Below are 72,089 nucleotides of genomic sequence, written 5' to 3'. Positions count from 1 at the left end.
TCCCCAGTTCTCTTTTTTTACTTTCTGAAAAAAAAAGATGTCTTCTGGGTCCTGAGCCAGTGCAAACCTTATATATTAGTGACATCTGACACACACACACACACACACACACACACACACACACACACACACACACACACACACACACACACACACACACACACACACACACACACGTTTGTTTACATGTGACTTCAGTTTAAACCAGTGCTTGTTAGCAATTGAAAAAAAAAACTGGAATATGGTTCAACATATAAGTCAAGTACATAACTGGAGCAGACTGTAACAGACAAGTAACAAAAGTTATAAAAAAGTTTGCTGCAGGTATAGCAACTAGTTTTTGGTTCATTGCACAAATCCCAGTTTGTGTTGTGCTCTCTGCTCCCTCCTCTATCCTTCTATAGAAGTTACAAACCTTTGGGACTCTTTGCTCTCTTGCCAGAATCCAGTCTTTTTCCTCAGCTCATCTAACATGGGGTACAAGCCTGGGTCCCTTCCTCCCTTCACTTCTGCCTTCTCCACCTTTGTAAATTAACCTACAGCTCCTCTCCAAGGTAAACTGTAGATTGTTTGGTGCTCGCAAGCTAACAGCTTGCTGATGACAGGTAATAAAGGCTGTGTCAACACATCTGTTGCTGCTGAGCTTCCACACAGTTAAAAGGCTGCTCTTCTGGCTGTAAAACAGCAGACACACAGTGTTTGCATTCATCATTGGGCTTCCTGCTCCACAGCTCTGACGATCGTCAGCACACTTTTAGATTTTTTGTTTGCTTGTTTTGTCTCTTTGAGGATATGCTACGAAGCGAGATGACCTCTTATCGTGCTAACATCCAGGATTTAATCAGTGTGTGCTGTCCTACGAAGCTTGCTAACGTCTTAAGGAGCTAAATCACCACGGTAACTTAGGCTGAACGACAAACCTGGTCGGGACCAGGTTTAGTTCTGGATAAGATCTGAACGAGTGCTAAAGTCCCGCCTCCTTACCAATCAGTTCTCTTGGAAAGCGAGCTGTCCATTAAAAGGTGTGAACATGTCACTGTGTGGATCTGATCTGACAGCTGACAGGAGAGAGAATATTTAGACATTGATGCAATCCTTTCATTTACTGAGAACATAATTTAGGAAAGATATAGATTTATATCTGATGGACTGATTTATAGTCAGCTGATAAAGCCTGTATTCATATGCGTGGACAGGTGAAGTAATTAATTCATTTTTTCATTCATACGCTATAGTGAGGCTGACAGCATCAGCAGGAACAGACTGTGAAACAATATGCTCTCATCCCCCAGTGTGTAATAAATAGGTCTACTTGAATAGAAAAAAGTGTGTGCTGTAATAAAGTGAAACAGAGTTTCATCCAATGGATTAATATCAAATACTCTCACGCTTTTACAACATTAACAGTGTCAGCAGCTTCCTGCCTGGGTTCTTTCACTCCTGTCTTTTCTGTAACAACAGTGTGGTTTTTGGTCTGAATTATGAATTTTAATTATTCAGAATTTTAAACTTAAGCAACATCTAACCTGGTCGGGAGCAGGTTATGAAGAGGATCAGATCTGAGCAAGTGAAAAAGCTCAGCCTCCTGTTGCTGTTGCTCACTGTTGAGCAACACTGTTGCTCTTCGCTATCATCATGGATTTAAAATCATTATATTTGTTTAAGAACATAAGCTGTTCCTCCATTGTAAAAATGGTCACTCTGCCAGGTTTTATGTGAAGCCGCACGTACTGAGGCTGAAAATACTAGGCTTACATTTGTGCGTTGTTATCGAGATTTGTAGGACAGCTTCTCTCTGACAGGGAATGTTTGGTTCGGTGAAGCCCGCTAACGGAGATGAATACAGGATATAATTATCTCGACTCGTAGCATAGGCCTTTTATGTTTCAGGTCATTTTCATAGATGTCTTAAGACTCCAATCACTTCTGCATCATCTGCTGTAGTACATGAAATAGTAAAGTGGTAAAAGGCAGCACTAGCACTTGAAATAGTCACCATCTGGATGATAACCTATCCATTTTACACACAATAACAGATGGTTGAGGGTATCATGAGTGCTGGTTAGCAAACACCATGAAACCAGCAACGATGATTAAGTCCAATCAATAACACTGATTAAATAAGCCTCCAAACAAAAGACAGGATGCTGGAGGACGCAGGGACTGAAGGGTCAAACATGTCCCAGAGCACCCATTTACAATGTGCTGTGATGAGAGTGATGTAGAAGAAACAATTACATGCAAATTATTCATAGCTTTCATTCAACTCATTGCTTTTGCAAATTAATGCACTTTTTTTTTTTTTGCATCCTGGTCTTGCTTCCTCTGAAGTGAAGATTAAATATTGACCTGTGTTGTGTGTTGTAACTGTGTGTTGAGCGTAGGCACATGATAAAAACATTAAGAGGATGAATCTCAAATGAAATTTGTGTATTCTCAGAGGTGAAGATCTGAAATAAAGGGTGGTAAACCAGTTGCTTCCCTAAATGCTTTGCTGACAGTTTCCTCATCTGCTGCGAGGAATTGACTAAGACTATGATTAGTGCACGTGCAGAAGTGGTGCAGAACGCCCCATTTAAATTAGTGTTTTGCTCGTTTAAAGTGGAGACGTCAGTGTGCACAAGCACAGACATTTAAGGAAGTTAAATTGGAGGCAGATGAACCTCTCTGTCTGTTACACGAACATTTAATAATGTAGAAAACTAAATAAACAAAAAAAAATTTATTATTTATTTATTTATTTTTTAAACAACAACTTCAAAACTAATGATATTTTTCCCCTTCATTTAATCTGGCTGCTCCATCAGGTCCTGTAACTTTGACTCTGATCAGTGCATGAAAAATAGGTAGATTTGGACAGAAACCGTCCTATTGATCTGTTGACGCCATTGATCTGAGTTAATATATTTTACAAATTTTACGATTATTTAAAAGTTGTTAGTGGCTCGTAAAAAATAGAAATGCAGTGATTTAGTAAAAAATGTTTCAGAAGTGGTCATTGAAAATTAAACAATTGCATTAATTAAGATAAACAAAGTGTTTCATGTAGAAACTTAAAGAGTAACTAAACCCTGTTAGTTTATTTGAGATATTCTCATGTTAAGTACCTGAGATTACATACAGAGCAGTAGCGGATGCTTTAAGACTACAAGGGAACCTCAGCTTCCCCTAAAATCAGTGGTCAAATATGTAGTGTTGTGTGTACATTTTATTGACTAAATATATGACAGAACACATGTATGTTTAGTTCAGAATCAGCTTCTTATAACAGGAAACTGACAGTGACAGCGTGACGTTCTTCATTCATTACCGCAGCGTCACAGTGTTAATAAACAGTGGTGAAGTTCAGCTTCAATTGACCTCAATGGGAGAGGATTTAGTGGTTGATCCACTGCAGTCAAACTAGACGCTCATTGGATAAATGCTCGGTTATGACGCACTTAGTCCCGCCCATCGGACGCCGGGCTTCACAGGAGGTCTACGGAGCAGTGGGCTGGATCTGTCTGTTCCGGACGCTGGAATAATGGATGATGATTGGATGATCTTTCTCAGGCTAATTCAATTTTGATTGACAGCGAAATGAGCCAATCAGAGAGTATGACGTTGTAAGCACACAGGCGGGTTTTTCAAATATTTCAGTCCGTTGCTCTGTGTTGACACGGAGACTTTGCTGATCCTCTCATAGCGAATTAACTTCTGACAAACCTAGTGTCTGTTTTTGGTGTTTGTGGAGACTGTTACTGCTTGTGTTGTGAGACTTTTGACCAAACACTCACACTCCAGCGCGTGCGTGCGTGTGCGCGCGCGTGTGTGTGATAATCTACAAATAGTTGTTGTTTTTTACGTAAATGTGCACAAATTTATTTATTTATTATAAATAAAGGTCCCTATTTTTGTTTTTTTTTGTTCCACCATGGAAAATATGAATGTCAATGTTGTCGACCGGATTTTGGCCAAGCCATTTGATAATCTTCCTTATGAAGAGAAACTTTGTCTTAAACAGCAGGGCAGAGCAACTCCTCACATTGATTTGGTGCAAAAGGTGGGGAAAAGTAACAGGTCTTTTCAGTTGTCCTGGTATAATAAAGTGGGCTGGCTGACTGGAAGTGCTGTCACAAATAAAATGTACTGTTGGCCATGCCTCTTGATGAAACCATCTCAGGGATGTGTTGTCTGGTCAAAGGTGGGTTTTGGGGATCTGACGAACTTTGGCAGGGCATACAAAAGGCATGAAAAAAGCAATGAACACTTGAGTGCATGTGCAAGGTTTAGTTGCCTGGGCAGAGTCAGGGTTGAACATGCAATCAATGAAGGCGCTCACATTCAGGTGGCAAAACATAATGAAACTGTCAAACAAAACAGGGCTTTCCTAAACCGCCTTATTGATGTTACTTCCTTGCTTGGTCGTCAGGAGCTGTCATTTAGGGGCCATGATGAGAGTAGTGAATCATCCAACAAGGGGAATTACAGGGAGTTTACAGAAACATTAGCAAAATATGACTCTGTCCTTGCCACACAATTCCAGTCATCAGCGGTGTTTTCTGGTATGTCCAATTCAATCCAAAATGATTTGATCTCTGCTCTTTCAGCCACTGTTTCTAATGAGATCAAATATGAAATTAAGGCTGCTCCATTTTTGGCATGGCAGGTGGATGAAACAACTGACATTGCTTGCCGTGCCCAACTGTCTGTTATTATTCGCTATGTGGATAGTGCAGGTAAAATCCAGGAGCGCTTCATTGGATTTTTTTATGTTTCTGGGGGAAGAGATGCTCAGTCTGTTTTTGGAATCTTGAATGAGAACATGCAGGGCTACAACTTCAGGGAGAAACTTGTGGCACAAACCTATGATGGGGCTGCAGTCATGGCTTCAGCTCTCAATGGTTTGCAGGCCAAAGTTAAAGCAATAGCCCCCAGTGCAATGTTTGTGCATTGCTATGCACACAGACTGAATCTGGTGCTCTCTCAGGGGGCCAAATGCTTTTCTGAATGCAGAATATTTTTTGCATCACTCTCTGGATTTGCAACATTTTTCTCCAAGTCCACAAAGAGGTCCTCTTTTCTGGAGTCTGCAGGCTGCTCAAGGTTGCCCAGAAATGTTCCTACTCGATGGAATTTCACATCAAGGATAGTGAGCACTGTGGCAAACAATTATGATGCCCTCCTGCAGACTTTTGAGAATATCATTGCAGATAAGACAATGGATGATGACACATTAGATTGTGCCAAAGGCTTTCTAATGAAACTGGAGTATTTTGAGTTTGTGTTCATGTTGTACACATTTGAACAAATCTTCTCGGAAACTGATGTGGTGTATGACATTGTCCAGCAGAGGGCTATGGATGTTCTGTACTGCAAGAAAAGAATTGAGTCTCTTCTTGCTTATGTCAAAGAGAAGAGGTCAGAGGGGGCTTTCCAAACTGTTTATGCCAAAGCAGCACATCTCACATCAGACCCACAAACTGAGCGCCTGAGAAAGCGTCGGCTGTCACAACTGCAGGATCCCAAGGAGCGCTACCGAAATCTGTACATGGCCATCCTAGACAATCTGTCAGAGCAGATACCTCGGCGTTTTGTAAATTTGGAAAGCATGCGCTTCTTAGAATTAGTGAATCTAGGGAAATTTGATGAGATGAGACAAATATTTCCGGAAGAGGCATTTCAAAGTGTCCTGAAAACTTATGGCCAATTCTTTGATTCAGGGAGACTGAGGTCTGAACTTCAAGTCCTTTATTCAAACCAGGACTTGCAGGGCAACAGAGGAAAACTGTGTGATTTCTTGCTGTTTATGAAAGACATGAAGTTGGACAGTGCAATGCCTCAGCTGTACAAACTCTTGTCATTAGTGGGAACGATTGGAGCTACATCTGCAGGTGTAGAGAGAAGCTTCTCCTGTCTAAAGCGGCTCAAGTCTTACACCCGCAACACAATGGGCCAAGGCCGTTTAAGCAGCCTGGCTCTGCTGGCCATTGAAAGAACACTGGTCAAGTCCCTGGAAAAGACTCCTGGTTGGTACGACAGGGTCACAGATCATTTTCTTTTAAAGGAATGTAGGGTAGAATTCACATTTAAATAAACAGATACATTTTCTGAAGTAGGCAGAAAATGAGCTTCCCCTGCATGAAAGACCAGCAGCCGCCACTGATACAGAGACATAGTCAGAGGTTTTGCTTTGCTGAATCAATCAATCAATTCATTACAGATGAACAGAAATTAATCAACAACAATATCAAGTCAATAGGATATATTAGGCACTCATCTAATGCACAGCTGTGGGCTTCAGGGTCGGCTCACTCCTTGGGCCCCAAACATAGTTTTCTCAGCATTTTTATTCTATTTTGTTATCTAGTGTTTCTCCCTTGGTTCACACATGGCTGGGACATACAATATCTCTTCTTTTGTTATGATACATAAGACATTTGTGATTGTCAGGGTCAAACATGAGCTCATCAAAGATAAAGACATACACAAATTATATTGGTCAAAGCACAGATTTCAAAAGTTTATATCTAACAGCATTCTTTTAATTAGAAGATGTTTTACATTTACAAACCAAACCATCAGTTAGGTAAAGATGACCTTTACTGCTGATATAAAGCAATACAAATTATTTTCAAGATTATGGATTAATTCATTATCATTATTTACCATTTGTGTCTGTGTATTTGATTTATTAGGCATATGTATATGAATTGTTTAATGTGTATTAAGTTTAATATTTAAATTGGAATTATTCTTATTTGTTAATGATTCAGATTTTAGGCATTTTGGTCATACTGTCTTTTTTAATGTTAATCTGAGTGTCCCAGTTATTTACATCTGATTGGTCTCATTGCTTACGTACTTGCCTGTGTTATTGTTAGATTTAGATTTAATTGAAATCAGATGTTCTAAAACTGTTTGATTCAAAAATAGGCTTTGAGAAAGTTCACCTGAATATATTTTATTATAGGTAAATAAGAGCTATTTAATAATCCATTTCAACAACCCTGAATACATATGTCTTTGGGTATTAAGTAGAGCTGTTGATGGATCCTAGTCCAACTTTCAAAATTTTAGTCAAAGTATTTTAATTTTGCGTATTTAGTTGTTAAAGTGACTGTCCTCTATGGGTTGAACGCCGGCTGTTACAATTTAATTTTGTCACTGTGCGTGTGCGCTATATTGAGAGCGAAGAGTCACGTGGTGAGTTGGGTTGTTTTGGGGGGGTCTGAGCCCGTCAGCCATGATGGTGGTAGACGCCCCCAGAATTTCATGCATTCGCCAGAGCTTTACTTTTTGCATAGAGGAATACGACAAGGAAAAAGAAGAAAAGCAATGCAAAAAGAGAAGGCGAAAGAAAAGGGACCTTACAGGGACAAACTGATACCAAGCGCAAAAAAGAGGTATTTGGAGAAGCTAATGGACATTCGCAACATCGACCCGTACGAGCTATCTGCAGCGGAATGGCACAGAGACCTGGACCTTTTACCTCCGTGCACATACATGGACATCGTAAATTACCTAGTTTTTGGTGTAAGTTACTACACAATGCAGGAGTTCAAAAGCCACAAGTCTCTGGAAAGTTACGAGACTTTCTGCTGCGGCTGGGTCCAGGACTTGGTCATCTACAAGCCTCCAGCTGGTGAAAACAGCGTTGTACTGGCAAAAGTAAGTTTCTTCACATATGTGTTTTAGTGTGTCAGAGACAAAGGCACTACAGCGTCCACAATCACATAAGGTAACCTAGACTTCCTAGCTTTAAGAGACAACTACATAAAGACATTTTAAGAGAACGTTCCAGAGTGAAAATGCAGAGAACACACTCTCATCCACGGGGGTGTGCGATCGAAAGTAAGGTCCTTTCTTCTAATTGCAGCCAACCAAGCAATCCAACGTCTCCTCGTCAGGTCAGACACTTGGTCTCCTAGATGCTGTGTCCATTTCGGTAACCTAAAAAACTGTATCCCGTTGTTCCTCCATCTTCCATGGCTATCGTGGGAGGTATTGGAGCAGTTCTTAATGCAGCAGTGACTTCCAGGCATGGTCAAACAGTGCGGAATAACAAGTACCTCCGCTACTACCGCGTTAAAAACACATGTAAACAATGTGTTTTGGAGGATCGGGGGGAGGGGCTCTAGGCCGTGACGACAACTCCTCATTCTCAATACACTATAGCACTATTGAGTCTAAAATGTGAGCTATAATATAGATGCTAAAGCCTTATCTTTAAGGACAAAGTTTACTGGAGCTGCATTATTTTACACATTCTAAAGAAGTCATTAGGTTTTACACATGTATCACACGCACGCACGCACGCACGCACGCACGCACGCACGCACGCACGCACACACACACACACACACACACACACACACACACACACACCACACACACACACACACACACACGCACACACACCCACACACACAACACACACACCACACACACCACAGGGGGTCCCCGAGCTGCATTGTCTGCGTTTACAGCCCTGACCTGAGTCAACTCTCGGTGTACAAACTGAGTGGATAGAAAGGGAGGGTTGGTAACATTTCAATAAATGTACAGCTCTGTGGACAAAAAAACCCTGCTGCTCCCCCGCTCACCCCCCACTGCTTTCTACACTCACTTTTTGGCACTCAAAGCCCAGCCTATATTAAAAGTCCCCCAGGTGTTCTCTGCGTGGACTCTGGATTAAAAACAATTTGGAATAAAAACATAGGAACATTGCTGCACATGTGGAGTTCATGAATATTTGCACCTGAGGGAAGAGGATAAGTTGATATAGGAAAAGAGTGATGGATGAAGAAAAATAAAGTTATTGTCTTTTTAATTTTCGGGCATCTTTTAAAACAGTGCCTGAGACTTCTTCTATAAATTTGCTGTGGGACAGAAATAGTTTTATTTCTTCTGTTTGTTAATATGTGTACTGTATGTCATCATTAGGTCACTGTTTGGAAACACACAGGACACTTTACAGCAAAAGAAGCAGAGACTGCGAGGAAGCTTAAAGTGATGTCACAACCTGAGGGCCTGTACTACGAAGCTGGATTTCCTCTTTTCACGCTAACCTCCAGGATTTATTCCGCGTGTGCTGTACTACAAAGCTGGTTTAACTTTTTACCAGTGTAAATCACCATGGTAACTTATGCTGAACGACTAACCTAGTCGAAACCAGGTTTAGATGTGGATCAAATCTAAATTAGCATCCTGATCTCTTCGCCCTGTTTACACAACAATGTTTTGCTTCTGTTTCCGTTTTTGTTTCTAAAAAGTTTCGCATTCACACTTTCAATTTTTTGAAAACAATCTCTGTTTACATGGGACCGCTGGAAGCATGAAAAAAACAATGTAGTAAACATGCCAGGCCATAGATGACGGTATGATTTTAAAATGAACTGAAATAACAAACACAAGTAAGTTTATGTTAGTGTCACTCTTTGGATTAAAACTGAATTTCTCCAACAAAGTGTTAATTTACTTCACCATCACTTGGATCAGAGGAGTTCGTTTTCCATGCCTGCACCAGATTCTGATGACAATCACAGTGCGCACTCCTACTGAGACCAAACCCGGAGGTGGGCTTTAATTTCTATCTTTTAACATAGACTCTGGTTGGATTGCTGCGCATTGAAGGTGATGTGTTTCAGTCAGCGTGACATGACAAATGTTTGCTGTGGAAGTGAATGGATGACTATCCTCTGGTACATGAATAATTATGTTATGAAATGCATAACTGACTAGTTTTTGTTCTCTGAGATGTATGTGTTTGCAGCATTAAACCGGTACGTAGCGTCTCTGTAGCATTACAAGAAGCTGCTTTGTCATGTTTACAGTTGTATCCATAACAGTGGCTAAATAAAGCTGATTTATTAAAGAAACTCAACTACATGTGCGCGCCGAGCACAGATGTGAATAGTGTCAGGTCTAAACGGGTTCAGAATTAAAGAGAGATCGGCTTTATTCTGGTTCAGGTCTGATTAAAGCTAGCATCGGAGGCTCTGCAGTCGTAGTGCGCATGCCAGTAACACAGAAGTTTTGTTTCCTGTTTAAATGGACATGGAGGGGGTAGCATTTTCAAAAACTTCCACTCTGGAGTGGAAAGCTCCGCTTTCAACCACCAAAGACGCCATTGTCGTGTAAATGACAAAACTTGCGTTTTCACTACAAAACGTTCTTGTGTAAACAGGCAAGGCAAGGCAAATTAATTTGTATAGAGCATTTCATACACAAGGCAACTCAATGTGCTTTACATGATAAAACATTCAATTGTTTAAAATCAATAAGAACATTTAAAATCATCAGTAAAATCAATTAAAATCTTCAGTAAAATCAATTAAAATCTTCAGTAAAATCAATTAAAATCATCAACAAACACATTACATCAACAGCATGACCAAAAATCTCTCTCTCAATCATACGCAGTAGGGACTTAGGGAGTACTCATACTGCAAGCTTGGACCATTCCAAGCTTGCAGCAGGAATCCCCCTCCCCTGTCCCTCTGCTGGCATGAAGCAAGGACGAGCTCACCAGCTCCACCCAGTCTTGCAGACAAACAGGTCATCACGTTCATTTATGACATACGTATGGCATTACGTCAAACATAAAGCGACTCTGGGTTTGTTGTTGACAGTACATGCTGTTGATTTCAAATCTTCTGTTGCGTAGGGTAACTATACGTCTGGATTTATCGGACACATCCTCTTTTGACGGACTAATTAAATAAAGAGGACGTGACAAAAAATAACTAATTTTGAATTAAAAAACATCATGTAACTGTGGCCAGTGTTTCCAGTGGGAGAATAATTTAGAGTCTCACTCTGGAATAGAGAGAATTAAGACTGTATAGTCAACAGTTTTTGCCTTCAACTGTTGTCCAAGTCTTTAGAACTCCACAGAGAAGTCAGGACGTGATTGTTTTAGTCAGTGGTTTCTATCCAATCAGTCCTTTGTTCCTCCCAGCCCAACATTCCTCCTTGGACAAGGAACATAATCCTCCACTTTCTCCTTTTCTGGTTTTCTTTGGCACAACTTTCTGTTTCAGGAACCAGATTGGAGTCTGGCATTCTAGGCATTTTACCTGCTTTTAGCATGCCCCCTGACGTTTTTCCAGCTGAGGGACCCGGGCATACATGAATGCCTCCTGCTGCGACACAAGATGCCCCTCTCATTGTTCCCAGCTTTGGCTGATCGGCAAGATTCCAGCATGGGTCATTTATTCCTGAAGTAGGTAGGAGAAAGAGGCATGTCCACACAAACAGGAGCAAAACCACTTTGACTGATACACACATGTGGGCACCGTTATGAAAAATCGTTCAAAAATGATAATCAGCTTCCAGAATCCTGCTTTGCAACATTGCAAGACTGATCTTTCTCAAGGAAGCCTGAAACTTGAATTTACCTTGCTATTTTGCTCTTCTGCTGCTACAAAACCAATCACTTTGTCTCTTTGACCATCAAATACGTCATTATATGTTGAACCACGCCACCATGCACAACATTTCTCAGATTGTAGATTGATTATATGCACTTACAGCCCGTGTAAATTACATTAAATTTACTTTATTAGTTACATTCAGCAGCAACCGACAACAACCCTCACCACTTCAACGTATAAAAAAATGGTTTTGCAAACACTCACTTTGGTGGAACAATGTATCTCCTGATATTTTAAGTTGAACTTAAAAGCTATTTCCAGAAAAAAAATACATGTTTTCATAAAAAACTTAATAATGACAGTCTTTCTTCACTTAACATAAATACTTGTTTTTATAAGAAATGAAATAATGAAAGTCTTTCTTGAATTCACTTCTTAACCTAATTATTTGATCTAAAAAACCCCAAACAAAAACAAAAGGCAGTCTTTTTGACCTGACATATTTAACTGTTAATAATGTAATGGCAAAACTTACCATATATAAACTACACTATTTATATTTGTAACTATTACATTATTTCTTTTTTTTTTTTTTCACTTTGTCTGCAAATCTTTTTAAGACAGCAATGTATGTTTTGTTATTGCAATTAAATAAATGAATGTGTTTTTTGAACATTGATTGAAGTATTGCTGTTGTTCAGTGTTAGTGCAGCAAAGAGTGTCTGACACCACATGTAAGCTCTAATGTCTACCTTTGTTACTTTTGTCTAATCTGTAGATTAAGTAAGCACATGTTATGAGTGAAACAGTAGAGCGGAGCGAGTAAACCATTGGTTGTACCTTATTAACACAAGCTTCTCAAACTTCTTGACAGAAAGTTTATTTCTTTTAGGCGTAAGCATCAAATCTCTCAGACTGAAAAGCCGCTCCACAAGGTGCACTTTTAGGAGTTGGACTGTTTATACTTTAATCAAATGTTGTATGCTTTAGCTGAGACTAAGAATCTAAGGCCCAATTTACACAACGTTTTGCTTCGGTTTCCGTTCTTGTTTCCAAAAGTTCTTCATTCACATGGCATTGTTTTTCAAAATAATCTCTGTTTACATGAGACCGCTGGAAGCATAAAAACGATGTAGTAACATGTCAGGCCAATACATGGCGATGATTTTGCACCAAAACAAGCACACACAAGAAGAGTGTTGATGTGCATTCCTCTTTGGATTAAACTGAATTTCTCCAACAAAGTGTTGATTTACTTCACCATCACTTGGATCAGTGAAGACATATTTCCTACTTAGAGCTATTCAACCGAACCAGGGGTCGGGCTTAATTTCTATCTTTTAACATGAACTCTTGTTGGACTCTGCAGGGTGAGGGTGATGTGACTCGTTGCGTTGCTGTGTGTGTCACATATAAGCAGCTCTCTGAGTTGTGTGTGTTGCAGCATACGTAGTGTGTAGCGTGAAATGAAAGCTGCTTGTCATGTTTACAGTTTAATGCAAACGAGTGGCTATAAAATAAAGCTGATTTTATTAAAGAAACGTGCCTACATGTGCGCGCCAAGCACAGGTGTGAATAGTGTCGGCAGCAATGGGTTTCAGAGAAATCTGCTTTATTTCCGGTTCAGGTCGTATTCTGAAGGCTACTGGCTGGATCAGGTGTAACTTTGTAGGTCCGATTAAAGCTAGCCTCTAAGGCTCTGTAGCCTCAGTGCACATGCCCATAACACAGAAAGATTTGTTCTCCAGTTTACAAGGAGACGGAGAAGGAAGCGTTTTCAAAAACTTCCACTCTGATGCCCATTTTTAAAAAGTTACATTTTCAAGCACCAAAACGCTGTTGCCGTGTAAATGCACCGCCAAATGCAACAAAACTTTTGCATTTTCACTACAAAACGTTATTGTGTAAAAGGACCTAAAGGTCAGAGGCTGACCTCAGGATGTCAACTGACAGCTGGAAGAAGGGCAACTTTGTCATCCAGCAAACTGGCAAAACAAGTCTGGATAGCCTTAAAATATGATTGATATGTTTATGCCTACTATTTATTATGTCTTTGAATTATTTGAAAACCATCCCTAATATGCAATCAATGTTATAAATTTAACTTTGTTTTATGTTACTTAAGGACATCTATATTTATTTTAATCTCGTGCAAATTTAATTTTGTGCAAAAAAGAGATCTGCACACTTGAATCAATGTAAGTTAAACTCTTTTAATTTCCCTTCGTCAGGGTAACAAACAGCATGGTCACAATGAACAGGCAATCAGTCACACCTTTGCTACATCACGCTCGATCATGTGGGAGATGTCGTTCAGAAGCAGGAGGAGGAGGAGTTTGTTGTCCTGACGACACAGCAATGAATAAAGTAAAGAGTGGAATCATAATATATATCCATCAGAATATATACATAAAGACAATCAAACTAGAGAGAAGAATTATATACACAAATAAACAGTATGAAAAATACACGACATTAATGGATGAGGACATTGCATACACATCAGGCAGACCATCATAAAATGCAGTGCTTAAAACCTTTTAGGATATAATAAAGCATTAGTGTCATAATCCACATTTAAGCCCTTTGGGTGTAGACAGTAAAAAATATTGTGTCGAAAAGAGCTGTTTTGGATTCACACACTAGACTGTCTACATGACTGTCTGCATTTCACCTATCCACGAGGAGCAGTGGGCTGCCACAGTGTAGCGCCCGAGGAGCAGTTAGGGTTAAAAGACTTCCCACACTGATGACCCTGGTGAGATTTGAACCGGCGATCCTCCGACATAGACGTAGCATTGGGTATGGGCTGTATGAACATGTTCATACCAATCTTAAACAATGGCTGAAATATCACTGTCAGTGCCTAATCCTTTTACGGGCCTGATAGTTTCAGATCCTTTCAACGTATGCACGTAGACTACGTCACTTCATTCCCTCGCAATCCTTATGACAGAGCTGCTGGGACGTGATATTTGAATATAAACCAACCATACGACGTTTGTTATATATTTTAATAGTACACATTTAAATATGTGACTGTTTTGTGGTGTTTGTAATTGTTAATTAAAAAAAAAAAAAAAAAAAGGAATAAAGACAAAAAAGGCAGCTCATGCGGCACACAATGGGCTAAATCCTTTTCCATTTTGGCACTGCCACCCAAGTATGTCTTTGAGACAGATCTGGTTTTTGATTGGTGGAGCTTCTTGTTCTTAGGCAAGACACTTCACCCACATTGCCGAGTATGAATGTAGTGTTTGACTGAGTGTTGGTGGTGGTCGGAGGGGCCGATGGCGCACTATGGCAACCTTGCTTCTGTCAGTTTGCCCCAGGACGGCTGTGGCTACAATAGTAGCTTACCACCACTAAGTGTGGAATGAAAGAATAATGCCATGTAAAGCCCTTTGAGTGACCAAAATAAAGCGCCATATAAATCCAATGTATTATTATTATTATCTATGGTCACAGCAGTACAATATGTGAACTTAAACAGGACATGGTGGTTAATTTAATTTTAAGTGTTAGCTAGTTTTAATATTAAATAAAAGAAGTGACGTGCCATCAGGGTAGGCAAAGTAGGCAGCATAATTATAAATTATTTATTTTTCCATTTCCAATAGCCTACAATACCTATAAGTTTGAACGTGTCCGCATTTTGTGCGTTTCATAGCCCAAATTACTAAACAGCGCTATTTCAAGGAACCTCTGCACAACCTCACTCTGCTGTAAGGCAGAGGGAGGCCACGCCCCTCCCAAAGGCACGTTGCTCCTCTGCCTCCGTTCCCATTGCGTGTTTTTACGTGTTTGCGCATGCGCAGTCAGGTCCCCAAGATGACAACCATTTATGTCCAAAGGCAGCGTATAGACCTGCCTTTGGACGTAACCACGCTATGCTAAATGCTATACTTCAACGCCTCTTCCGGAAGAAGAAGCGTTGTTTTTTTTTTACCACATTGACTGTGTTGGTGGTCCACTTTTAGTCACAACAGGTGCTCTACCTCCACTATACAGGACGTTGAGTGAAAAATTAACTTTATAATGATCCGCGGGTCATTAGTAAAGCTCTGGTGCTTCATGCCCCGCAGCACCAGTGAAACCTGTTCCGTTTGGCGAGGTCCATGTGTGTAATAAGTTTGTGTGAATGTCTGCATGTTCATTCTTTCGGCCATCCATCTTTTCATTATATCCATGTCATCTTTTAAGGCTTTTATTAAATAAATAGTCTCGGCTCTGGTCCAGGCGGCCATCCTGGGCTATGTTATCACCATCCTGTCATTGCGGCAAGTCGTTCATGCGCAGAACGACTGGAATTAACTTAAAGTGTGTTTACAAGAAAAAGGAATCATTTAATTCAGAATTAAAATCGAAATATATTAGCCACCTAATTCATATTTAAATTTAATTAGGAATTGCATTTGTATTAGGAATTAAGTGTTAACAAGGTCAGTTTAAAGAGGAATTAACTTTTATTCTCAATTAAAGAGGAATTAATGCTCCCATGTAAATGTGACCATTGATTAAGCTGGATCATTGCTGTGGGATATCTGTTCCACTACCAGTGTGGCAGCCATACACTTCACAAAAAGACTGAGTGTTTAGCAGAGCAGAGTCCTGAGGATGTGACCCTGGGGGGAGCACGTGTTGAGTGATAGGGTTAATTCCAGAATTTCTCTTACCATACTTTACTAACCACCTCTCTGTCAGAGTGCCCTAAGCAGGCTGGCTCCAAGTAATCTGCTGTGCACTTGATAACACATACTCAAGGTCTCCAACATGTTTTGCTACTGCTATCAGCAGCAGTGCACTCTTAAGTCTGTGAGAGACCAGGCAGTGTCAGATTTGCAGTGAACGCTGGTCACGGGCTAAACCTACAGATCCCCAGGGCTGTTTCTCTCAACCTGTAACTCCACATTAAACCCTGTGGTCATCTAACGAGCAACCCCTAATGCTCGACTCTGTCTCCGTTCTTAATCTAAAATCCTCACAACATTGAGGATGATGGTGGAGGAGGAGATCCCGTGGATCCTCACTGTCTGTGGTCTGTGTGATAGGAAGTCCAGTACCATTGTAGATGTAAGCTGATAGTCCAAGCAGCAGAAGTTTTTCGATTTAAGTCAGTGGTTTCATTTTGTTCAAGGCAGACCTAATGTCAAGGAAAAGCCACCTGGCACAGGCTCTCTTCTTCAGGTGGATAAGAACAGAGTGGACAGCAGATGACATGGAGTTTTCAGTTTGCTTTTCCAGTATTTGTACTGGTTTGGATCCACATTTATATCCACTCTTTATGACTAGGCATTCAAATCATTTCATGACTATCAGAGTAAGACCCACGGTCAATCGTCATTGATGCTCCTCGCTGCTGCACACTTGGGCACTAGGACAATGGAGGATGTCTTCAGACACACTGAGATCACAAACTGGTGTGAAAGGGGCAGTATTTTGAAAAAAAAAATCATTTTATAATGGTTTTGCTACAGTGATATACATCCCTTTAGTCTCATTCAAAGGACCAAAGTTGAAAAAATTCTGTTTCCTCCCTCCCTTGTTATTCCACATTTTGTAAAAAGTCAGCTCCAAACAGGCAAGTTGGATTTTTCTCGGTACTTGACGTCACCTATTGGAAACTCCTCCTCCTGACAATCCTGGCTCCTCCTACCCTATAAGAAGGTGAACTCCTCCCTCTCAAACTACCTTTCAGCTAAAACTGTGGTTTGAGTGGTTCAATATAGAATATATATATATTATACTTTATTGTCATATATGTAAAGCTTCATACACGAAATGTGTTATCTGCATTTAACTCCTCTCTGAGTGGGCAGCAACTGTGTAGCACCCGGAGCAGATACATTTTTAGTACCCGTTATATCACCTCGTTAACACCTTTGACTTGATCTAACGTGTTTGTGATCAAATGCAATGCAGCGGGTGAACAAAACAAATCATTATCACCTTACTATTCCTGTAGTTATTAGAGATGAGGAGGACACTGGTGAGCTTTTGAAGGAGCTGAATGAATCTGCTGCTGCTGCTGTTTTAAACACAGCCTGAAGCGCTGAGACGGACTCACAATCACAGTAGCCGCTTAAATATCTGTGCGTTTTACTGTAATGTGCAGTTTTTTGGCTGGACAGTGTGTGGACAGCAAAAGTAAAATGCTTTGGTGATCACTGATCTCCCCTCGCAAGATCGAGGCATGAAGTCAGCATCTACAGACACGCCTACTCATGAATATGCATAAGTAGGCCCCAAAACAGCCTGTTTTAGAACTACTCAAAGTCATTTTTCAGAGAGCTAAAACTCTGGAAAACAGGCGAGTTTGGGAAAAGAAAACCTCAAATAAGCATAATACTGGACCTTTAAAGATGTCTTTCCACACTTCAGTGAGCTCATGTACACAGCCGTTCTAGACTCTCCCTAGGATCTTATCAGGTCCTGCTGCCTTATGAGGATTGATGTGCTGAAAAGTATTTTGTACATAATCTGCAGACACACTAAATGATGGTGGTTCACCCGCAGGAATAGTGAGCCTGGTGTGGGTAGGTGTTTTGGTGCGTTCGAAGCAGGCACAGAAAACGTTGATCCACGGTTCGTGGCTCACCTAGTCTGGAACACTCGGATGGACTGATCAATGGTTCACAGCTCAACTAGTTTGGAACACTCGAATGGTCTATCCTTCTATCCCATTCTGTTTGCTCCTCTGTTCACTTACCCAAACCAGTCGAAGTGGATGGCTGCCACCACTGAACCTGGTTACGCTGGAGATTTCTTCCTATAAAAAAGAGGCAGTTTTTTTTCCCCACTGTCGCAAAATGCTTGCGCATGTGGATCTTGTTTGGTTCTTTCTTTTTACTATAGACTTTATGTTTTGAGATGATTGTGTTGTATTTTGCGCTATATAAATGAAGTTGAATTGAATTTAATAGAATCTTGCAGTGTTGGTCCCGAGGTCGTGAGTGCTTGTCCATATGCCCTGCCACATGCATCAGTCGTCATTGGATGCTGATTGAGGCTTGGTTATTTTCAGCATGTGTCTTTTGGCCGATTCACACCTGCTTGGAGGACCCTCCTTGCTGATGTCAGTGCCAGTGCACCTCAAGTGCTGAAAAGAGTGTTTTGTGCTATCTTTGTCTTCAAGTTTCAATTACAAATGCAGAGGCATTTCTCTCTGTTTATCTTGTACAGTAGGGATATTCAATTGAGTCCTCACCTACCTGCGTGTTCATCAGTTTTTGTAAACTGATGAACACATAGGACATACAAAGTATTTTTAGAAAGCCCAGAAACACACAAGATGACAACAGAAAGGTTTTTATTTATTTTCTAGAAAGAAGGGATGAGGAGAGTGAGGTCATGATGATCTCAATCCAATAGATGAACATCTATCTCTTTAGCACATGTGGGAAATGTCCTGGTCTTTATATAGTCTACATTGTCACAGCCCTTGGTTTGAAAATATAGCACAATAATGAATGTTTTGCCTTCCCAGCTCAGCATTTACAATGGCTCTGTATCAAGACTTGCTCTTATACAGAATCTGTCCCTGTCCTGAATGTGCTTTGCCTTGGTGGATGAGCCATGTGACGGGTCATGACAGGAAAATTGGTTGTAGAGCTTGAGAGTGATTAGTGTGCTCTGCATGGAGATAATGGCATGATGACATACACAGCTGCCTTGCACTCTGAAAAACATGTGCAGCTTTTTTTTTCTGGCTCTGGTTTGGCTCAGTGACCAAGTTTTGTGGAGTTGGAAAAAACAATGGAAAAATCATTTTGGAGGAGAAGAGTCAAATTTCTCCTCAGGCTTTGTCTTGAGCAACCACAAAAATGCAAGTATTTGCAGGGAGCTGTGGTGTAAGCACAGTGCACGGCATGCAACGTTTAAAACCACACAGGCCATTTTACAAGTTATGCACTAAAAGATTCACAAAGAAATTAACGTTCCTATTAAACATACATCAGTAGTTTTTAATAAACTAAAACTCTAGATTGACTCCTCTCAGGCACTAAAGGAATTCTATTTTTTATTTTTTAATGTTATATTGTGTGCAATCACATTGCACTTTTGGTAAATTTGCTTTCCTATCCCCATTCTATTTTCTATTTAATTACTGCATGAATCATCTGGAGAATAGCAGCCTGCATGGAAACTTACCCACTTCAGGTACTACCCTTGCTCTCTTAATATATAAGGTACCTGTGTCTACTGTTGAAAGCTCATAGAGGAAGATAAACACCAACTGGAGAAGGCAGGAAATCCCACAAGGCTTCTTCTACATTGAACTGTACAGCATAGGCAGCGAACAGCAACTGCCCACACCATCAGGGATTAAAGAGTACAGGGCAATGATGCTTCGAAGCAGCAGAGACAGGAGGGAATGTCAGGTAGACATTGGCCGTGTCTGAACTGAAGCAGTACGCACTACAAACCCTTCGCACTACCCACTCCAAACTAGGGTCTACTTCCCACCGAAGTGCACTACCAAGTATCCCATGATGCATTGCGAAAGTACAACGACAAAATCGGAAGCACACTGAGTTTAAAATATCTTCGTCAATTTGCCACCTTTGAAAGTTTTGAAAACATTTTAAGCAAGAAAGTGACCAAGTAGAATATCAACATGTGCTCATTTGATGCATAAAACTCACGGAAACACATTTCATACCAACGTTCTGGAGACCCTCCATTGTCCTAGTGACTAAACTTCCGGTTAACTTCAAAACAAGAGCCCTATTTACTAACGCGTTAAAAATAATGGAAGACAGGATCGGATGCTTTTATTTTGAAAAGGGGATGTTTTATTATTAGCTTGAAGCCAGTTCCAGGACGATTTTACATTCCCAGGTAACTTCTCGACAATCTATAAAACTGTAATGGTGCCTTTTTGTTTGAACGTATATATAATTATAATAAATAGAACAAAAAATTAAAGTGTCACACCTGTTGTTATTGTGAGTGACCCCTGCTTTATCACCTGCTCACCATCCCACATCTGTTTCACATCTCATCAGCATCCCACACCTGTTTCACATCACATCACCTCATCCACATCTGCCTTCTTAAGTGCTCCTTACCTGCTCCTCTATGCCAGGTTGTCTGCATTTCTTCATGACCAGCATTCCAGCGATTTTTCTCCGTGCTCCTCTTTTGACCTCCCGGCTTTGGACCCTGCTTCGTCTCCCGGCTCCCGCTATTCAGATCAACCCTTGGATTCCCGGCTCAATTGGATCGACTACCCGTTATCGACCTCTGCCTCGTCTTACAACCTCTGTCTCTTGGTTTTCCCCACAGCACCACTGCTCGATTCGACCTGGTAGGTATCCAACTCTGCTTTGTTCAGTTACTTTCCCGCTCCTGCCTTACTGTAAACCCATATAAAGTACCAGAACTCAAAAAAATTGAGGCAATCGATTGCCTCAATTATTTAAAGTTGATTAACTTAAAAGTCAAATTTTCCAGAAGTTAAAATATCGAATGACTGGCTTCTTGTACTTTTTGATAACAGTTAAATTAAAGTGCTATATGAATTAAGTTTATTTTTAAATAATCTAATTGAAACAACAGAAATAACAGAACTTTATCATTCTTAGCATGTAATTACTTAATTCTATTAAGATGTATTGTTTTAAAGTTATACTTATAATCAAATATAGTTCCATTTAGTTCCAAATGATCAGTTAAAGTTTCTCAAAAAGGAAGAACACGTTACCCTAACTTAGCATAATTAAGTTAGTAGAGCTTATATCTATTTAATGACTTTGAACATTTGAGTTTACAGTGCTCCTCTCTGTGTTTGTCTCTGCGCCACCACATCTTTGGTTAAGTATCTAAATACATCTGTGGCCTCTGTCCCTGCTTCTGAGTCCAGATCTGCACACGTCACAAAGAAGTTCCCACATGACTGCCCGCAGACGCCGAGGACGAGCCAGTTGTCGCCTCCGTTTTGGTTACCCTGTAGAAGTAAGTCAATTTTTGTATTGTACCAGTAACAGTCACATCACCTCATTTTAATCTCATAGAAAAGTTTTGTTATGTAACTCTGTTTTCATATAGGTGTAAGACTTAAAATATAACATTTCTAATGCAATACAAAAATACACAAATAACAATTTTTTATTTTTTGTTTTTTATTTGTTACAGGTTGGTGTGCGAGGACCATACACCAGGATTAATCATCATGTACCCCTGCTGTGCCTGTATTTTGAGGGAGGTGACCTCAGAAACCTAGGATTGTGCGCATTGTGCCACCTGGAAGGTTCCCTGGTGTTTACTACAACAGGAAACTTTTCCATTCAGTACAGTTCCAGGCCATTTGTGATCACAGGGGTTACCTTTTGGATTACGTTGTGGGATTTCCAGGGAGTCCATGATGCCAGGGCGCTTAAAGGGGACATATCATGCTAAATCCACTTTTTTAGCCCTTAAATGCATTTTGTTGTATATTTAGAGTGTTTAGAAGTACAGAAAAGTTCAAATAGTTTCTTCAGGTGCGTCCGTTGATATCTTTATATTCTGTTTGGTCTATTTTTCAGTGTGTTTCGATTTTTCCCCCCCACCCCATTCCGTGAGCTGTCCAGCATGCTGTGGAGGCGAGGTACAACGCCCAGGTTACTTCAGGACCCAGATGTGTGGTGGAGAGGGCATTTGGTCTTTATAAAAGCCCTGGAGGGGAAGTAAAGTTTGTACCTGAAGTAATTGTTGCCTCCTTTTCTTCCCCTCCAAACCTCTGCATCAGGAATGGTGAAATGTCAGAGCCAGAGGTGTGGAGGAGGACGATGGAGAAGACTTTGAGGTTCCTGTCCCAGTCCAGCAGTCTGGAGACAGACTCAGGGACCGTCTTGCTGCTGCAGTGTCTGACCCCAAGTGACACTGCCGCTGTTCTTGAGAGGAACATGATTTTGTTTATAGTTTATAATGTAAATGTTGATTAAAGTTGTTCCCATTAATATTTCTCACATTCTCTGTAAATGTTTGCTAAATTTGTTGTACCATCACACTGTATTGATAAAGCTATAATTCAAATTGTTTCTTAATGTGTTTGAGATATTGTATATATTATTATACAACAGTAAGTTCCGACAAAGTACTAATTTCAAAAACAAATTTCATGAGTGCTGATATAGAGTAACATCGGCACTGGACATTTTACACACAGTATCACTCTGTTCAGGCGTTCTAATAAGTCAACTTTCAGTAATGAAATGTTTGTGTTGCCTGGCAACAGTGTCATCTTTTTCCAGTTGCGGAAATTTGTTTTGGAGGAGCAAAATACATGATTAAACAAGTCAACTGTTAATACTGTTAATTAAAATGTTTCTTGTGGAACTTTTATATAAATGATGATTATTACACTCGCGGTTGTGCTGAATAACAGCAAGACCTTTTGTATGATTTGCTTAGTTAAAGTGATGATCACAACAGCAGATTACTTTAACATTATTTTATTAAACAGAACTAAAATTAATATCTTGCATAAATATTCAAACAGTATTGTCTTTCTCTCCTCCCTTTTTCTGCTTTCTGCATCTCCGTCTTGTCTCTCCACCCTGGCTCTGCTCTCCATCCACTCTCTCCACTCTTGTTCTCTCCTCTCCATGTTTTGTTTTTCCTCTTCCCATCTTTCTCACTCTCTTCTCTCTTTTCTCTCTTCTCTCTCTTCTCCATCTCCCTCAAAAAAGCCAGTTGACTTCACTCTTTCTCTTCCTTCTGTTCTCTTCTTCTGGAGGAGAGGCCACTGTCGCCACAGTTGTATCACAACTAAAGTGATGAGGTTTGGCAAGGCTATTTGGGCTGTTGGCCCATCACCTTATCCATGGCATCAAATCACTTCCAGGTGGCAGCAGTGGTCTCTCTTCCCTCTGTGCTAAGCCCTGTCCTTGGTGCCTTCAGGTCCTAGCAAACGGCACAATGGTTATTAGTTAATGATTCAATTCAATTCAATTTTATTTGTATCACACAATTCACAACAAAGTCGTCTCAATGTGCATATTAAACAGGGATGTAACGATTCACTCAACTCCCGATACGATTCGATTCACGATACTGGGTTCACGTTACGATTCTCTCACGATTTATTTTACAAAATGAGACTGTAGACAAATGATGATTGAAAAGTATTCCTTTATTTTTTTGGGGGGAAAAAAAACTAGAAAATACTGTACTATTTTCCTTTTAATTTTTCATTGTCAAAAGAATACCTTGATAAACTATTCAAAATAATGCAATTTAACTAAAAATAAATCTTGAATTAAATAAATAAAGGAATAATACAAATGAAGAAGAAGCTTATTAATTTAAATTCTGGTTCTATAATAAACAATGCAAAACTGCATAATAGTTCTTTTTCTTTTTAAAAGTGCAACTGAAAATGTATTTTGTGCCTTAAAAAAAAAGTCATTGCCCTGTATTTACGTCAGATATTTGTTTGGACCAGCAGAGGGCGCTGGTAACCCAGTGGTCGGTTGGCATGCAGCTAATCTAGCAGTGAAGAAGAGATGCTATGCTAGCAGACAGAGCTAATAGAATAACGTGACTTTTACAGATATTCAAGTAATATTACAGATATTCTTTCGGTGCTAAAGGGGTAAGGAATCATTTATTAACATATTTAAGAGTAGAAGGCAGCCAGAAAGAAAGTATTAGCAGACTCCGCCCGCCCCCTACACTGCTGGTTAAAAAAAGTACTGCAATTCAATTTTCAGAAGATCGATATCAATCGTGATACTTATGAATCGATTTTTAACTGCCTTACGATTAATCGTTACATCCCTATTATTAAATAATGAAATTCATAATAGAAAGAAAAACCCAACAAAATCCACATGAACAAGCATTTAGCGACAGTGGGAAGAAACAACTACTTTTTTACCGAAAGAAATCTTCAGCAGAAGCAGGTTCAGAGGTGGCAGCCATCTGCTTCGACTGGTTGGGGTTAGTGGACAGAAGGACCAACAGAACAGGATAGAGAGATATAACATAAGAGTGTCCCAGACTAGTTAAGCCGTGAACCACAGATCAGGAACTACCATAATCAGCTTCACAACACCTGAAACAGAGCAGAGAGAGAAGGACGAGGAGAAGGCACTGACTGCAGAATAACATGATACAGTATTATCAAGTCAGCCTGCCTTGGCCTTGGGCCTCACTCTCAGTGGCCTAGTCAATACTTATTATAAAGGTGACAAATCTCTTTCCGTTTATTGGTAAACCAACAGCAACTCCAAGGTCTGTAAATGTGACCGTTCACAGACGAGCCCATTTCCACTCTCGCGGTTAGGTTATGATTATATAATGACCACAGAGCTAATAAATAAATAAAATAAATAAAATTCCATGGTACAGAGAAAGGTCTGGCCGGGAAACTCCCGTATTATAACCCTCTTTCCCGCCATCTTCCCGTATTAGTATTTTTATGTAATAATTCAAAGATGCCTCACTAAACTGAACGCCGTCACTAGCCTCGCGAGAACTGCATCTGAAATGGCCTGGCTTGGTGGCAGTTCTCGCAAGATTAGTGCTGACAGCGGCAACAAACCCGGAAATAACTCAGAGAGGATGAATGAAGTCGTTTAAATATGTTGTGAAATGTAACAGAGAGTTTATCTTCCTAAAGAGCAGCAGGATGGGACACAGTTACACGATCTGTAAGATTAATAACTGAGATTTTAACGTCTACCACAGCGGAAGTCACCAGGAAAAATCATCCAATCACAAGCTCCACAAATATACACTGCTTTATAAAGTGTTAAAGAATGTAAAGTCTGTAATAAATGTGTTTAATAAGTCATTAGTGAATACCAGAGAACCACATGAGAGAGCATGAGAAATTATAAAAACATTTATAATAAAAATAAAATGCTAATATCAATCAATCAATCAATCTTTATTTGTATAGCGCCAAATCATAACCAATGGTATCTCAAGACACTTTACAGTAGAGCAGTCTTAAGGACGGACTCTTCATTTTATGGATACACACATATGCATATATACGTATATACACATACATATGTATCCCACACCCAACATGAATTCATCATGGCGGCAAGGAAAACCTTCTGTTAAGCAGCAGGAACCTTGTGTGGATCCCATTCCTATGATGAACAGCCATCCACGTTATGCTGTGTTGGGTGTGTGCAGAGGAAAGGGTGGAGACAGAGCCGCTGAGTCTCTGTAACTCCACACTGAGGATCCCACGGACCTCAATATCTAACTTAAAGACTAACGATGTGAAATTAATTATAAATATGCAATGTGTTGACTTGTATATAAACTGTAAGTATATTAAATAAACACGTGTTCATATACACATTTATGTTTTTATTTAGGCTGTTTTATAATTTAGGAATTAGGGCTGGGCGATATATCGAGATTTAAGATGTATCGAGTTTACTATTTTGGTGATATAGAAAACTATATTATTTCATATATATATATATATACATATATATATATATTATAGCTTATGTATCAAATACTAGTTTTAGGAGTCACTGCTTTTACTTCTCAGAACAACATGTAAAGCTCAGTTAGATGATTAATGAGTGCACATATTGATCAGCTGTTTGCTATTAGATGTCCCTGTGTAGCATTTTGCATCAACAAATTTAACCCAGAATTGTCTTTCTGGTCAGACTTTATTTGATTAAATTATTTAGATTTATATCACATATCACCATTTTGAGAAAATATATTGAGATATGAGTTTTGGTCCATATTGCCCAGCCCTAGTAGGAATGTTCACAGCATTTTAATGTTAATAAAGGTCGACCTACCAGACTCTAATCACATAATTGTATTTAGTAAGTGGTTGACAAGTGGGTATTTTAGATTTATTGTACACTTGTCTTAAAATGTAAGGGATACTGGAGCTTGGTTGAGCGGGTGGGACGGCTCGTAGTGGGCGCCAGAAAATTTCCCTTATTTTCAAATTCAAAACTTGACAGGTATGATCAACACCGTAGCTACGCGTAGTCCTCTGCATCAATGCTGACTCCTATGCTGTATATTGATGGGCACCTCTAAAAAACTACAACTATATGTCGAGGCAAGACTTGAATTTACACACAAGGTCAGATAAGAAAGTATTATTTCCAATGCAATTCCAATGCTTAAGACATAAAACATGGTTTAATGGGAGCAGAAGATAAACAAGGACTTTTTAATTATCCTCTGAAACCACACACACACAGCCATACCCCTCTAGAGGCATGATGGTAAATTGCAGAGCGATGCCATCCCTCGACGCAGGACTTTGAGGGGTGAATTATGGCGTCAGGTCAGCGGCGTAGCTCGTGACGCAGAAGCATGACTCAGGCTTACCGTGAACAAGCAGGATAGGTGGACAGATGAGAGAGCATAAGAGAGAGGCCCTTGATCTGTCGGGACATCTGGAGCCTGGAGGGCCAACAGATGAAGTTCCTGTTGGGTTTTGTGTCATACTGACTTTTTCAAAACACCAGGGTAGGGTTTAGCTAATGGTAACCTGGGAAGAGAGGCCCACAATCAAGGCCTCACCCTCAAGAGCTAGCACAATAGATGGAAGTTTTAAAATCTTCTAGTCAAGGTTTGCTGAAGAGGATTTGCTAAGTGGTTGCTTTGGAGAGCCATGGGCTTGCCAGGAAACAGCTGCTAACCAGCTCCATCAGGCTAACAGCACTATTTGGATTGCATGTTTGTCTGTAACAAGGAAGCTGAATATATGTTAGCAATGATGCCTCTTGTATTGAAGAATTTGTCTTTTTAAGTTTAGTGTGTCTCCACAATTTTTGGTTACAGAACAAACACATATGTCTTGAGCTCTTTGGTGTCCCTTGTGTCACTTTGGTGGTCTAAATCTGTGTTTGGTGTGCATCTTTCCTTATGTCCCGTGTAGCTTCTGCACAATAATACTAAATGTAACAAAAGACCAGCCGCCACTGGTCCTGGAGGTCTACTGCCCTGCATGTTGAAGCACTACAGCAAGGAAAAGAAAAGAATATTATTATTATTATTAGAATAATATTGTCTTGTAAATGATTTTCCATGTCTTTTCTTAGATTTACGATTCCGATTTATGTTGAAAATGTAGTCCTGATCTCTGCAGAAGCAGTTTCATGAGAAATTAGCAGCATCAAGGTGTGTTGGAGGAGAAGATTCATGAGACCAATGAATCAAGACTTAAATAGCTAAAATTTATTTTTACCTTTGAGACACCTTCCCTACTAGCGAACATCAACTGTGTGCTAACCACGTGGCTTCACTCCAGCGTTGATTATCACCTTCATAAAATCCAACCAAGGCTATTTACCAGAGGAGGGAATCTATGACCTGCGCTGTTTCACAGAAAGTGCACACTTGCAAAAGCTAAAGCAGTGAAATGTATTCAAAAAATGTACAAGAAATTTCCAAGCTCACAGACATGTACACATTCTCAAAAACGCACATATTTACACGTATCAGGGAGGGGCGACACGTGGGGGGACCACCCAAGAAGGAGCACTCTCTTTGAAAATGATGAAAATCCTGCTGCGGCCTGAGCTGCAATGCAGCGATGCATATATATGTTTTGCCTGTATACCATGGCATGGTGGTTGAAAATGTACAATACGTATCTACACCTCTCATGATAATTAACACCATCCCATTAGAAATTTTTAATAAAAAGCTGAGTGCTTCACACACACAGCATGTTTCCCTGACTCACAGAGATAAACACTAAACCACAGACAGTCACACAAACACCAAAAGAAAGCTGGAGATGAGGTGAAAACTCTAGAAAAGCCTGGGTTTCCAGCATGGTGAGACAACATGTTGGCTAAAGAATACACCAAACCCATTTTACTTCCAAGTTAAAAGGTAATAAAAATTACATGGTGTTATTGGGACTTTTCAGACCCTGACGATATCATGTAAGTGAAACCCTGCCTCGTTTCTGGTGTGAAACAAGAGGACCATTCACAAATTCTTAAAGTCATCCAGTAAATCCTGAAGTGATAAAGCAATCACTTTACATCCCAGCAGCGAATACAAGTGAGTACATTAAGCATGCCTGTCCTGCCTCACAGTCCCCCCAGTCGGCCCCCTAGAGTGGCAGCTTTGGACGGTGTGCCACAAATCTTCTGGAAATCCCTACGAGCCTTAAATAAGTAGTAATTAGTTTAAATGGATGCCCAGAATTAAATCATTCAGAATTAAAGTGTTCTGCTTCGTGTTTACATGGAAATAGTAACTCGGAATTGACCTTTTCACGGAAAACCGGCTTTATTCAATACCGCTTTAGTTCTGGGGGTTAGCAAGGCTCTGATTGGACAGGGGGAGAACGTGATGTATCACATATATCGAGAAAAAAACACAACAAATCTTTTATTGTCGGCTCCAACATAGACGGCCACACATGGGAACTGTTTTCACTTTTATTTTGATTGTAGTTTTGAAGCAGCAGCTCGACAATAACACACTTTGGTCCGAGGAGCGGAAGAGAGATAGGAACTAATCACAGGTAAATAAAGCCCAGTGAAACTCCAGAAAACAATCACCATGAATAAATATTTGCTCCCTGGTAAAGATAGTAGCTCTAACAACCAGTACAATGATAAACTTGGTGATATTACAGCCTGTGCATGCAGTACAGGGACACAGTTACTCCGTCTCAGTGTCTTAGTATCCGATGAAGCTTGTTTCGTTTGCCGATGTCTGTGTGTGTAATAAGTTTGTGTCCCTGTGAATGTCCGTGTGTTTATGCTTCATTCCATCCGTCCATCCATCCACTCCATGTCTTCTAAGGCTCTTATTAAATAAATAGTCTCAGCTCTAGTCTGGGCCGTCATCTTGGATTATGTCGTCACCAGCGACTAATTGCGGTAAATCACACAGAACGACCGGAATAAACTTAAAGAGGAATTAAGTGTTTACAAGATAGATTAGATTAAAATTTTAAATAGGAGTAAACCAGCCACCTAATTCGGATTTAGGTTTATTTCGGAATTAAATTAGAACTAGGAATTAAGTGTTTACAAAGTCAGTTAAAAGAGGAATTACATTTTATTCTGCTTTAAAGAGAAGCTCCCATGTAAACGTGGCCACTGTTGCTACATAAATACAAAAGATCAACTTAGCGTTATTTATGGATGGACTGCTCTCATGTCTCTGTGCAGCCTGTGTGATATGACATGTCAAATGGCCCAGGCTACTCAATTGTCCATTAATTAAAGATTTGTCCAAACCTCACTTCGTTTTCTTGTAGACAGTCCCCTTTCACAGTGTAGTTGATGAATAACTCGCTACTCTCCTCTTGTTTGGTGTGCACCGTACTGGGTATGTAGCCCCGCCCCCCTCCACTGCTTTATGCAGAGAGAGATGAAGCAATACTTATTGACCTATTTAGTGTGGTTGCAGCACAAATGTGTATTAAATATTAATTATATCAATAATTTTATTAATAATAATAATAATAATAATAATAATAATAATAATAATAATAATAATAATAATAATAATAATAATAATAATAACAATAATAATAACAAGAAGACTTAGTCATCAACATCCCCCGTCAAAAAAAAGCGGAAAAAGGGCAATAACTCCAGTAAAAATAATTGCGCGTTTCTCATTTTCAAACTCCATCAATTTATTGATACCCTGAAGCCACACACCAAATTTGGTTATCCTGTCCCCATGGTGGTCATGCTATGAGGGATAGTGAGGCTGATGGAGGATGATCATCTGAGAGTTTGGCTGGGTCTGCTTATGTGAAGGAGTGGCTTAACGGTTAAAGGGTACCTGTAGTGAAAATGTATATAACAAAACGTGTTTAATGTTCACAGTTAGCCATTTGCTGGCTCTATAATATTTGTACGGGATACACACCAAATTCGGTGGTATGCGAGGACCGCTTCAAGCTGAGCCGCTCTTAGAGGGATCTGTGGGCTAAACTAATGGCACGAAGCCAAAGATACGTTTGAAATCAGACGGCGGTCCGACAGAGTCCCTTCACAGAAAGTCTCAATGCAGCTTGTAAGCGTACTTTTTCAGAGCACTATTATGTTTCTGCCTCTGAGGGATACTATGGGCGGCTGTCATGCCAATAACTGCATCCCCACCAGACTGTCGCCTTTTATTTCCTTGTGGCTAAATGATGAGTTGTCAGGAGAACCTCCCTGTTCATTAGGGCGCTATTAGGTGTTGATCCTTGGCGCAACATCCCGTCCATGAACAGAGCTTTCGCACAGCTTTCATTTCAGTTGCTAGACATATTTGTGCACTTCCAACACCTAACTACACATCGGTGTCTCCTTTCTGGTGGTAACAACAGCTCTGTTTGTTTGGCTAATTCCTCATGCTGAGTGGGAGCATGAAGGCATACAAGAAGCAAGTAGTTTCTGAGAAAGGTGAGATTTAATCCTATCGTAACCTGGATGCTGCAATTTATCACTGAGGGAGAGGTTACACACTGCTTCGCGCCAAGGGCCAAAAAGAAAAACTACACTTCCCACAATGTAAACAGACCTGTGATGCCTCTACCTCCCACAACGCACCATGCCAATCAATGAACGTGAGTCATATCCACAGTCTAATTTTTATCCTAAAAACAGAATTTTTGACAGCTGTTTGAAATCAGCGTTTACCATTCCTGTGCAGCAGCTAGAATTTACTCCAACATTGTAGATATTTATTCTCTAAAGTGTGACTCTAAAATGTGTTCACTTCCTCTACAAAACAGTCTCTTGGAATTTCATGCATACACAAACTACAAAATGATCAACATTCCAATAAACATGGGAAGAAAGGGCAGTACCTTGACAAAAGCCTAATATTATTCCTAGCTTCAGTCTGAGCCAGTGCTGTTTGTTTGAAACAGGAAAGGATCCTGACTCCATTGTTTGGGCTGAAAAATGGGAGAGGGACAATGAGTGTGATGATACAATACGCCAAGCTTCCTCCATCGACTGCATTATTGACAAATAGGTCATAAGTCAGAGGCATAAAGTGCTGTTAATGTTTCTTCAAGGTACTAACTGTACAGACAACATGTACTGGGACATTCACGGCCACAGGAAAGGCGCAGGTTTGTGTCACAACTGTCAAGAGCGAATGTAGGTATGTATTTGTTAAAGCTGTGTCAGGTTCTTAACCAAAAGCATTTTTAAATCTATTGTTAAGCAGGAGAAGTATCTAAACCAGTGGCCAGTGTGACCAAAATCAAGGAACATTGTCAGCTTTTAAATCACATTTAATCAAAAGATACTAAAGGCTGACATGAGTCATTACACGTGACAATTTATATAAGATTGAAAAAAAAAACAATATTGAGAAGAGGGAAATAGTGTCTTACCAATAAATTGGTATTAGGTAAATCATTTTTCAATCCACGTTTGGGTCCTGACCTGCAGCATGTGAATCTATGATGTAGATGTCCAATATAATGGAAAGTTGGTAATGTGTTTGTAAAAACAAATAGGGCCACTCAGAAAAAGCTGAAATGTACATTACAGTGTGTGTGTGTGTGTGTGTGTGTGTGTGTGTGTGTGTGTGCACTCCCTCGGGGTCAAGCTCAGCCTTGGGAGTTTTTGCACGACTTTCTGAAAGTTCAAGGCAGCAAAGCAGTGAGGAAGAGGTTACTTAAGTCCAGAGTTTTGGCCTGGTGCCAGCTCTCCTGTCCCAGAACATTTTGTACAGCAGAGTGAGGGCAGGCAGGCAACAGGCTATCTCCTCATGTGTTCTCACTCACACATGTGTACACACACATACACAGTTTCTTCTTCAGGACACAGGATTTATATAAACACTGGAATGTAACTGATAGGAGGCTTTTTTTTTTTTTTTTTGCAATAGGTCAGTGTTTTCGTTCACATATTTTAGACAATACGAACATGTAACAAGACAAAAATCAGAATCAGAATCAGAATCAGAAATGTTTTATTTGCCATGAACAGTTTTGAGGACAGTACAAGGAATTTGACTGTCCTCAAAACTGTTCATGGCAAATAAAACATTTCTGATTCTGATTCTGATTCTGATTTTTGTCTTGTTACATGTTCGTATTGTCTAAAATATGTGAACGAAAACACTGACCTATTGCAAAAAAAAAAAAAAAAAAAAAAAGGGACAACATTGATCAGTTCTTAGTGACACATGCCCCCGTCACTGATTATGTGACCTAAAAAGATAAGAATATGCTGTGGATAGAAGATTTAAAAAACAACAACAAACATACAACTAAGGCTAAGTAAACCAAGGTGATCAAAGATCAAACCTAGATAATCAGGAGAGACAAAATACAAAAAAAAAAAAAAATACAGTATAAACAATTAAAATGTTCAATGAAAATACCAGAAAAACTACAAAAAGGACTAAAAATAGAATCCATAGAAACTAAAACAAAAATAAAATAAATTTGCATAGACTTAGGCACTCCCTTTACATTTATCAAACCCCTACCCTGACCTAAAACTTCAACTTTTCTGCAATTAAAAGTCACACTCATAGAAAAACTGTTAAAACCAATTATGCGGTAAAGAAGCGTTAAAGCGTTAAAGAAGCACAGACAATCACCTGTTACAGAGCATCAGTCTCACATTCAATTTAGCCACAAAGGTCACTAAACTTTCACAACACAAAAACCCACAAATACAAAATATTTACAAACTTTCACACCCATAACATGTAAAGAATCAGCAGCAGAGCAGAAAATGAAAATAAAATGTGTGCTAACCATTTATTTGTCAAAATAGCCAAAAAAAAAACAGCCATGGAGAACTTTGTATCCTCGCAACTTTTTAACATATTTAACAGCCAAGGCCAGCCTTGTTTTTCATAAGCCAATAGTCCTCCTCATGTCCACTGGATAGATGCAGGACAGGTGCTGCTAGTCGCTAAGCTAACTGCTGCTGCTGCTCTCCTCCGCGATTTCTACAAAAACGACCTTTACCTCAGGCTAAGCTTAACTTTTTGGCTCAAAAAACTCTTTTTAGCCATTTTCGAAACAATTTTTGTGCAAAATCACCCTCGTAGCGTGGTCGCATGGCTTGACTCACTCTATTCCTCACATTCGTGCTGTGTGTCTACATTCAATGTTGTGTTTACAATTAAATTTCCAGTGATTTCAACTTAAAAAAAGGACAACTGTCCAAATATAATACTTCAAAATGTAATTAAACACTGTTACGTGTTTCTCTATCGCCGGCCTCCGTCCTTACCCTTTCTGAGTGGCTGCAGCACACCTGATTGCTGTTGGCAATCAGGGTGAGGGAGATTATTTAGGATGACAGGAGAGAGGAGCAGAGCTGAGCCACACACACACTGCAGGACAGAGGCATAGTGAGGTTTGTTTGTTTGTTGTTTGCTTAGTTGTTGTCTTGTTTTGTTGAGTGGTTTGAAACCTCTTTCTATTTAAGTAGCAATCATTTATCTCATGCATGTTTAGATTGCTGGGCTTTGTTATTTTAGTTTGGCTATAGTCGCTGGTAGTCCTGTTTTACGGGTTTTCTTTCTTGGTTTAATAGTTAGTTTCGGCTGAGGTAGCTTAGCCAGGGTGGCCCATGGAGTGGTTAGCCAGGTTCTTCACCCCTCTTTTCCTTATTTTGGCCGGCGCCTGTAGCCTTTTTGGTTTGTTGATTTATGTTTTGATTCATTAATGTTTTCTTTACAATAAAACTTGCAAACTCGAACCCTTTTGTATATGTTAGTGGTCTCCCTTCATCAAGCCACATTTTCTTGAGGAGACCACGGATTATCATGTGCCAAAGTTAAAACCTCCTTCCGGTACGCTTTAGGAATCACGATCTGTGTCAGAGCACTCCAATCATCATCTATGGATGCATGCGGCGGTGTCCACTTACGCACCAGCATCCACCATTGCACTATTACTATCAATGGTACTTGAACGTGCTGGACTTCAGTCGAGCAGCCAATAGAAACACCCAAAACAGCTCATGGCGCTCACGTGTTTGTAGAAAGATCTTTGATTGGCTGAAATCCCAGATTTCAAATTGTCTCATAAAGAGCCAAGAGAAGAAGCAAATATTCACTGTTCACTCAGAACATTTTGGATTACAATATGCTCAAAGATGGTTATGGATTTTTGACCAAATGACACCAAAAGAAAAAAAAAAAACTTACATACTGCAGCTTTATGTTGGTCACTGCGCACCCTTCAACCCAGTTATGCACTTTGAGTGGAGCGGCCCTGAAATGTGGGATAAATTAAACAGATATAGGCCGACCATATAGGCCTGGATTTAAAGAAAGCTTTCTTTAGCCGTACGTGGTTACAATTAACCATTGGTCACAGCCCCCCATACAGGGAGAACTAATAGGTAGTGATGGACACAGTCATCCCCTTGTCTACATCTGGCCGACCTCACACCAAACACACACACTCTCAGGGTGTGCTAAGCTAAGTATAGCTGTAAAGGCTAACCACACATTCACTTGAGGTTTGGCTTGGAGACAACTTTGAGCTGTCAGGCTAGTTTCCCCCTCACATTTAGAAGTGTCTGTCACACATAAACACACAATCAATGGGGCAAGGAATATTTTGAGAAACCAAGTAAAATAAAAATGTGTAGGCTGCCCATGGAGCTGCCTGCACGTACGCAGCTTGTGATTTGAATACAGTAAGCTCTGTGTACACACTGATTTATCGTGTACACATGGTATTTATTTGCACTTGATAAACACCTGGTGGCTAAAAAGGCTTGACAGACCTTAAAATATCCTAGCAGTGCTAAAGTCTTTCCTGAGTCAGAGAACTGCTCTATTTTGATAGGCTGACTGTGCTGGCGTGAGCCAAAGAGCCGCCAATGAGATGAACAACCAAAGAGAATGTTAATCACTGCTTGACTTTACAAACGTCCGCATTGCTATGGAATTTTCTTTTAATGATTGATAACCAATTTTAGAAGAAGAGTTTTATCCACAAATGTTGACTTGACATGTCCAGGAAATTACATTCATTTCACTTTAATTTTCTCATCACAAATGAGAAAATAATTGTATCATTATAAATACTTCCAATCATGCTTTAAAACAACAACAACAACAACAAAAGTATAATAATAATTAAATTTGGGAAAAAATTGAAAAAAAAATTCTAGGTATTTTGTCTTTTTACATTTCAACAATTATTTAGTTCCCATTACACATTATAAGATGTTCCCTGATTTAAAATTACGTTTATTTAAGATAAAAACCTCTTCCTGTTAAAGTCAAAAGAGTAAGGGTGCAATCAGGAGCGTTTGAAACTCTTTAGGTTTGGTTTTCCATTGACATCCTGCTTCATGTGGGCCTACTGTATGTGAACACACAAGCAGAGGCGTTGCAACAGGGCAGGCAACACAGGAAATTGCCTAGGGCCCCGAGCTGAAGGGCTCCACCGAGGAATGGCTCACAGTCAATTTCAATGACAAAATAATGTAACTGCTTTGAGACGCTGCAGCGACAGCGCACCTTTGTGAGTGGTCATTGGCTAGTTGCTAGTAGGGGGCCCCGACAGCTGAGCTGGCCTGGTGTCGCCTCGGGGTCCCCCCAGAACGGCTGGAGGAGGTGTGCGTCTGGGCATCTCTGCTGAGACTGCTGCCTCCACGACCCGGCCCCGGATAAAAGCGGAAGAAAATGGATGGATGGACAACTTGAAACCCCCCGGACACATTACAGTGATACGTCGAGAACCTCCCTAATGGGGCCCCACTACTGCTGGTCCCTGCATCAACGTGCTGATGTTATCAAACACACACCGATAAATGAAGCGGACATATCCCTCAGGGCTCATGAAAAGAAGAAAAAAACAAGAAGAGGATGAAAAGAAAAAACGTGATAGTGGTAAGTGAGAATGTGTAAACTGTGTGTGTTACATTAGTCCCAGGCACTTTGTCCTAAACTCCCAGTCATCCACCAGCACCAGAAAAGTTCACTGCACATTTAAGTCTGTGTAAAGTGAATTCAGCCATTTTCTTCTAAACACATTTATAAAGTGTGTTTATATGTATTTATTAATCATTCAAATTTGACAGTGTAGTTAACAACAAAGTTCTGTGGTATGACAAACTTAGAACACATTTATTCTTACTTTGCACCAATTTTAACAGTTTTATGTTGAGAAGTAGTCCAGCTTTGTTTACACATAAGTCTTGTTGTCAATGGCTGTGTACATACTGTACATTTATAGCTACACAATAAGTTAGTCCTTTGCTGCCAATGATATTTTCTCCCAGAATAAAGCATTAAAGCTGTTACTGCAAATTAATGTTCATTAATTATTCCACACATATCTCAAATGTTTAGTGTATGTGTAGCATGCACATTTCTTTACGTAAGCCAAACAAATACATGGTGCTGTTTTCTTTTTTCATCATCAGCAGCAGCAGAAACAGCAGACCTCTCTACATGAACTTATTTAGTTTAACTTTTTAAAATACATTTTAAAGTTTAAAATATATCATGGGAGCTATCTGATTTAATATAATAACACAAATATTTGTCTTAAACAATTGCTTCTTATACTATTTTCTTTCTAGCAATATCAACCTCAGATCATGAGGGGGGTTTTGAAGAAGAAGAGTAGGACATGATGGCACCTTCATGCAGCAGCAGCATTCCATCACCACCTCCTCACCACCCCCATGACACCACATCACCAGAACAGAAGATACTCAAATAATAGCAAATCAAATAATATCACATGATCCTGCGCTGTGGCCAAAAGCAATCGATGACAATGCTCGGTGTGAAATTGTGAGAAAAGAACCACTCCAAATAACAGACATGGACTTCCTCAAAGTTCAGAAAACCCACCTCGGAGATTCACCAAAGAAAATTACAAAATGACAATGAGAAATCCAATATTCATTGTTAATGTACTCTTACGTTCCACTTCTATTACTTGTTTTTTTGTCGTTTTTTTGCGCATTTCAGTTGTGTTGATTTTTCTGGCATTTACTGTAAATATTGTGTGTAAAGTTTGCATTTAGTTTGGATAACTATGTTATTTATTTTATATGTTTATTATTTAATAAAGTATTTCTTTACTGATCCGTCACCCTGGACTTCATTCATCATCCTTTTGGGGCCGTGAGGCCCCATAGTCCTTCTTGCCTAGGGCCCCCAGGGGGTCTAGAAATGCCCCTGCACACAAGTCGTGAGTGCATCAGAGAAGTGAATCCTACTTTGATGGTTTCAGAGAGTTTCTAATATTATTATAACATTCATACCTCTGACAGAGAGCTGACTGACAGACAGCAGTATGCAACACAAGTAAAGAATGAAAAAAAAAGCTAAAACATTGAAACAGCCTATGAAAAGAAGAGAAGTAAAGAGCAGGGGTAGGAAGTTGTTGATGTTTGTAGAACTCACCAGAAAACCAAAGTTTTTTTTACATGTCTACCAAGCAGAATAGATTTTACTAGCTCCGGTAGAACAGAAACGCTTTCTTCACCATGCTTGTTCTCTTTTCTGCTTTTGATAAGTGTGCTAACAGCAGAGAGCTAGAGAAAGATGTGCAAGCAGTATAGTGATGATGATGATGATGATGACATACTGTAGCATAACAGAATGTTCACTGTTTTAAAATAGTAACTGCTGTGCTTAAAATAGCTGTCATTTGTTTTGGTTTTCAGATATTTGTACATTTAGGGTCAGATTCACAAAGATCTGAAGTAAAGGGTGGTATTCCAGTTGCTTCCCTAAATCCTTTAGTGACACAGTTTCCTCACCTGCAGCGCGGAATTCAATAAAATTGCATCAATGATTAGTGCAAGAACAGAACTGGTGCAGACCGCCCCTATTTAAATGAGAGTTTTGTACGTGGATGAATTACAGCAGATAGATAGATAGATAGATAGATAGATAGATATTCTTTATTCATTCATTTGATGGATGGATGCATGGGCGCGGGTGATCGCGTGCGGGTGTAAGATAGGGACCCGAGGAAGTGAGATAGATGCACGTCCAGCTTTTTTTCTCTCTCTCTCTCTCTCTCACACACACACACACACACACAACTGGAGCCTTTCTCTTTTAATCTTCACTGTGTTTTCTGTCCACATCTACTGCAACGATGATCTCTGCGTGTGTGTTTGCACCTCCTTCTCAGATGTACTATTTTTCCGTACTAAAACTATCACCGCCAACAGTTACAGATTTCATGAATCGCATTGCTCCCCCTGCATAACTTTATTTGCATTTCCACCTCCCATATTTTGGCTCCCCCTGGGAAATCCACTTACTATGCATATTCATTAAAGGGAAATGGATTGAGGACGCATTGGGAAGCGCAGCTGATGCCCACTCCTCATTCCCTGCCCTTTGTACTCCTTATTAGCACGTGGAGTGATGTTTGCACACGTTTTAATACCACTAAACCTTTTGTGAATCTGCACCTTAGTTTTTAGTCATTTCAATAGAAAGCTTCATATTCTGTGAGACTTTAAAGGACAGGTATATTGTACTGTTTCTATTCATGTTATCCATACATCCCTATGTTCTGGTCCTCCTCTTATGTGGTTACAAAAAACATGTATTAAAAATATATGAAAATGTTTTGGTCTGCTCCCCTGAGAAGTAGACCAAAAAAGTTATTTGCATCCCCCATATGTCCTACTTTATCTCCACGTTAACTGTATCATGTTTACATTGCCAGGTTAATCTTACTATGAACCACATCATGAAAAACCGAATCCAGTCTCACACATAAATGTAGACACTGCGACCACAAACTTAAATCATCTACTGTGCAGCATAAACTCCTTTTCATTTCACTGCCATTAGCATGCCTTAGCACAGAGGAACCTTTTTCTTTTCAACACTGCAAATCTATAACACGCCTCAGGTCACTTAGAGCCTGCAAGCATCATTAATAATGTCATGACCCCAGACGACAGAGAAAACAAATGAAACACTGTGTTTCAGAGCAGCTGTGGATAAGAGGTGTTCAACCACACTAAGTCCTCTAACTCAGATAAACGAGTGGATAATCAAATGATTACAATTATAACCCACTTTGACCCTTTTTAAAAAGTCTAAAACCTACTGTTTAAATGGCGCTCAGCTTAACAAGGACCTCAATTATCTGGCAACGCGCCCCCAGTTCCAGAGTGACCCCACTTCAACAGTAATAACCCTCCCTTTGCAAAAAGCAGACTCCTAAATAGCCGTACTGAGACGATCACTGGTGGACAGACATGTACCTGTATGTCTGCCACTGTTCTATAGACTGCATACACATGAAACCACCAGTGTAGACATAGCCTTATTAGTGTATCACAGTATATTCAGGTGTCTAGACTGCAAACATTCAACACAGACGCTTCACAGCTTATCCCAGGGAAAATGTTAGGAGGAGGAAGGGGGCTTTAGCCTATGCAGATCAACAACAGCCATATTGGTCTGACCATAAATCCTGTGTAAAGGTCAGTGTTCTGGTGAGAGGGCGAGACAAAGAGTGTGTGTGTGTTAGTGTGAGTGCAGATTACGAGCTGAGTTTGGAGGCATTCACTGACTGGTACGAAGTGAGAAACCACAAGTCAGCACCAAGTCAGAGGCAGCTGCACAGTTTCTTATCTTCACACCTGATCTACATTATTTTACAAGCTGATACAAAACTATAAATTAAATCGTAGGAGAATAAGTTTGACCTGTCAGGTTCTGTTTGTTATTTAGCCTTTGGGGTCCTTTTTAAGTTATTCTGTGTTTAACTCCAGTCTGTGTTTCAGGTATTCCTGCTTGTGGCTCCACCCCCCCCAGTGATGTCTGTGTGCTTGGTTGGTGACTAATTAGCGCCCTCATGTTTCCACCCAGGTGTGGGCCATTCCCAATCAAGCTTCCCTTACTATTTCGCTGAGTACTTGGACACAGTATGACTGCTGGATCATTGTATGTTGTCTTCCCTCCTCGTGGCCTGCTGGGTCTGGTCCTTACTCCCTGTTCCTCATGTCTTTTTTATTTAAGTTTTGTTTTAGTAATAAAGATGGACTGCTTTCAAGAATGCTATGCATCAGTCTTTCCTCCTTCTCTTTCTGCATTTGGGTCCACCCCCACACCTGACCATGACATGACCTTTTATTTTCATTTTTTTATGTTAGATGTGTCACATCAAGAAGAGTTTCCAGAATTATTTTAGGAAACACTTTAAGTTTCAAAGCTCTCAGTAGCACTTCAGCATAATCCCAGGGATGGCGTATACAAGTTTTTACACTACTAATGTTTTAGTCAACACCTACCCCCAATTTCCACTGGATGTGTAACTGCTGTGTAACAGCAACTGAGCTGATAAATTCCATTAAGGTCAATGTGTCAATTTCCTTCGCATATGTATGCGGTCCGTCACAGCTGCGTAACTACTGCGTCATGCTGGAGCCCTCCGCAACAGATACACAGACCTTATATTTTTGTCAGATGCCGGAGCTGTGTTGCATGAATTCAACAAAGATGAGCCAGTTCAGAACAGCAGTAATGCACAGGCACAGAATATAATGTCTGTTTTTTTTTTTCAAAATAAAATACTAGGTGGATCGGATTTCCATCCATTTACCTCTATATATTTAACAACTTCGGGATATCTACAGGTATCTACTTTATGCGCCTGTTTAAGATGAAAAATAAATTCTGTTAATACCAGTCAAACCTTTTTTTCTTACTTCTGTTCATTCTTGTACTCAGTCTTTAACCACAGTTGGCTGCTCCGAGAAAGGATTGCACATGTACGGGTTTCCAGCTGACAGAGACAGGCAAAACAAATGGTTGGCCTGGGTAAGTATGGAGCATCTAACAGTTGTTAGAGAGGTAATCAGCACAAACAACGTTGTTTTTGTACTTATCACTCTAATTGATGTCTTTTATGATTCAACATCTTTCTTACAGCATTTATAGAGTTGTGACATTGTTAATGACACTTTCTAGGCCAACACTAACATCAGTTAAGATGATTACAAGAAAGATGAGTTGAAGTCATTGATCAGATTAAATGTTCTTTTGGCTTGCACAATATCGATCAAATTTGCAGGAACACTTTGAGGCAGACCAGTTCATTTATGATTAAAGTGGAAGGGTAAGGTTGAGATCCGATACGTTCCCAACAGTATTTTTCCATCGTCCTGAGGGCAAGAAAAGGAAGGCACCAGCAGACAGATACAATCCTCCTCCTGTAAATGTTGTGTGCCACAGGAGAAACAGGTTTGACTAATGTAAACACATTTCTGAAGCAATCATTTTATAGTGAACTTAGTATTCATGGATTTTAACACTGTGCCATATCTTCTATCATCAGCAGTTATTGAGGAAGGCAGTGATGCAGAGAGAGAGAGAGAGAGAGAGAAGAAAGAAAGAAAGAAAGGAGATGGAAGTGAATTCACAGTCAGTTAAATGATCTGAAGAGGGAACTAATACAGCAAAAAATGAAGTTAGAAGAGTGAAGGCAGCACTGAAGATAATGAGAAAAGACAAGGTAGCTCCTCAGAAGGAAATCAACATATATTGACAGAAAATTAAATAAGATATTTTCAGGAGACCAAATTAGGGCACTGGACAGGAAAAGCTCTAAAGAAATGAAATGGGGAAAATAAAATATTTGGAGATCACTGAAAATGAATTTTGCAACTGACCAGAAGAGGTATAAACCTTGGAAAAAAGGCACATTCCCCTGCCAGCAACAAGAACACTTCAGAGGAGAATGCAACACGTTAAATTTGAACCAGGTGTGTTGGGGAGAGGTCTTTCAGTTCTTGAAAGTGAATAGGGAGGGATTCAAGGAGCTGGAGAGGGATTGTGTGTTAACATCGAATGAGATGGCAATTACACCTAGTGTGGAGCTGTGAATGAGGACAGGAAGACTATTTGGTGACGTCACACTTCCAAATCATGAAGGAGCAGGAACAAGTTTGTGTATTTATGCTGGCAGGAAATACGAGCAGGTGGAAGCAAGTTGTGGCATTTCATTACAGTAGAAACTTCACCAGTGTTGCAGTATTCAAACCTGTAATTTTGGAAATCATCAAGAGGGCAGCATCGGTAGGGACACATGGACGATATCTGGACCTCTGTAGAGCATCCTGTAATGACACACAGGCAACTGTATTTCATGCCTGATCTTCCACATCTGGTCAAAAATCTGAAGAGGGCCCTTGTTCGTGGGCAAGTATTTTTACTCCACGCTGATGTTGTTCAAAACAATAAACTTGCTCTAATGAGGTTTCAGTGGTCCCCATCAAAGACATGGTACACTGATGTCTTCTCGGCAACCGGTTATAGCACTGAGCCAGCTCAAGATGGAGGAGCACAACAATGCCATCACTTTTCTCCAGGACATGATCAATTTGTTACATGGCATGAGGATTGGTCCAAAAGGTGGTGGAAGTTGGTGCAAAGTGGAATAATAATGGTCACAACATCTATTCTGTCAATAGAAAATGAAATGTTGACAAGGGGACACGTTTGTGTTGACTGCAAGGTTCACACAAGATTGAAAAATCTGTTCAGCTGTGTGAGGGTCAAAAATCCTGTTCCAACTCCTCTGGAATTCGACCATGTACTCAGGATTATATCAGTTGGATATAAGAATTTCTTACCACCATCAAATCCGGCAGTTACCAGAAAGATGACTATACCCATCTGGCAGATTTCCTAGAGACGGTGGTTCCCATGAACTGTCCTTCCTGGGATTCGTGTAGAGTAGCTGCTGGTGAGCAGAATATCAGTTGACCTTACACATTCAGAAAAGAGCATTCTATTTCACCTTGCAGGCGACATTGTGCACCGAGTTCTCAAAAATTGCTGATTACACAACACAATATGCACATCTATAACATCACATTTCACTCTCACCTTAAAACAGTTGACTCTTCCCTACCGCTTCCATTTTCCTACCTTGACTCCCTCTTCCCTTCCCCCTCACCTAGGTGTAATGGCACGTTCACACCAAACATGTCGAAAGCATCAAAAGTGTCAAGTGTACATACACAATATATTGTGGACACGCTTCTAGGAGCATCAAGAGGTCCCGCTGTGCATCCTGCACTTGTGTACGCATTTTTACGCATGACGAACAGTGCATGTTTTGAGATTTCAAGCTTTTGACGTGCGTTTGGCACCTCCAACGCGACCGATGCTGGAGTTGGAATTGTTGAACTTTTGGGGCATATCGCAGCACGTCGACCAATCAGTAGCTTTCCCCAAATGTAACAAATTCAGAATGATAAAAAAAAACACTAACCAGAGGCGGAGACAGATGGACAGGTGCTCTTCTGCTGAAATGAGAGCGTTTGTAGTTGGTGTCCTGGTAGGAGATGCGACGGCCGATGAGGGTCAGCAGGTCGTCAAACTGGGCCCAGGAGAGACGGAAGTAGTGCTGAAAGCGACTCTCGTCCCAGCTCTGGTGTATCCAGAAACTGTGTCGAGGCTCCCTTTGACGACATTGTCTGGCTTTATTTATCAAATAAAGCCAAGCCACTCTCTCCATAATGTAGAGCCAATGAGGTGGCATGTTCAGCAAGGAACTCCAAACTTTAATCTCCATTAAATCACACTTCTCTATAGTCCTCTAACATCACAGTGCACACACTGAGTCACACCAATATACATCTGACCGGAAACCCCGCCTTCTCAACACAATATTCCCCACCACTTCACAGTCACTGGGTGAATTATGGACGTAACTGATCGTCACAATATCATCCATTGTATGAACACCACCGGCAACAGAGAAACCCCTCCCCAAAACGCGCTCAACGCGCTCTCTTACCAACTTGTCTGGGCGCGCGTCCAGAGTGTCTTTGAAGCTGGTGACAAGCGTCTGATTCAATGAGCATCAAGCGTCCAACTAGGGACGTGAGGCACAATTTTGATGCCCGAAATGTGTTTGGTGGGAACTGCCCATTTTCCTACCCTGACTCCCTTTTCCCTATTCCCTTACCAATCACCTTGGTGTAACACTGCCCTCTCTTTTTATATACTCCGTTTACTAAAGTTTTTCTTACCCTTCCTTAGGGAGGGCTGGTGATTGTCACAATTAAATAAAATAAATGCATTTATTTAATTGCAATAACAAAGCATGCATTGCTGTTGTAAAAACATTGCACTTCATGTAGTGTTGACCTTTGACAACATATGCAAAGTGAAAAAATACTTTTCTCCATTTCCAAACTTTAGTCTAACGCTTGAATCTGTTCAGAATGGGAATGTATGAAACTCACCCCATTCTCCTGAAATTCTAATTGGACATGGCTTCCTGAATTTCACTATATTTCTGAATCAGTAATTTTACTTGTACTTAAGTATGTTTTAAAATAAATAAAGGAATTTATTACATTTCTACACCCAACCATTATTGAGTAAATTATAATTTTTTGTGATTCTTTTTTTTTTTTTTTTTTTTCATAATCCCTTATTTTCTTAGTCGTGCCATTTCTGATCAAAGCCCAGCCACTTTCTTTGCTTCAGGTTGAGATTTCTACATTATGTTGTTACCCACATGGCACATTTGACAGGGCACTGTTTTAGAATTCCTAAATGTAGCTATACTTAGAGGCTGGTATTTTTTTAAATTTATTTTGAAGTTAATTTATTGAACTCAGGTTTACACCAGCCACCTTGTTGCTCTGCACCTGCCACTTTGTAATTTCAATCATACTTCTGCACAACTGTGATATACACTAGTTATATTTATTTTCATATTTAAATTTGCACACTGTACATAATGTTAACCTGTTGTTGTCCTGTCTTTGTAGTTTTTATATTCTCTATTTTTCATGTTGTGGGCCTAGAGAAAAGTAATTTAAATTCTCTACATGTCTTGTACATATAGCAGAATTGACAATAAAGCCGACTTTGACTTGACTACGAAAATCCATTTACTATTGGATTCAGACATGTTGTGGTTTAGTCGTTAACGACCATCTCTCTCTCTCTCTCTCTCTCTCTCTCTCTCTCTCATGCACACATAAACACACACACTAAAAGGCACTGAGCCAACCAAACCCTCAGTGGAAGCACTTACTTTTGCACCCCTTTGACTGAAGTCCAAAAAACATCAATCACTGCACAAAACAGGGAGAAGTGTTGGGTAGGGACAAAAAGGTTTACTTACAACCAATAGAGAGAAGTTGTCAGAGTACATAAGAACGTTACAGTTTATTTCAATTGCTAACAAACATTGGTCTAAACTGCAGTCGCATGTTCAAAATTCTTAACAAAACAGAAGTCCATTTGAACTAAACTGTGAATCACTTTTCATTGCTTTCACACCTAATGCATTCAGTGACCACAGTCACCAAAATTAGTTCAGCACATGCAAAAACACATTTTTCAAATGCTAACACACTTTGTTCAAAACAGTTCAAAACACAATCAAAACAGAATGATTGGGAGAACAAAACATAGTGAAATTCTGCTGCAGCCACATTGAAATCTATTGGAAATTATATCGAAATATTCACAAATTAAGAATAAATAAAACTATAACACAATTTTAAACACAGCTGAGTGTAGTTCAGTCAGGATCACTTTAGTCAAATAGCTTTATTTAGCATGCATTTAGATTTGGCGATAAGGCTCTGTTCTGGGATCTCTCTGCCCTTTCAAGCAGTTGCGTAGAAAGCCCGAAGTGAAGCGAGCTTCGATTCGCTTTTTTTGCAAGTATGGATCAAAGAGCAGTGGGTGATGTTGGTAAAGACAGAAGAGTGGCCAGGAGAGGAAGAGGAGGAAGGAGAGGAAGACCAAGAGCTGTGTTCTCTGATTAAATCAGGGCCACAGTGATTGACTATTTACTAAATCATGGACTCTCTCTTATAGAGGCTGGTTTAAGTGGTTTAAGGTGTTGACAAACTTTCAGCATTCAACAGTTGCATCAATTATGAAAATTTTCCACCACAACAACAGTTACGTAAGATATGCACCCAACAATTACTGTGTTGTGCCAAAGTTCACAAAATAATTTTGTTTACAGTAATCTTTATGTTTTTTGTAAGGTCCTGAATTACTGAAGTACAAAAGTACAAATGTTCTTGATTACTGTAAATTGATGCACACCTGATTCAGTCTTGTTGCAATATATTACAGCATATACAATAATTTAGAACCATTAAAGGGCAAATATTGTATTTTTGTTTTATTGAAATACTGATTTACCTGACAAAAATAATTCAAACTTGAAAGATAAGATTCATTTTATGTAATGGTCTTTGTTGTTATTATTGTGTAGTTCAATGTGCTCAGAGTGACTCTGTGTTTCCAAAGTGAGACTATTTGCTAGTGTTGTGGTTGAATGAGCTTCATTTGAGACTTGTGTGAAGTGTTGATCTATGTCGATTTCAATGGCAGCCTCACATCGACACAATGCTTTATGCGCTCTGAAAGCTAGATACACACAAACACATGTGTACCATCATTAGTGTCAAAAGAAACACTAGTTCTGTAGTGATATGGACGACCACAAGAGCTTCTTGTAAGCTTCTCTCAAAGACAATGATAACCAGATGTGATCTGGATTTATGAAATGACAGCATGTGGGAGAACCTTTAGTAATTGCTTCACCAACAACAGCAAAAATGGTTTGTCATGTTCTTGTCAGACACACGATCTAGCCATAATATTCTGACCACAGTGAGCAAAATAAGTCAAGCAGCAGGTAAAAGTTGTGTCAGAATCAGGAAAAAGCGGTGGACAAATAAACCATTGTGATGGTCAGAACCTATGAAAAACTCTTTAGATCATATTGGCTTTCCAGTTAATTGTATTTCCTGATTGCAGTCATCTTCATTTTAGCACCAAGATGTTACCATGAACTGTTTAGAGACCGTTTGTAAAAATGATTATAGTCTATGAACTTGCAAACAAGTCTGGATTCATGGAGACCTCAACTAACATCTTCCAATAGTTAAAGGTTTGGCTGCTCACCAAAGGCCCTATTCTCAGGTCTGGACTTAAGCGCTTTTTCAAGAGCCGGCAGTTAAACGCCTCTTTCCTCCGGTCCAGGTTCCTGACACGCCCACCGCGCGTAAATTGACCAAAAGTCTAAAAACTAAAGTAAAGTCTGTGAATGAAGGCGTTCTGAAGCCAGGGAGGCGGACTTGGTAATTTTTTTGGGGCTGTTTAGAAATCACGAAACATGGAGTTTTCCTAATGCCTGTAAATGTCATTGAAATCCGTGAAGATGATAAAGCACCCGTTTAATTTGAAACACCTTCGTTGATAAACAATGTAACAAGTTGGTTTGATCTGCTGCTGCGCGGCTTTTTTGACTTATGCACATGGGAGAATAGAGCCTTAAGTGCACACCTTCAGAGTATGGTGGAGACCATATCTTGATAGGAATACTGTATGTATCCTCCCATCTCAGTGTCTGCTGGATAAAAGTCAGCTGATGTTGAATTACTCCATTTTGAGCACATTGCTCAAAACCAAACACAAGCTTCATTGTGCAAACACATTTTTACATCATGGTTCCTACAGAACAAATTTATTGAAAATAAAGGAAATTGTGACAGTGTGTGATGAATGCTGCTACAGTTTGTAATTAAGCTCTTTGTTTACTCAGCACACCTCTCCTCCCACTGTCTGATCAGACTGCAGCCACACTTCCGTCCTCCCATCATTCTGACCTGCCAAAAAGCTGCTAATTATAGACTGACCTCAGAAGGGCTGCTTCATGGTCAGCTCTCCGTGTGCACAGCCTAGTCATTACACAGTATTTTTTGCTCCAGGTCACAGACACCCACGCCATGCGTTGTAACACTCAGTCCTGACTGCCTCAGTGAAGCGGAAGTTTGGGGGACAAATTTGCCTCATTTTTCAAAGCCTAGGTATAAATTTCCACCTCTTTGTAATTATACTATTTAACTCAAACTTACACATTCATTTGGCTTTAAGCACTAGACAATACAAAATCATGGCTTTTACATTTATAACAAAAGGCCATTTATTCCTCAAACAGTTGTTTTAATGGTGCCACTTTTCAAATTTACACATCTTTCACAACATTGTTCTTTTGATATTGTTTTACCCCAAAATTGAGTCTTTGTGTAGGTTTTTAAGCTACTTAACCCCAACCTTTGCAGTGTAGTTGTGGTTGGTTGTTTCAATGCCGCTTCTATTCTACTCACAGTAAATGAGAGATTTCTTGATATTAGTATAACATTAGATTTTTGATATTAACCAATACAATATACAGTATACTGTACATAGACACCCTCCCCCCAACCAAATATTTGGTGTCATTATCTATATATGCATATCTGTATACAACAAACATTTTTTATAGTTTGTTCATGTGTTGCAAGTCAGTTCACATACTTGTAGCTAGCGATTTGGCGTTAGCCTAGCGGTTAGTTGTGAGCTAGTTAGATATTTCCAAAACAGGAGACAACGATGTGTATTACATAAAGAGACCGAAACACATCATAAACACTGTCGACCAAGTGAAAACAATTATAGATATTGCTTTAACACACGGAATGGAGGTTAACAAGTCATTTCTGGGTATACCTTTTGTGTTTTCCTGGTTTTGACAAGAAAAGACTTGTAGCAGTGGCGCCGCCAGCCGGAATCCTGTACGCACTGTACAGGTGTGGAAAAAAAGGTGTGGAAAAAAAGATTAAAAGTGTTGAAAAAGACTTTTATCACAACGTGGATATTGTTGGGCATTGTTAGGAGAACCTTCACATGTTCACTGCCAGTGCTGAGTGTTCATTCAGCTGTTAAAGGCGAGCATACACTTAGCAATTTTTGGCCCATTTTGAGCCGATTTTTTGACTCGTGCATCTATTTTTGGGATCGGGCCAAGTCTCTGCTAAATCAAGTGTCATGCATTGTGTAGTATACATGTGGTCACAAGAAGCGATTAACACCTCACGACGAGCTACCAATCAGCAATCGTATGGTCGTAAGGATAGCAAACGTTTGAAATCCAGGTCGCTCCTTGTAAGGGTATCGTACAGTTAAAGCAGTGCCACAGATTGGCTTACCTCAAACTCTCACACCGTACAACCCGGGGCCAGCTCTACGCAGGGGCAAGAGGGAGCAGTGCCCCCTCAAATAAATGTCTTGCCCGCTCAAATTAAAGAATATGATTCCTCACTTTATGCTCAGATTTCACGAGAGACACATCAATTACACTCTGTTCCAGCACATTTTTACACACCTGAAGAAGGTCCTTTTAAAGACCAAAACGTCGCTTTACCGGCTTACTTTTTCTTCCTTTTGGCTGTTTTATTCCTGTTATAGATAGATGGGGATATGAGGGTGGGTGGACGGTGGTCTCCTACTGTCGGGACAATGACAAACACCACCGCGGCTCAGTCGGGCCGCCGCCGCGTTCCTCAAACCGCTTCTATGACAGCCACGAGCGGTGCACCTATGCACTGTTGCTGTTGTTGACTAAACTGAGAACATAATTAAGTTTTATAAGTGTGCAATACACAAAGATTAAAGGTAAGACAATGAATACACTGCAGTTTTATTTTTATTCAGTATGAATTGTTGGAATGTAATGGCAAATTAAGAAAACAATGAGGGTGCAGCGCAAATGTGCTTTTTCCCTGAGATGCTATGAATATAACGTTCTTCCATGGTCAAATATGTCTCTGTGTGTGTAATAATGTTAATATGAGTTATAAAACACAACCAGGAGTCAATGTGCAAGCTGCCAATTGAATGGTGACTTTAAGCTACTCTTTAAATAGGTTCAAATATTTGTAAATCTGACTCTGAAAACGTCAGTGGCTCACCAGCCACAAACCTCACCACATGTCACTGCACTACACAGTGGCCACGGAGTTTGAAGCCTTTCTGGGCATGCCCACAGCAGACTGGCGAGACCCCTTTCAGACAGCCTCATCCTGGGCTAGACGCAACTTAACTGGAGCAGGTGGAAGCTCTCATCATATCTTGTGTAGAGGGGGAGACAGGGTCTCATCACCAGCAGAGAGCCCCCCCCCCACAGCAGACTCTAGGGTAGTAGCAGAAGGGTTTCCAGGGCCCATCTCCAAGCCAAACACTGTTACTATAAGCACAGGGGAAACAAAGTGCTGGAGCATGATGTGTACAAATGATGCCCCATTCACATTTCTGACTGCCCCCTCATATATGCCTTCCTACAATCGGCCCTAGTAGGACCGCTGTAAAATTGACGGACTGTACTGCCCACGTCTGTCCAGCCAGTTCCTAGTCCATCACATTGCCGCCTTTTGTTTTTTAAAGCTCTTTTTGCTGAGATTTGCGAGCGTCTCGCGACTTCTGGGTTCTTCTTTCTCTTCTTGTTAAATGGCATCGCTTTAGAGTTCTTCTTCTTCTTCTTCTTCTTCTAATTTGTACTTTGCATTTCCGGAAACAAGACCTGACGTGTTGTGTATGGACATACAATTTGAGTAGTCAGATCATGTCAGAGTGTCGGTCCATATAGTGTGATTCGTGATATGATTCGTGAGCTGCGCACATTCGGGCTCTGCAATTGAGTCGCACAGTTTGAGCATTTTTGCGCACACATACAAACGCACACATATACATACAAACACACACTAACAGCAGACGAGGCCCCCACTTTCAGAGCCAGTAGGCTGGGAAAGAAATCCAGTGCACAGCCGCTTCGCTCCAACCGACTGACATTTTTGCCGTTTGCACATAGGTTTTCACCTTTGTGCACAAATGTTAGTAAAATCAAGCCATGTCACAAAAAGCAAACAACTCTAAAGACGATAAAACAATGCAATAGGAGCATCTACTGAAAATTCCATCACAACAATGACGTCAATGAACAGATTGGCAAATTAAGACATTACAGCAGATCACATTAATTGCATAAAGTGCAAAAGATCGGCCGATCCAATATAGCCGGTCAGATTGGTATAAAGCCTACTGACAACACCACCCCAATAGTGGGGAATAGGGACTGAAGGTCACACAATTTCTTGTTACACAAAGAGGCAAGAGGAAGACACTGTTCCAAATTCACATATTTATTAGAGAAGTAATTACAAATTGTACAACTTCTATTTTATTGATAGACAATGGTATCACTCAGTGGTAAGCCTTTTACAATCAACACAAGGCTACAACTTCACCTATACTCACTGCACTGCAAACAAACAAAATGTTACCACCTCCAGAGGAAGGGGCCACCGCCAGATCGGACTGTCAGCTACTGAAACTGCATTAAAACATAGGATTAAAATGGGGCTGACACAATAATGTCGAGTCCGCCGTATCGCGGCTTTTGCACCAGTCATATAAAGAAAGCAAGAGTGCGAGCAGAGCACACTAGCAACACCAACTCAGGGACGTGCAGCCAGCAGGTCTCCGATGCACAGTAATGCACAGGTGAGTTGGCCAGCAGGCAACCTTAAACAGTCTATTCACAGGGCAGGCAAAGCCGAGCGTTCACGCCACAAACAGCAGGGATGTTGATTTCCGGCAGGACAAAATGGTAGCATCACACTTAAAACACTCAACAAAGATCCACAAAAAGAAAAAGAAGTCAAAAAGACTTAATATGTTATTTTAAAAGGAAATTGAACAGTAAATGATTAAATATGATTTTAAACTGATACAAATGATGATGTCCCATACTTTTTAATGAAATGATCACTGTCTCCATGTGTTGAAACCATTAGTAATAATATGTCTATATAAGTATATGTCTGTGTTAATCACCCCTGTTTACCACCACGGTATAAATGTTCATTCATTGATCAGAGATTAATAATGAGAATGCTCTGAATATACAAAGAGGGAGGGGCTGTTCAGGGACAATCACAAGACAGAGTGAAGGCTACCCAATGACAAAAATACACTATCGCTTTTCCGTGCGCGCTATTCACCTGCACCTGGAGCGTCTGCAGTGTTGGACGTGACATCCAACAGCACCACTGCTCCCTCCGTAAAATTTTAATTTAATGTTTAGTGCTGAGTTCATCAAACAAATCATCAAACACTCACACGTCTCATAACGTACATATTAGTTAATTGTGCGTTACAGCAGTCTTTTATTAAACACTGACAGTTGTTCATTTGTTTTTTATGATAAATTAACTAAATAACACCATCTTCAACGTTTTACTACTTTTAAAATGTTATTCTCACTGCTCAGTAACAGATGAAGTCACGTCTTGTTGGTGTCAGCATTGGTTTCTATTGGCTGCTTATTCATCCTAAAAGCTGCAGCACATGCGCCCTCACGTCTTTTGTCATTAAATCTGTGATCAATCTCGTGGGTTTTATGAAGACGTGTATTTAAGCTAAACACTGTCAGCTGGCTTGGCTCAGCTGGAAAGCTTCAAGCTGAGAAGAGATGAAAAGCCAATATGGTCACGGATGGTTTGGCTAAACCAGGTTAAAATATAGGCCAGGCCCCATTAAGAACACTTTGATGAAAAACACCCCTGGAAGCACAGAGAGACAAGAGTTAACAAAAGATGAAGCTAGACCTAGAAAATGAAACTACACAGAACTGAATAAAACAAGTCTCACAGAACAACTAAGGGTGCTTTAACAAATGTATTCCAGTGGACTCGGTGCGGTTCAGGCGGTGAATCATTTTAATTTGCTCTGGTCCGCTTTCACCTATATGCTCTCTGCCAAGCACACCAAACTGTCCAAACAGCGTCACGCGAAAACTGCTGGTCGCCTTTTAGACAGAATACTTCCGCCTTCTTCTTCTTCTTCGTTGGAGTGAAATACTGTCAACACTCAGGTGAAGAAGACGAAGAAGAAAACAACAGTGAGGAAAACATGGAGGAGCACCAAATCATTGCAGTCCTGGTATTTATGGTCTGTCTTTGGTATTCATACCAAGAAACTACTTTTGAAGATTGGTGGCAATATATGCAGCAAACGAGGCAGCGTATTGCTGCGCTTTGCATGCAAATGAGACATGTGGGACAGTACCAGAGGAGAAAACGGGCCCAGATGAGAGAGACCAACCACACTATGTTGTCGATCGAGGCATGATCATGCACTGGAAAGTTATCATCTATTAAATGATATGACGCCAAGTCCACAAATTCATTTATTATAAGGACATTACATGGGATTCGATTGTAATTTTATAATTTTGTAAGTAAAAAAAATGTGCATCATTCCGCTGCAAGCATATTGCATTCACAAGGGACACACAATGTGATTTTTTGAGATAACGTAAATAATTTAAAAAAAAAAAAAAGCCTGGTTTAATGTTAGTTAATTAAAGCAGTTCTGCTTTTCTGAAATGATTTGAGGAAAACAGCAAAATGTATTTTCTCAAGTGAATGCATTACACTTCCTTAGCTGTCAGAATGAAGTCATTTCTATATAGTAGGAGAGATGTCAAAACATAGTTCTCATTATCTGTATAATTGCTATTAGCTACTAAACAAAAGTTGATAATTGCTATATTATATGACAGCTATGCTGAAAGAAATTGAACTACACAAACATTCTTATAAACTCTCTATTGCAGAATATTTGTGAAGTATGTCAACTATAAACATTTATAAATACATATAACACATACATTGATCAATCCATTCACAAATCGATAATTAACTGAAGAACTTTGTCTTTCCAGAAGTCTATGGATCATTCCACGTCCCCATAATTTGTGGCAACACATTGGTAACAACTGGGACGACAGAGACTGGCACCATAACTTCAGGATGAAAAGTGTGATATCCTGCGGCCCTGGTTGACACACGGCAGAACACCACATATCGTTGCCCTGTCCCTGTTGAGGTACAAGTAGCTATATGTCTGTGGAGGAAGGCTACCAATATTGAATACAGGTCTATCTCACACCTGTTTGGTGTTGGTATGTCCACTGCCTGTCTTATTACGCAACAAGTTGTGACAGCCATAAACCGAGTCATGCGACACCAGAACATCAAGACACCTTCTGATACAGAGCTAAGGATGATCGTCCAGGGCCACAGAGATAAGTGGAGGGTCCCCTGGGTTGCGGGAGCAATAGATGGGACCCATAATGGCATCCTAGATCCGGGTGATGACCCAGCAGATTATTTCAATAGAAAAGACTTCTACTCTGTAATTTTGCAGGGCATTGTGGACCAGAGAATGAAATTCTGGGACATTAATGTTGACTGGACAGGTAAAGGCCACAATGCCAGAGTTTTGGCTAACTCCTCTCTGTTTAGTCGAGGCCAAAATGGCACATTGTTTCCATGCTGGACTGAGACATTTAAAGGTGTAGATGTGCCCCTCGTCATACTTGGTGATGCTGCATACCCTCTCCTCCCTTGGCTAATAAAACCATATCCTGAGGGCAGAGGCTTAACACCAGCTCATTTATCGACTCAGCCAGGCTAGGATGACTGTTGAGAGGGTCATCGGATGGAGATATCTCCTCAAAAGATGTGATGCACACATGTCTTTGGTCAGCCACATTATCTCGGCATGTTGTGTTCTACACAACTTTTGTGAAATTCACTATGTGGAATGGGTAGATACTACTGAAGATGATGAGTCTCAGGCTGAGCCAGATAATTATCATGAACATCACAGTCACCACATCAGAGATGACAATGGCTTTATATTTGATATTAAAAGTAGCAAAAGTGAATCTGCACACCAGATACAGCCTCAATAATAAGGTTTAATGAAAAGTAACGTTTCAGACTCACGCCCTTCATCAGAGAGCAGGAACAATGGGTACACTTCCTTATAAAGGTATTGTGATCTCCTGTGTGGTCATATAACAAAGATATATAAACATGTGACCTTTATAAGGAAGTGTGTTCATTGTTTGTGCTCTGTCTGATGAGAACATGAGCTCATGGGCAGACTCACTTTTACTATTTTTTCAGTCCAGCACCCAGTCATCCTCTGGAATGTGCGTGCCTAAGAACTTTTCAATCTATTTGATATTCCTAGTTAATTTTTAGCTACAAGTAGTAATGTAAAAATGTAAGTTTCTTTATTTTATGTAAAGAACATTTTTGTCATTGTGCATTCCATTTGTTTGTACTGTTTGCTACAAGATTCTGAAAAGATGTGATACATTTCTGTTACCTTTGCATTCATATCAATGTTTTGTAATTAAGATTCATTGGACAAGGAATAAAAATTACTTCATTATTGCTGTCAAAAAAACAGTATAACAATTAGTCTGTATAAAATCAAAATTAGCCGGAGATTGGCACCGGCAGACCCCCGCGACCCTGATAAATGGGAATAAGCGGGTATGAAGATGGATGGATGGATGGAAAATCAAAATTAGAGATTCATTTTTCCACTCTGCTTGAAAAAAGTAAAACACCGTATGGGCCATAACCAGTGCAGTAACCACATAATAGGAAAATGTTTTGAGAGAGTTATAAGCAGACAAATCACAGCTTCATACAGCTTAGATCGTCTCCAGTTGGCTTACAAAAGTCAGAGGGGAACCGATGACGCAACTGTCATTATGTTCCACACTCTGTCAAAGCACCTTCAAGCCCCCTCCCACTTTGCTAGGGCCTTGTTTATCGATTTTACTTCTGCCTTTAACAGCATGCAGATTCACACCCTGCTGCAGAGACTTATCGATATAGGAGTAAACGGTGGTATTATCCACCTTGTTAGGGACTTCCTCTCTGACCGTCCTCAACAGGTTCTGGTTAATAATACTCGGTCCGACATCATTGTACTTAATACTGGCGCCCCGCAAGGGACTATTTTATTCCCATTACTTTTTTCCATATATACAAACGAATTCCAATTAGATCTGGGAAAGTTTCGTTTGTTTAAGTATGCAGATGATATGGCCCTGGTTGCCTTATTAAAGAAGGGGGACATAGTCGGAGAGGGCGCTTATAGAGCATATGTGTCATCTCTCCAGAAGTGGTGCGATGAAAGTTCCTTAGAGATCAATGTAACAAAAACACAAGAACTTGTTTTTCATGAAAAGGACCCTGTGCAGCCCCTTATAATTAGGGGACAAATTGTAGAGGTAGTAGACAAGTTCACATATTTAGGTACATATATTGATTGTAATCTAAATTTCAGTGAAAACACAGACTATATTTTTAAAACTTGTAACCAACGTCTCCATCTATTGCGCAAGCTCAACTCCTTTAGAGTGAGCAAGCACATTATGGAAACAGTTTATAAGAACCTGATAGAGGGCATTTTAACTTTTAATATGGCAATGTGGTATGGTAACCTAAACATAAAAGGAAGAAGCAAGCTGCAGAGAATAGTAAACCTTGCCTCAAAAATCATAGGGACAAAACAGAAACAAGTAAGTTGTATGTATGAGGAAGTGCTGAGGAAAAAAGCTGTCAAAATAGCAAACGACCCGTCCCATCCACTCAATAGGGAGTTTGAACTTCTCCCCTCGGGTAGACGTTACAAAGTGCCAAGGGCAAATCGTAATATTTTTTAAAATTCCTTTATCCCTAAAGCAATTGGGGTACTGAACACCATGTCCCGTTGATGTGTTGTATACTGCCACTGCTGTCCTGCTTCTTGCCCTGAAGATGTCTGTGTAAGTGTTGTTGTTGCTGTTGTTGTTGTTGTTGTTGTTGTTATGCTGTTCTGCTTGTTGTTTTTATATGAGACCAAAGATAAATCTCCACACTGTGGACAATAAATGAATTAACTAACTAACTAACTAAGAACAAAAACAATAATTTTCACACATGTTTATTAATCTATTTGAGATTAAAGAAATGGCTATTCACCTCACTTATAACAGAGGATGTGTTTTGCACAGCCTCGGTTTCTGGTGGGTCATAGGGGTTAGCCATGGGTGCTGGTGGGTGGTAGGGGTGAGCCATGGGTGCTGGTGGGTCATGAAGCATGGACCAGACACTTGGGGGCATCACTGGGGCTGTTGATGTCCACTGTGGCAATGGTGAGGTATGTGACCGAGCTAACATTTCTCTCACAAATGTTCCCATCATCTGCATGAACAGATTCAGAGCTGTTGGCCTGCTGCTGTTTTTGCATAACAATAAAGCGGCACTCATCAGCTTCTTGCTGCATTTTGAGAAAGACGGTGAAAGCAGCACTTTCCTGATTTTGCCTTTTTTGCTCCATGAAGTTTGCCAGAAGACTTTCAATGTTGCCAGTCTTTGGCCTTCCATTTCCTGCAGTGGGCCCCAGTCCACCGTGTTGAGCTCTTTCCGGTGTTGCTGCTGCTCCCAGGTGTGCTTTCTTCATCATCGACTGAGAAAAATGTAAATAAATAGTGTTAATATGCTAATCTTCACATATTATCAACACCGAAAAACATGGCAAAACATGTTTATTGTTTTATTCAGTGCTAGTAATTTATCCAATCATATTGATGTACCTTATACTGACACATTAAAAAATAACCGTATTGTTATTAAATTAGTTTTTTTAGCAAATTTGTTTAAAAAAATAAAATAAAATAAAATAAAACTTTGCAAGCTGCCAACAGCAGTGGTGGTTTGTTTTCAACAATGCATAGCAATGGTTTAATGTTTTTGTTCGTGATTTTTTATCGTCACATGAAAAACAATATGTGTGCCTCGGGCCAGCAGCATACAAAGATAATGATGGAAATGTAATAGATATAAATAATAGGCGAAAATTGATTTAAATGTAATGTCATATAAATGTACTATATAAATATTAGAGAGAAAAAAAATAAACATCATTGAGAGTATTATAAAGTACATAGAATTAAAATGATTTTTAAAGAAAATGCACACATCACTAGGTGTGCAGGAGGATGAACAGTCCGTGTGCTGGGTGGGTGGAAAATTAACGCTCAGAGAAAAACATTTTTACAGTGTAAAATTACAATACTCACCTCTTCTGTATGACTCCATATTAAAAGAGCCTTCAGTTGGAGCTGGTGATGCTGTGGTAAGGGTATCTTTTTTGAAAGAATCAATCACATGTCATGGGCTGAATGTTGGTCTTGAGCCGAGTATGATGTCCAGGTCATCACACCATAGGCATTTGTCCTTTTCATCCACGGACCACTTCTCCGAGGCCAGTCCCGGACCTTTATATACTATTGGCAGAGTTTTCTTTACTTTTATCCGGCACTGTTCAGGCGTACGATTAAATCCGAGTTCCAGCATTTTTTTGCTAAATAATTAAAAATTTAGTTTTTTTGTGTGTGCCCACAAGCAGCTGAGAAACATGCACATCTGACCAGATCTCAATCAAGGCTTTTATTTTGTCGTCCATATCTGTCCCCGTGTCATCTTTACGAGCGACTTTCTTTTTAACTTTGTTTTGTTTATTAGCGCGCTACTTTGTTTGTGTTCATTGTCCCCATAATGCACTGCGTTCAACGTCACGCCCTGTATATGGTCCCTTGTCTCCTCCGGTTGCTTTCTCACATTGGAAAAACTGGGCCATGCTTCGCTCAGAGGTGAACCGAGACCCACCTTTTTTAGCGAACTGGAGTTTGCTTGTTTGCTCCACATTACAGTTCAGGGAGCTTTCACATATTGTAAAAAGACCAGAGGAAACGAAGCATGGTGAAGAGCAACGGGGCATGTGTGAAAGCACCCTAAAAGAATACTACAAGGGCTAAGCACAGCAAAAACCTCACAGACCCTGACAGACAAGCCTCCGGCTGCTTCTTTTCATCCGTTCAAACATTACAGTCTTTACAGGGAATCGAGCTAAAGTTAGTTAATAAGGCTTGTATAAATGTGCTTGAAGTATGACAGCACCTTTGTCTCTAAGTGCTGATCTTTCACTTTTTATTGTTAATGAAAATTTTACGGGCCTGTTATATTTGTTTCATTAAACCTTCACAGATTCTGCTGGCAACGACATGGAAAAGTACAGTAAGAAGTGCCTCAACTTTAGTTACATTTTTAATATTCGGACCAACACTTGCACCTGCTGAACATCCATCAGTACTATCAGATTTATGGATTGACACTTCAAACAGAGGAAAAGCCCTACTAGTTGATATAAAGACAGCTGTATCACTTGAGGCTCTACAAGAACAAACACAGCCTCACTTTATATGTTGACTGCAGGGGTTGACTCTCATCCAAATGGATCTAAAAGGAGGAAAATAAAAAAAGGAGATATGAGCATGCATGGTTTAGCTAGTTCAAGATTAAATACCTATGTTTTTTTTTTTGTTTTTTTTTTACGAGTCGCCTCCCGTGGCTCTTGAAGCCCTTCACATCCAGATATATATTTTTCATCATTACTGTTTCCATAACCTGGTTTGTTTTAGAGAACTAGGTGGTTTCCAAACCCCAACCAGGACGACCAGAAAGCACTCTGAGTCTGCCCTCTACCCTTTGGCCTGTCTGACATGAGTAACGCTATGAGGAGTCGAAGCTCCCACCACCATAGCTCTCCGGGTCACAGAGGCATGAATGCCTCATAACCAACAATGAGGTAGTGTTCTACCAAGTGGGAGTTACTTTACACAGCCGATAAGAACAAGTTAAAACGATAGCTGTCAGGTTGGAACCAGACCTGTGCAGCTCTTTAACCTCTCAATGCCTCACAGCTGACAGTCACAGAGCATTTTTTTTTTTTGTGTGTGTAAAACTACACACCTGGGGTATAATGCCTACCTTCTACAATAAAAACCTTACTGTTGGGTTTTTGAGGCTCTGCTGAGGCCTGTTGGAGGGAGGATGGCATCATCACAGGTGGACATGGTGTTATACTGTAGGCATATCGTGTAGATCTGGCACATTTATTTACTTTACGCTTGCTGTGAGAAGATTACTGCCAAACACCACAACTAGAGAGAAATGCCTCAGGCTTGTGTTCAAAATAGGTTTTGGCAGCCATCTTAGTCTGTGGGGTTTCAACATCATCTCCTACCAGAATGAACATGTCTGTTTCCTGGAGGCCATTAAGTTTTTAATCACTATGCAGTTCAGAAACTTGTAGGATTATTGTTTTGCCTTGAGCACAACACAAGACTTTAAGAAATTACTACCAGAACAGATTTCTGAGTTCTTCAGGAGGCCAGGACAATACAATACTGATAAGAACTTGGTATAGATCTCTGAAACAGAAACAGAACAGAATTTGGTTCAATTATTGCCCATTGTTATTTTCCTTTAAAAGATTAATACCAGGTGTAACAGGTGATGTGTTACCATAGAAGTAAAGTTTGAATGCTCTCTGGATCTTTTAATCTGAACCTTTGTTTGACAAGACTGTCAAATAAAATTAGTTTATAAGGTAGCTGAACATTCCTTTACATTTTTATAAATGTGTCCTTGCCAATGACAGCAAAATGAGTGCTACTAAACAAACTACTGGTAAATGTACACCATTTGAAGCACAACATTTATATGCACATCCACACAAAATAAAGAATAACATTCTTTTCCTAACATGCTACTCTGCTACTTTGTTGTCCTAACATGCTACTCTGCTGTTAAACGTTCAATAACGACTGCAATGATTATTCTGCTATTGGGTGTCACACCCCCTCTGACCGATGATGTCATTTGTATCTGAATACGACACTTGTTTTTGTACTCACTTTCTGTTCTTCCTCTGCAACCATTACATAATGCCCTAGACTTAAGGTTGGCAGATACAAAGTTTCTTACTTTATTCTCTGTACACAGTGGGCCTATATCCCTTACCTGTGGTGAATGGTTCTTACTGCAGCAGGTTCTTTTGTAGCTGTGTGTATAGAAAGGGAGGCCCAATCCTCCCTCACTGATCTGGTATCCTACTGTCTCCGGTTTCCTTCAGGGAAGCCCTGGTGCTCCTTCCGTTTGGCCAACATTATGTGGGACATCCCGTCCAAGGCAAAGATATAACTGCAGGAACTCTCTGGAGATTAAATGCCTTTATGGTCTTTTGTTCTTCCCTTTTTTTCTGTTGTCATTGCACTTGTTTGTGGCATTTGTTTGTTATCAAGCAGCTTTTGGAGAGGAAAAACTTCAAAGCATGTAATTGAACTGGAATAGATAATCATAATAGTACATTTATTCAGGAAAATGGGACCTGGGCAGCATAGTGGTAGGTTAGACTCAAACCATGGTCATGGGTCTCTTTCTGTGTGTAGTTTGCACGTGTGGAGCTGTGGATAACAAAATGGATTCGATTTCAGCATTCAAATGGAGCATTCAGTACTTTTTGAATAACTCAGCTAATTCCCAGAACAAGAATGGGTATTTTAATGATGTTTTATTCCACGTGCCCCCAGCTAAATAAAATAACAGAAAAGCAGTTTATTGAAATAAAAAAATTCTTATTACCACTGACCAACTTATCTCACCAAAACAACACAAAATCCAGAAAAGTCATGTCGGTATAAAATAAATTCAAATCAACATGAGTTTCCCCAGTGAAGTTAAATTAACGTAACAATGAAGCAGTTTACTGAAATGAATATCACTGAATTTTTCACTGAAAATGTAGGCCTAAATGGAATCATGGATCTATTTACACAATCCACTTTTGTACCTTTGTACCTGCTCACGGCACCATTTTGACACAATGGTGGGATCAGGCGGTATGTCCTGCACTGCCACTGAACCAGCACCAATGTTAATGGTAAAATGGTAAATGGACTTGAAGCAGTCTCAAAGCGCTTTACATATCAGCTCATTCACCCAATCACTCTCACAGTCACACACCAATGGGACAGGACTGCCATGCAAGGCGCTAGTCGACCACTGGGAGCAACTTAGGGTTCAGTGTCTTGCCCAAGGACACTTCGATACATAGTCAGGTACTGGGACCGAACCCCCAACCTCTCGATCAGAAGACGACCCACTACCACCTGAGCCACGGTCAGATGCTGGGCCAAGTCAATGAAACCCATCCTTCAATAAAATGAAATCACCTTATGTCTTTACAACTCAATGCATTTTTCAGTCAGTTTTTGTTTGACCTGCTGGGAGATTTTTCTTGAAAGCAAAAGCAGTGATGCTCAGCTGCAGCAGCCAGGGGACTTACATCCTCTATCCCAGGGGTCTGCAACCTTTACTCTATAAGGAGCCATTTTACCTCATCTCCCCTGGGTTAAAGTCCTCCCGGAGCCGAAAAAAATACCTTCTCAATGAAACAAATACAGTGTATTAAATTCTATACAGTTAAAATGGTGTAGAATAATGTTTGATTTAATTTGATTTGATTTATATTGATCATGTAAATGGCAACTTAAAAACAGTTGAAAATAAAATAAAATACATTGACATCAAGAAATAAAACAGTATCTTGCATCTTCAAATTCCTACGCATCTCAGTTTACATAAACACAATGTTATATAAAGAAGATTTTTTTTAGTTAATGTATTTGAAAGGCAACAAAAAGTAACTTGAATTCAATAAGGCATGATCATGTCGGTCAACACATGCTATTTTTAGGTTAACAAATTGTTATATCTTGATTTTATTTGTCATTAATCATTAATAGCCTCTGTAAAAAAAAAAAAAAAAAAAAAAAAAAAAAACCTATTTCATTCAATAGTTTTTTTTTAAAGCTATAGGGAGCCTTTGTATAAGAGTCAAAGAGCCACATTAGGCTCCAGAGCCACGGGTTGCAGACCTCTGCTCTATCCAAATGAGACTACAGAGAAGAATTCTCAGTCCTCTTGCTTTCATATGTCATTAAAACTCTTACAGTAAACATGACCAACAGGTTCATCACTGTCAGCCTTGACAACCTGAAATAGGTCTACTTCCACACTGTAGATTTTCTTTCATTTTCAGAGGTTTTAAAACATCCCGATCCCAACTTCTTTTTAAAGACTGTCAACTTTCTTCAATGATTTAAAACATAAAAAAGATTATTAGTGGGACATACTGATTCATGCCAGGTGGTGTCATTGCTCTGTTTGTGTTTCTCTATCTTTGTCACTGTTGGTGGCAGTGTGGGCAGGATTTGGTTAAATGTATTCAGAAAATGCAGAAACCCTGCCACAGTGCCATGCAGTGGGAAGGTGGAAAACTACTATTTGGTTAAATGGATAAAACTTCAACTCTTGATAAGTCTGCAGAAGCTTCAAGGTTGGACTATGTATGCTTTCAAACAATGGTCAAAATGTGCATCAAAATCTTGTGTCACACCACACTGCCAGTTGTTAGGAACGGTGATGCCTCAAGATAAACACTGACCAGGATGATTTCAGTTTTACTGTTTACGCTGTTCACCCACTTTCTCACCATTCTCCAAATACTGACGGTAAAGTATGATTTAGCAGCTTTTTTGGCTGTTCCCTTTTACAGCAGATGTTATCAGATAACCATATAAAATTGGTGTTTTAGTATGAGACAACAAGCTGCTGTGGATAAATACCAAGGGGTGGATTCACTAAGATCTGAAATAAAGTGTGGTAAATCAGGTGCGCCCCTAAATCCTTTGGTGCCGCTGTTTCCTTACCTGCTGTGAGGAGTTCACAAAGATTGCGGCACTTATAGGTGCGCATATAGACATGGATAAATGAACATTTTGTTCGTTCAACATGGAGAGGTGAGTGCAGAGAAGCACAAAAGGACATTTAAAAAAAAGTGCAATTGGAGGCAGGTGGACTTCTCTGTCTGCTGCACAAACATTTATTAATGTAGAAAACAAAATAAACAGACAAATGTTTTTTCTTTTTTTTAAACAACAAACCTAATGATACCCCCCACCCCCACCCCCAAATTAATGTGGCTTTTCCGTCAGTTCCTGTAACTTTGCTCTTATCAGTCCATGAAAAACAGGCAAATTTGGACAGAAACCGTCCTTTTGATCTGTTGATGCCATTGATCTGCGTTAATGCAGCAACAAAGTCTATCAATCATCCAAACAGCACCAAGTGAAGATGATCTATTGAGCATCATCCAGCAGGTCTGATCTCCCGTGCAGCGGTTGTTATGCACACTCTCATATGTGAACCTTGTGCCATCAATGCACTGATTCTGGCCTGCCATCAACGTGACACAAGAGTTTTATGGTCAAAACATGAAGAGAAAGACACAGGAGCTCCCCGGAGCATCCGAAGCAACATCCATGGAGCTCCGGACGAACAGCCCTGTGCACCACAGCCACACCAGATTCTACACGTGTCGCTTCGGGTGTCCAGCTTTTTCTCTCCCTCACGCTCTGCATTTTCTTATTCAGTGGCTGTTAATATTGACTATTGATTTATTTAAACTATTTTCTTATACTAGAGTGGTTAACTTCAGCATTTTTTCCAACTCTGCTGTGTTTTGTGTTTTTCTGGGACACTTGAATGGACTATCCGTCTATCCTATTCTGTTGGCCCTTATGTTCACTAACCCCAACCAGTCAAAGCAGATGGCTGCCACCTCTGAACCTGGTTCTGCAGGAGATTTCTTCCTAAAAAAAAATAGGGAGTTTTTTCTTCACACTGTCGCTAAATGGTTGTTCATGTGGATCTTGTTGAGTTCTTTCTTTCTTTCTTTCTTTCTTTCTTTCTTTCTTTCTTTCTTTCTTTCTTTCTTTCTTTCTTTCTTACTACGGACTTCATATTTTGTTAACTGCTCTGAGATGACTTAGTTGTAATTTGTGCTATATAAATAAAGTTGGGTTGAGTTGAGAGTTGAGTTGACATATTTGGGCTATGTTATTGCAAATGACCAGTCTGATGACAAGAATATTTATAGACAATGTCAGAACAGGCGAGCTTGTGCTCTTTATCTGTGAAGATCTGGCTCTTTAAAGCTATACTGTACACCAATGTATTCTGCCTACCTGTGGTGTCATTATAAACAGGACAGAATTAAGAAACTCACAGTGGCTGAAAACTATAGCGTGAGGCTGCTGCTGCTGCTGCTGCAAGCCATATGTTTGTCATTGTTGGTCTACTTACCTGCTCTGCTGTTTTTAGTAGTAATCATAGTAGTAATAATACACAGGAATTTGTGTAGGACTGAGTCAGAAAACTGCTGTTTCAGCTAAACCTGTACACAGTTCTGTCAGGAACTGTGGAACCATTGGCAAACTTGCCTTATTGTTAGACAGTGAGCTTTGTGGATGGCTATGTGTCTTTTTTTTATCTTGTTGTTTACTGTGTTCTTTGTTTTTGTTTTCTTATTGTGATATAAATCCCTCAGAGTCTGAATTTATTTAAATGAAAATACATAGCATCAGTCGGAAATGTCGGAAAACATGATGATGAGGTACTTGACAGATTAATCAAGACAAGACAAGCCCCACTGGTGTGGAATGTGATTGACACACACCTGTTGTAGTGTATTGTAAAGATGAGATATACGGTATTTGTATACATAGATTTAATCCTGATGCTGCAGGGATTGGGATTAGTTCTAAAGCCTATGTGCCCTCTTGACATGGTAAAACAGAATCCTGCAGGGCGTATTTATAATAAACATTAAAAAAGCAGAGTTTAAACTATAATAATCTTTTTATTTATTTATTTGGGTTCATTATTGTTAATTCCTGTAATAAAATCTACGTTTTACCCATTTTTCAATAACTAGACTTTCTGTCCTACTCATTTTGTTTGTAAAGGTTATGTTTTCCTCAACGTGAGAAAGCCCAGACTGTCCTCTTGGGACCCTGTTAAAAGGTGAAATTCAAGACAATCTGCAGTCAGTGCAGTGTATGTTAAAGCATCTTCTTTTCAGAGGCAAGAGGAGAAAGAGGGAAGCAGAAAAATAGGTTCCCGTCAGCAGAGAGAGGTCAGCTCTCCTGGGAGCCCTCTCCACTATTCTCTATGCAAGGGGCGTGTTAGGAAAGAAGTTTGAAAAAAAAACTTGGGTATGAAGTGAAGAAAGGCCTCCCTCTCATAACCCCACGATCGGCAACAACATGCCACATCCCTTACACACACAAAGCACACACTGAATTAACCACTGCTACTGAATCCAACACACACACACACACACTCACACACATGCACACACACACGCACGCACGCACACACACACACACACACACACACACACACACACACACACACACACACACACACACACACACACACACACACACACACACACACACACACACACACACACACACACACACACACACACACCTTTCAGCACAGATCACTTTCCTGCAGCTGGTCCAGAGAACAGCAGGTGAGCTGTGTGGCTAATCCCTTATATACGTTGTACTTTATCAGAGCTTAAAGGAGCCCTTAAAGTACCCGTGGCTTCTATGGGCCCATTTAATACAGTGTTATGACAAAGGATGGAGAGAAACATGATGCAAAAAGGATGATGTAAACATTGTTATTTCAGCATACAATTTCCAGTCCTTAATATTTCTCTGAAGAGTTTCAATGTTTACCCTTAATGTGTATTTTCTCCATCTATTCCTGTTAAAGGTGTTGTCTCTGACCAGTATTATATTTTAAATTATTACCTGAAAACATGATCACTTATCTTCCAGTGATCCCACTAGGGGTTTAGAACAGGGATGTTGGCTGTTTTTGTCCTGTTTTACCCCCTTTCTGACCAAGGAAGGCAAAAAAACAGATTATCATGTGGTCTGAGGTGTGTTAAGAGTGAATTTGTCCCAATAATCATCTCCAAAACACATTGGGGCCAACAATCATAAATATTAAACTTGTCCAACATTTACAACCAAAACTCCTCGTGTGGGAAAAGGCGACTACTCCAGACTCATGACCCTGTGATTTTGTGACGTGGAATAGAGAAGAGCATATCAAGAAGAGAGTTGACTGAGGAACAAGGAAGCGGGTGTAAATATAAACAAGTCCAGTTGACCTTTTTTAGTTTGTGATTTTTCAGGCAAAAATAGTCCCTAAACCACTAAGGGTTAGCCAACAACTTGAGGGCGCCGCTACTGGAATAGAGACTTCTCTGGGCAGAAGAACAGGAATGAGAAGAAGAGGCGCTCAACAATGGATCAAAGTGAGTGCTTAAGAGCGCACAGAAATATCAGCCGTCTCAGTTTTACACAAAATTTGAACAATGGAGCGGCAACAAATCGTTGTGCTTTTGGTGGTTGTAATGACCACCCACAACGGCATGCGCTCGACGTCATCTCCGGTACTTCCTGTTTTTAGTCCTCGCCAATCCCAAATTGTGTTCACAGCGCACCTTATCACTCGAGGCTTTGATTGGAAACACTCAAGACACTGGCAGAAACATCACTTAGAATTTGCCTTTTTGATCCTCTCTAGACTTCGTTTGAGTGTTCACACCACCCAAACGAGGCGGACTATCACAGCAAACGAATCATTCTCGGATCTGTCGGTGTAAACACACCCTAACATTCCTTCTCATCATATGTTCACTTTTATGTTGTGTGTTGTGTTTTCTGGTGTTTCTGCTTCTTTGTTTTTTGTTTTCTCACATGTGATCACACAGATTTCTGGCTTAAAGGAATAGATTCTTCATGGATGTGGTGTGTTGTATTGAAATTATTTCAGCACACCACAAACAGCACGATCAGAACTGTTCGATGTCAGATTTTGTATCTTCATGTGTGGGCTCTGTAACAAATAAAAAATCTCTTCAGATGTAGAAAATGTGTGTACCCCACTTTATTCTCCTCGTAGGAGGAGTCAGAACTTTGTGTCTCTTTAATCCTGCTACTCCTTCTTTCTAATCTTTACATTCTGATTGGATAATCCCTCTATCAATAGACATGTTTGAGTGAGTGCTGACTGCCATCAGTCCTCCTGGGTGACATGTTTGTGACAAACACGTTACCTCACTGCAATCTGAGCTCTTCAAAGAAACACATGGTAATGAGTTCCACATGTATTTATGTTGTTTGGACTTGGAATTGTTTATTTGAAGAGTATTATCCCCCCTTCTGTTTAGATGTTTTAGGAATCAATCTGTCTACCAATATTTTATCCTGATGACAGAAGCAACATCGTGTGAGATGCAAATCAGATCAAATAATAACATAGAACACAAGTCTCGAAGTCTCTTAACACAATTCATTGCTGTTCACACACATAACACCAACTTCCACTTTGAGCCACATGTATTATCCATCCATCCATTTTCAGATTTGCTTGTTCTTTTTCCAGGGATCAAGATGTAATTTCACCTCATGTTTTCTAAATAATTTCATAAGAAAACAAAAACTTTTGAAAGAACCGTAATATACTGTAGGTCGATTGGCAAATCACACTAAACATTGTGCCCATACAGTAAATAGTAGCTCCCACAGGAATACATTAGGAGGATACCCACTCATTCTCTTTAAGCTTCTCTTTAAAGGTCCCAAATCATGCTATTTTTCACCCATCTCTATTGTTCTGAGAACCTCAAAAACATAGTATTTGAGGTTTATTTTCCCAAACTCGTCTGTTTTCCAGCGTTTTAGCCTCTGAAAAATCACTTTCTGAGCAAATCTACACAAACAGGCTGATTTGCATCCCACTTATGCATATTCATGAGTGGGAGTGTCTATAGATAGGACACTGACTTCCTCCTTCCCGCACGGTGACGTAGGGTCAGAGGACGGCCCGCCCTCCTCCCACCCACTTTGTAACTGAGCTCATGCTGCTTTATAAACATGAGACAGAGCGTGGGGGCGGGGCGTTCACTGGTACATACATAGACTGTAGAAAAAATACATACATAACACTGAGCGAAGGACGCTGAAATGTTCACCTTTGTGGGCGTGTCCGTTTACATGTCAATCACAGCAGAGAGCTTCCTGGAGGCGTGGCTTCTCCAGCTCAGTGCCTCGTCAAATTTGTCATCAAAGTTGGAACACGTTATCAAATTGGAGCGAGGTGTTTGGGTTCACCCTGCAGTAAGAAAGGAGTAAATCACCCTCTAACTAATGATTGAGGGAATCAATGAAATAAACACTTTGGACATGTATATGAAGCCCTAATAGCACTTTTATCATATTTAAAGCACAGAAAATTTGATTTATCTAACATGGGCCCTTTAAGGATAGATGATAGGGTACAGCCTGCAACAGTCTATAGAGGAGTGTTTATCATACCTTCCTGTGATATCTGTAGAATATAAAAAATAAATCCCCATTATCAGCAATTCAAAAATAATATTCAGAAAAGCTGAATGCAGATACACCAACCACTAACTTTAGAGTACTAATTATGAAAAGCCAGTTGTTGCTGATTTGATGCACAACACAATATTAAAATAATAGCTTCATACTGTACATGTCAGTAGTATAGCTTGCTAGCTAGTACAAACCCAAAAAAATACTGACTGGCTGACCTACAGACAGACAGACAGGCAAAGGAATACACAGACTGAGTGCATGTGGGAGCCAATGCAAATATACTGATTCCAAGCACTATTTTAAATAATGAGGGTAGGCAATCAGGGAATGAGGCATACCTGAGTGGAAACAGGAAAGAGAACACACACACACAAATACACAGCTGTACAATTTATTTGTGCTTGAAATACAAATGAAACGAATTATAAAACCTTTATCACATGAATTCATTTTATTATTATATTATCAAAATAATACATATTGCTTTAAATTGAGGATAACTTAAAAGTAATAATGTTAGTGATAAAGTGTGAGCAAACAACTGATGTGATCCTGAAAGCAGCATCGAGCTGTAAGTTTGCAGCTGGAGCTCATTGTTTAGAAAAGAAAAACTCATTGTAGATATGTTTGATTAATGTGGACAATATGGAGACACACAGATACAAACAAGTGTGTGTTTGTGTGTGTGAGAGGATGGATTTCTAAGGGGTTGTAATGAGATCTCATTAATCCCCCACTCTCTTCTCTCCAGCCATTAGAACTCTCACACTCAGTTTGGTCACCTGCCAGGTCCCACAGTCATTATCCTAATGAACAGTAACACACACACACACACACACACACACACACACACACACACACACACACACACACACAAAATGACCAACTGAGCAGGTTCGCATGCTAAAAAGCTCCCTGTACTTTTCTTGGGAGTGAGTGTGCATAAGAACAACAGTGTGTTTGTGTGTGGATTTTTGTTTGTGTACTTATTCAGGGGGTTTAAATCTCGATGTTTGCAAGGTTTTCTTTGTGAGCTTTCAAAACGGCGAAGAAGCCTGTAATCAACCTTAGTGTAAGAACAAAACCTAGTGTGATTGCTTTATGTTTCTCTAAAGGTTGGGTGGAGAAGGTGTGTGACAGGAGAGCTTTTCTTCTCCTGGAGATGTTGGAGTGTAGGAACCAGGCGCAAAAGTACAAACTCAAACTAACACGTACCAAATTAGCAGAAAAATGTAGCCAAAAGAAGAAAAAAAACGTATACATAAAAACTGTAAATACCCAAGGGATCACAAGGAGTAAAACATAGAAGATAGTTCACCAACAACCAAGCTGTGAAACACTCCTAAAAGAGCGTAGAGTTAATCAGGGAATGGGAAATACTTGGGACAGCACAGAGAGGAAAACAAAACACACTGGCCCTCATTTATCAACCTTGCGTGAAATCGGGCGCAAATCTGAGTACACGTTGTGTGCTTTGGTTTTTTTTTAGTTGTTGGAGCTGTATTTAATGAACAATAATCATCCAACCCCTGCCTCTGCCTACTCTGCATCTGGGTCTTCTAACACAAACCTCAACCATGACTGATATATGACTGACATGAGTCGCTGCAGGATGTGCACTGTGAATTTACTTTATTTGTGTCCACTTTCTATTTAATTTAGGGAAATGTTGTGGAATAATCTTTGGAAGAATTAAAAAAAAAAAAAATGATTTCTTTCAACAATTTGTGATTAGAAATGACAGCTGTCATGTTGGATAATCATTGGGAAATGGTGTCTTTTAAAATTAAATAACACAATATGTAAGATTTGGTTTTGATATTCAAACTCTCATTATTTGATATTCAAACTCTCATTATACCTAATTAGGACTTCATCCTAATTAGGTATAATGAGAGAATCGACTGTGTAGCTATGGCGTTCACTTGGTTTTCATGAGATGATCGCTGTCTGCAATGCGTTTTCAATCAATCAGTAATATGTAGTAGGCTTCTATGATGTCATACGTACATATCCATTACCTCTCATTTGCCGTGGCTTGTCCTTTCATTGAGGATGCACATATCCTTGAAGAGCATTGCAAAGGGAGAGGGTGTTCAGAGACAGGGTAGACCCACTTGTTCCTCCCGACGACCAAATTCACAAGGTACTGGTTTTCTTCGGAAGGTGTGCAGTACCTGTTACCCCTCCCCCATTCCAAGATGTTTAAAGTATGTTATTTGGATTGTTCAAATTAAGTTTGAATATGAATAAAGAATTGCACATGTTTAAATGTCTGTCAATTAAGGCCCTGTTTTTTGTTCATTTATATGTTCATTTACATGGCAACGGCGTTTTGGTGCTTGAAAACTTTTTAAAAACGGGCTCCAGAGGGGAAGTTTTTGAAAACGCATCCTCTGTGTAAATAGGAAAACAACACCTTCAGTGTACACACTGTGTCTACAGTGCCTCAAGTGCCAATTAATTCATTGGACCTACAAAGTTAGTCCTGACCTGGTTCATAGCTGTCAGAATACGGCCCAAACCCGAATAAAGCTGATTTCTCTTTAATCCTGAACCCATTGCTCCCTGATACTCTTCACATCCATCAAGTCAAAAACTAGTCATTTATGCATTTTATTACATCATTTATTCATGTACCAGAGGAGAGCCTCCATTCACCTTGTCAGTAAACATTTGTGCGTCGTCTTGCGCTTATTGAAACACATCACCTTTTTACGCGCAGTGTCCATTTTGAGTCCAAACAGAGTCCGCGTTAGAAAGATAGAAAAAAGGCCTGACCCAGGATTCAGCCAAATAGCTCTCAGTAGGAGTGCAGCACTGTGATTGTCATCTGAATCTGGTTTCCACTAATCCATGTGACGGTGAAGTAAAACAACTTTTTGTTGGAGAAATTCAATTTAAATCCAAAGAGTGATGCACACGGACACTCT

The sequence above is a fragment of the Gouania willdenowi genome, chromosome 6 (assembly GCF_900634775.1).
Source record: "Gouania willdenowi chromosome 6, fGouWil2.1, whole genome shotgun sequence".
NCBI classification, from domain to species: domain Eukaryota; kingdom Metazoa; phylum Chordata; class Actinopteri; order Blenniiformes; family Gobiesocidae; genus Gouania; species Gouania willdenowi.
Note: the sequence above shows the minus strand (reverse complement) of the source record.